General features: G+C 37.9%; 2 protein-coding genes and 1 pseudogene across 2 annotated transcripts; 1 reads left to right on the forward strand and 2 right to left on the reverse strand.

Moving 5' to 3' along the window:
* Positions 1–17,071: 17,071 nt before the first annotated feature.
* LOC110867959 (zinc finger CCCH domain-containing protein 37) lies at positions 17,072–25,170 on the reverse strand. Its single transcript, XM_022117023.2, has 11 exons — positions 24,974–25,170; positions 22,884–23,125; positions 19,876–19,935; positions 18,697–18,774; positions 18,540–18,602; positions 18,268–18,462; positions 18,136–18,173; positions 18,012–18,058; positions 17,797–17,918; positions 17,591–17,725; positions 17,072–17,416 (listed from the first exon to the last, which is right to left on the reverse strand). The coding sequence occupies exons 1-11, from the start codon at positions 25,086–25,088 to the stop codon at positions 17,264–17,266; spliced, it is 1,248 nt and encodes a 415-aa protein (XP_021972715.1). The 5' UTR covers positions 25,089–25,170; the 3' UTR covers positions 17,072–17,263.
* Positions 25,171–29,274: 4,104 nt separating this feature from the next.
* Positions 29,275–30,458, forward strand: LOC110866590 (phosphoenolpyruvate carboxylase 1). Its single transcript, XM_035974620.1, has 2 exons — positions 29,275–29,876; positions 30,023–30,458. Exons 1-2 carry the CDS (start codon positions 29,382–29,384, stop codon positions 30,281–30,283), a joined length of 756 nt encoding a protein of 251 aa, XP_035830513.1. The 5' UTR covers positions 29,275–29,381; the 3' UTR covers positions 30,284–30,458.
* Positions 30,459–32,283: 1,825 nt separating this feature from the next.
* On the reverse strand, positions 32,284–36,417 carry LOC110867960 (annotated as a pseudogene).
* Positions 36,418–55,414: the final 18,997 nt, after the last annotated feature.

The raw sequence follows: 55,414 nt of genomic DNA on the forward strand, positions 1-55,414 counted from the left end.
TTGCATTGTTCAAGTAATTGAGTGAGTTGAATGTGCAGGTGCTCCAGATGATAGCAGAATGTCAAATCGGAGAGCGGAGCAGCCAGGTACGAAAGGCGGCAAATCCCTGAGATTGAAAAACAGGGAGTGTTGGTTTGTCTTTGTATATAAATAACCATAACTCAAAAACCCTAAAAATAGAAAAACTTAAAAATAAAAAATATGTTTTTATTTGGTCAAAATTGAAAATTGAAAAAAATATTGTTTGTTTTTAAATTTGTCAAAAATTCAAAATTTAAAAAAAATGTTGATTGAATATGCCGAAACCCTCACGGCTGAACAAACATGATTATATTCACACTTGGTTGAAAATGGTTTTAACATTGTTAAAAATCAATGTGTTGTAAATCATGGGGGTGCTTTATTTCTAAATAGAGCATGTCAAGCAGAAAATGGATGGCGCGACAAAGCTATCTGCATCGGTTTGTCAAATTTTCTTTAAATGTTTTGAATTTTAGGGGGAGTAAGAATTTTGAAAATACAAAAACATTTGAAAATTTGAAAAAGCCAAAAACATGAGAAAATTTAAAAAAAAAGCTTTGTGTAAAAAGAGGAAATGATAGTACATTAGTAGACAATCATAGCATGCTAAAGAAATGGAAAGATAAAAAGTGATAAACGGTCTCACTGATGATATGCCAGTAGGTTTTTACACACTTAGTAAATTGATTTCGAGATATAAACATAAAATCAATAGCTTACTTATCTTGTGGGGAACATCTCTCGGATATATGGATAACCTCCGAAATCTCGTTTGAGAAGTTGCCTAATTCTGAGATACTAGGTCTTTATACTGTTTGATATCTGGGGTATTATACCTGGTCCTCTGATTTTGCATCAGCAATGGCCTAGACCTCGTATAATACTTTGCGTGCTTTAAAAGCTTTCTCTCTGCATAAAAATTAAAAAATATCGAAAGATATAAATCAAGTGCAGTTGTAAAGAAGATCCCTAAGTGGGACACACCTCAAAGTTGAGCCTTCAACTTTTTGACTGAACGGTAGTTCATACCTGAGCTCTCAAGGTTTCGTACTAACCCAAAGTACAAATATCAATATAGTATATTCACCTGTAAGACTGAATCTAGGAAATCTTGATACAGGAGTATATTCTGAGGTGGGACACGTGAATAATTTAAGTTCTTAAAACATTAATCTCATATCTCGAATCAGTTGAACTCAGTGAGAAAATTTAAGTAGATCGGTATACTAACAATCTAAGTGAATCGTTTAGAACTTAAAGTGTTTATAGCTCAATGGTGCTAGTGATTTGTCATAAAACTGATATGATCCTCTAACACGAACTCAAACAAAAATATTGTTTGTAAATAGTTGTTTATTGATTTTCATTAAAGAAAAATTACAAAAAGATTTTGTTTCTACTTTATTTACGCTGAATATGTTTCTGAAAATAAAACAAGTTCATTAATTTGAAACTTGAGTTTTTAAAAGAAAAAAATCAAAAACAGTTTGTGAAAATCTCCAAGGTCATTAATTTGGACTTGATGTCACACCCTGACTTTTGCGGAAGCGTGGTTATTTGGTGTGACTTCTTAATACCATAGCAATCAATCATAACAATGCTATATGATAAAAACACGAGATGTTTATCCATTAAAAGAGTTTAGAAAATACCACAACAACATTGTCTGAAAACATCAATACAAAATTAAGTTACAACCCATGACGTGTTTAACGGAGTTCACAAAGACTCAACCAAAGTACTTAAAATAAACCTGAGTTTAGAATTATGTATCCCGTCCAGGAAAGGAATACACCCTCTAAACTCAACAACCCTGGATAACATCTTTTATTCAAACACAGCTTGACACATGCATACCCCGCCAAATCAAAAAAGTTGAGCGAGTTCATGTGTATGTCTGTGTGTATAAACCTTTAAAGTATGTCTGTATGTATAAAAGTCCCTGGTATGTAGCAACTAAGGAAAAAGAGATCACCAATGGGTTGCAAAGCCAATGGTATGTGTGAAATGGTGTAGGAAGACTCAAACCTAGCAAATTTGTTACCGGGCCTCCGGCTAGAAGACATAGTCACCGCTACGGGCCACCCTGGTCCCCATGGGTGTGGGCTCGCTATACCCAAATAGATCTATCACTCATGTCCCTCGGTCCTATGACGAGGATTAATGGCCTTAAGTGCCGTACCCACCCTTCACATGATCTAGTAGTAAACCCTCCTTAAGCTAATCATACCATGTAATAAAACGTTTGTAATAATCGTAACATGTATTTCACACCCGAAGTATAAAACTGAAAACAGTTAAAAGAAAAGGGGGGCATGAACTCACAGTAGTGCGTCTTTGGTATCGCTAACTCAAATCTCTGCAGCTAATCACGACTACCTACAGTGTACTAACGTCTATTAGACGAACAGGCCGTGCCTTGGCTTAGAGTTTAATGTTTTGAGTTGCGTTTCTTATGTCTCCGAATATTATTCCAAGTTATAATTATTTGTTAAAGTAATAATTATTTTAACTCTAAATTATATTTAATGTTTGGAATAATTGTTTAATCAATATTTTTGTGTTAATACTTCTAGAGTATTTATCTCCGTATTTCCTTCCCAAGGATGGGGGTATTTATACATGTATATTGTAGTTCCGAAGATATATTTTTAAGTCCCACTTAGAAAGTATATATAACTTATTTGTCAAAAATAATGTATTCCAAAATATATATATATATATATATATATATTTCCCAAAAATAATATATTTTCACTTCTTGTATCCAAAACAATATCTACCAAAAATATATTGTAAAAGTATTTTCCGGAATATTTCATAAGTTACGTTTTTGCGTTCAGTTTCTCAATATCAAGTGTGTAACTTAAATATTTATTCCTTGAGATTTTTGGTATTATTTTGGAGTTGTAATTTCATGGTATTTGTTAAGTTATATTATTTTACCCTAAAATAATATAACTAGTTCACAAATCATTCAAACATTCACACAAGTGTCATAGTATAATATATATATTCTAAATATATATATATATATATATACCCATTTTATTTACAAAAAACCAACCTCCGTTACTTTGTATTTTTTGTAACAAAACCCATAGCGAAGTTTACTTTGAAAAACAAAGTTAAAAACATACTTGTAAACACTTGTTAGAAAATATTTTCTAAGTGTTGGAATTTTTAGAAAATTTCGCCATAATTTCCTTTGTAAATGGAGGTGTCCATGCTATTAAGCATATCATTTTCTTTTTCAAATCATCACACAATGATCGTCAATCAAACCCTAAACATTTTATACTTACCAAGTGTAAAAACAATACACTTTACATAGTAACATGAACTTGATCTTTCATAAAAACGCGTAGTAACTTGGTGAGGTGTTTAGTAGCCTTAGCTACCCTCTAAAGTGTGTTTATTTCCTTAAAATCCCATTCTTAAAGAATTTAAGTGTTTACAACTTGTAAACACATTTCACAAAAATGTTTATTTAATAGATCTTCTTGTTATACTAGTAAGTCTACACTTATTTTATCACTAAAAATAGTGTAGGTTTAATAAAAATCATGATCTTTCAAAAATCATCTTTTTAAACTTGGTTCTTTTAGAAAAATTATTCACAAGTCTTGGATTTACAAGATTGTTAACTTACTATGTTTATTATTTTACAAGAAATCACTTTTACTTTCAAGTTCATGTTTAGACTAGAAGATGATTATTTCATGTAAAAACATAATCACCTCTTATCTTCTTAGATCATGTTTTTAATCATAATCTAACAAGTTTCACATGATGATCAACATCATATTACCAAGAATTAACAAGCAATCATCATCATATACAAAACAACATCATATCATCAAGATTTCATCTTATGTAAGCTTATGTTTCATGATTCAAGTTTATGTTCTTTTAGTGTTCATATGATTTCATCAAGATATATCTTTTAACCACTAAAATGTGAAGTAAACAAGGGTGTTCAAGAATCTTACAACTAGCTTAAAGCTAGGGAAGAACAAGGTTGAAAATGTGGTGGATAAAAGCACACAAGAGAAGTCCTTCAAGATCCGAGTGTTCCACACCTTCTTAATCACCTTGTAACACCTTGAAATGGTCTTGGATTGCTTGAATGAGAATCGAAAATGGTGAGTGTGCAAAGAGGGGTGTTCAGCCGAGACTTATGGAGGAGAAGAAGAGAGAGTGTGTTGGTGATGATGGTGAGTGATTATGTTAAGTGTACTTATAATCGAATTCTTCTAATGTCCAAAGGTTCTTGTGTTCCTCAAAGTACAACCAAGATCCTATATAATCCCAAGAAGATCATGGAGGATATTTAGGAAGATTAAGGTAATCTTTGAGTGGGGGCCACATGTGAGCTGAAAATATTAAGGGGGGTGGGGTCTAAGTGCAAGTTTAGATGGTAAGTAGGTGATTTAGTGGAGGTGCTAAGTGTAAAAGTCTTGTGTTTATGTGTATCATGTATTATGTAATATGTTTAAGTGTTCGGGAGCCATAACTAGCTCAGAAAAATAAAAATAATGCTTTTTGCAATATTTTAGTGTTCCGGGTAATGTCCGGTTGTTCGGTTAGATACCGTTCCGTTAAAGTGCTAAGTTATACCGTATAGTGTCCTTTATGTAACTTTTTGTGACGCTTTCTATTCCCGGCACTTAGGAAAGCATACAGGACCATTTTGCCATATTTTTGCATGTTACTAGCATGTTAAAATACTAGCATGTTAAAATGCTGAATTTTGATGATAAATGCATAATTCTGCACCTTGAGTGGGTTTTAGGCACTTTCCGACACTTAAACTATCACCTAGTGACGCAGTTTTATGGTCCTTACTTCCCTACACTCTATACTAGTGTAGCACCTTGTCTCTGGCTCATACTGGGCCTCAAAACATTGTCTGTCTATGTACTGGCACTGTCAGTATATTTCTGAGTTATCCGCTAACTGTGCTAACTGTGCTTTGTGCATCAAGTATGTCACTAAAGTCTGTATGTAATGAATGGTGTGACAGTATGAAATGTGATGCACATGTATGTATGATACATAAATCATAAAGCAGTTTACGTCATCATTTGTAATCAAGCACAAAAATTAATATTCATTAATCGTACGGATACCTGTAATTATGAGGGTTGTCACACTTGAATGATTATCTGTGAGGATTTTTGGATGCTTATCTGTCAAATTATTAGAGTTATTTAATATGGGGAGTAGAGTCGGGTAATTCTGGGAGATTACATATTGTTAAATCTATATTTAGAACCAGGTTACCATTTCTAGATATCTTAAAAGCTTTCATTGTTAAACATTTGTGTTTAGAGCTAGGTTCACGATCTTGAACTTAAATTGTCAAATATCTTACAAGTGGTTTGAAATTGTTTATGATCCTGATAGCTGAGGCTAAGGGGGAATCTGAAGACGAGCTCAAAGCAAGGGGGAGCTTGTAATCGAAGAGCCAGGTGATGATCCTTAAAAGCACGGAAGCTTAAAAAAGGGGGAGCCTGGAGAGAGAGTCAACCGAAAGAGAGAGCTCATTTAGAATGCAGAATCAAGAGGAGCTTGAAGAGCTAAAGGGGAGTCTGTGGTTCTGAAGATGTCAAAGCTTTAAAAAGACTCAGAGAGAGAGGGAGAGGATAAAAAGCTACGAGATTGACTGCAGTAATATCTAAGGGGGAGTCTGTGAGTGCATAATGTCTTACTTCCATCAATCACGTATCGTAGCTGGAAAATGTTCAAGACATGGTTTAGAATTGTATATATTTAGATGACGAACATATTTCATTAAGGAATCTAAGCTTGATTAGGTCTACATTGTTAAATATAGGTCCATCCCCACGAAAAGTATGAACAATGGTCCATCCGAGCAGATGGACCAGGGGTATTTGGGGCGGATGGGCTTATCCTATAAATAGGGAGCTTAGCTTAAACATTTAGAACTTTTGCCCACTTGAGAGCTTGAGAGAGAACTTGTGGGAGATTGATTCAAGGTGCTTGTATTTGTCAAAGATTATCAATAGAATCAATCATTAATTACATTCTTGTGTTCGATCCAAACACATACACGAATTCCACACGTGATACGTGTTCTTCACAATCATCGGAAGTTAGAATTCAATCCGAAAACGCACGTTCACCCGATACACACAATTTTGGTCTAGTTCTGGAATCTTTTCTGACAAAGTCGTGTATCTCCTCTGTTTTGCGTGAGCAAAGACCTCGAGGTGCTAGGTAGCGTTAGCTTCTATTTTGCATGAGCAAAGACCTAATTGTATGTCTGTCGCCTTATAGATCAATTTACACCCCCCCCCCCCCTCAAGTGCCCAAAAGAAAACCAAAAACCTATATCAAACTGAGAAAACTCATTTGATCTGTACATTATATCAACATCTCTGCTTATGATCTATTATGTTCTCTTCTCAATCTAGTCCCGGTCAATGTTTCAGAAATCTAGGACAGACTTATGGAAATATGTGGGAGGGAAACTGCTTGCATGATAGAGTGTGCTGACTATAATTCCAGGATTTGATTAGTATTTGTTTGGGTGTTCATTGTTAAAATATCAACACATGATAAAAATTAGTTACAGACACTCACATGAAAAGGGTCTAGGGAGATGAGTTTAGGTGGACAAATATACTGGCAATCATTCGGATCACTCAGTAGTAGATCAGTGTTGATAAGTGAAGTCTAGCCCGAAACCTCGTGATTTGATCCCTGAGCAATAATGATATTTCCTATTTTTATTTTTGTAAATAATTGTTAGATATTATTTATATTTGTTTTTATAGGTTTTAGTCTCATAAAACGTGCTCGGGAGGGTAAGGATTATTAAAAATAATAAAATGATTTTTGAGTAAACTTGAAAAATTAATTGAAAATGTTAATCGAAATCAAGAAAATGGACTCAAAAATGGTTCCGACTCGAAATGATGGTCTCGGCCCAATTTTCTTTTGAAAAACATTGGGCCTTACTTGAATTACATTAGCCTGGCCCATGAGGTTGGTGATATAAAAAGGGAGATTTCGAGTCGGAACCTCATTCCCACTCGAAATCACTTTACTGTTTCTTGAATTCTCTCTCTATTTCCGACTTGAGATCTTCAATTCCGACTGACAAACAGCAGTGCAATCAAGGTAATCTCGATTAAGCCTTGGGTTTTACTTGAAGATTGTTTGAAGATATGAAGAAATTTATGAAGATTTGAAGATTATTAAGAACCCTAATTATCTTCATAATTTGGTCTTCAACAAGATTATAGGGTGTTTATGGATTTGAATCCATATTAACAGTTGTTGCTGATCACAAAGATGTTTGTGAGGTTCCGACTTAGGTTGCGAGTGAAGACACTTCAAGGGACTCGAGATCTTGTCCGGTTGCAAGTCGAGACCTCCCCGGTTTCGACTCAATACCTGACTCGAAATCTTGAGGTTTCGAGTGGTATTTCTAAGTCGAAATCTCCTGGTTCCGACTCGAGATCTCGACGGGTTTATTAAAATATTGTTATTTTGTCCACTCGCAACCAAGACTGATTATATGGTTTCGACTGAATTATTCATGTTGACCATTAATTTTTAACTTAATTAATTTTCATATTAACTAAGTTAAAAAGGTTAACAAAGTGTTAGAAAATTCTATACTTAACTTGATGTGTTTTGTGTAGGAACATGGATTTAAAAGTAATCTCGGGCCATAATGAAGTAGGATACTTGTCACCACTGCCAGAAAAATACAAGAAGATGTATGCATCGTTGATAAAAGGTCTTAACAGCTGCAGGATTGTTCCCGCCCTTAGAGAAAATCCAAATGTCTACGAAGATCTCGTCAAGGAATTTTGGAAAACTGCGAGGTTTGATGCGCTAGGAGGTGAAGGAAAGGGATCTATAGAAGCTGTGATACAGAAAAAGAATATTGTTGTTACTAAACAAATCATCCGGGAAGTTCTACGTTTTGGTGATCAAGAAACAGATCCGATCAATCTTCCATCTGAAGTTATTGAAGCCATTTTGCCGAGATTGAGTTACGAAGGAACCTATCCCTCTCTGTTAAAGTAGGTTGTTTATCCATACTGGCGATTATTGATGCATATGTTCATAATGAGCATGACAGAAAACAAAGGAGGGACTGATCAGCTCAACATCACCCAATCCGCAGCATTTATTTGTCTGATTACGAATCAAGATTATAATTATTCAAAGTATGTGTTTGAAGGAATGAAGAAGAATGTCACTGGGGTACGAAAGGATAAGTTTGTGATGTATCCAAGATTTTACAGATGATTCTGAACGCGCAGTATCCTGATCTGGCAAAGAGTGGCAACACATTGGATTTGAAACCAACGGGACCGAACTGTTTTGGTTCCTTGGCGCCAAAGAAGAATACTGTTGGAAAATTTAAGGGGAAAATACCCTTGGAAAAGTTTGGCCAGTTTCCCGAGACTGAAGAAGTGGTGGCCGAACCTGAGAATGCTCCTGTGAATGTTCAAATAAATGCTGAGATTGCTGATGAGCACAATGTTCAGATAGTTGATGTTGAAGAGCCTAAGACAGAGTTTTAGAATCTTGACTCTGACGATGAAGGCATTATGATTAGTTATGATGGAGATGATGATGAGCTTCCTCCTGAAGCTGAAGTTAGTATTGTCGTGTCAACTGTTCAACCGGTGATTTCTGCTGAAAGTTTGGCTCTACTTTTAAAGTCAATTAGCGAAAAGATTGGGAATACTCCTCCTGATTCTCCGTTACAAAATCAGGAGCCAGTTAATGAAGACCCAAAGGACTCTGATTCTCAGCTGTTAAAGCGAAGAAAAAGAGATCCTCGACCCGGAGTGTTTGTTGAACAGATGCAAGATCAACCAGTTATTGATGAAGATGATGATGGTTTATATGATTTTGATTTCGAAACTACTAAAGCTACAACAGAGACAACGTTTGATTTTGAAACCACTCAGGCTAGAATGGATGTGAGTCCGGAGTCTGCTGACGTTTCAATTTCTTCAGAGATTCCCGTTAGTGTCTCTGCTCCACCAGAAACCCCTGTCACCATATCAACACCACTAGAAACTACTACTATTGGAAGTTCTTCTATTGCGGTACATGACGAGCCATGCAGTTCTAGTGGGATAAGGCATGAAGAACGTTTTAAGTTGCCGTTTGTTGATGATTCAAGTGACGATGATGAGTTTATCAGTGTTCGGGAGTTGAAGAAGAGAATCGTGGTTCTTGAACAAGATTCGATTCATAAAGATGCAAAGATTATTCAATTAGAAGACACAATTGTTCAGAAGAATCAGCAGATAGATCAGCTGCAAGGAGATGTCGGTTTATTGTTCTCCATTGTATATGATATCTGTGGCAAGTTGGAAAAGAAGTTTGGTTAAGAATTTGCTGATCCAACTGATTCAGAGAAATACAAGAAAGTTGTTGAGGATCGAGCTAAAGCTTTTGCAAAGTATGGAGAAAAGAAGGTTGAGGAATGGAGAAAAATATTGTTTTCAAAGTATGAGGCCAAGCATTTAACCAAGGGCAAACCTACCCATATTTGTGGGTGGGCGGGCGTACCCCTTGAAAAATAATTAGTGTTAATTTTCGTCGAAAATCCCGACCGCACCCCTTGGAAATTTTCACCCGCACCCCTTAAAAAATTTCAACCGCCCCCCATAGAAAAAAAATGATGAATTTATAGAAAATAAAAATTTTAAACACTGATTATTATTAATATATAAGTATATAATACAGTTTATATATTTATTCTTTAACCATATAATTACTTAACCCAATCTAAGCCCAATCTACAATATTTTTTTATTAACCCAATTATCCAAGCTCAATCCCAACCCAAAGATTTTGAACTAAATAAAATAGCCCAAAAAACGCCCAAGCAACTCACAACCAGACAATTTTTTTGGCCGGAAAATTCCAAATTCCCGCCGTTCCAACCATAATTACACCAGAAATCCGACTTAGAATAGGTATCCTTTCTTTATTGATTGTTTTTTGTTGTTTTATGTGATGATTAGGGGGAATTATAGATATATAAGGGTTTGATCTTTTTATGTTTTTTGATTGGTGTTTTTGTTGTTCACTTGTTCTAGACTTGTAGTTATTGATTTTGTTGTTTTATTTAAATTACTAATCAACATTTAAAACTAAGGGTTGAATATTTAAAGATTAAAATTGAAAATTATGGACATGGTTGAACATGAGGGTGAAAATTTATAAGTGATAGGAACCATGAGGGTGAAAATTTCCAAAGGGTTTTGGATAGATATGTGATAGGAACCATGAGCAATTTATATATGATAGGAACCATGAGCGATTTATATATAGAAAGACTTGCTTAAGAAAGTATCCCTAGATGATATTTTGGATAGATTTCAAAAAATGAAAACCTGTAGGACACAATTTTAAATATATTTGTAGTGACGTTTGACATGTTTTGATGATTATATAAATTTTAGTTTGATATTTTTTTTGTTTTACATGACCCATATAAATTTTAGTTTGATGTTCTTTTATTTTACATGATCCAGCCCGATCCGACCCGCTATGAACCGGATTTTTTTATATAGCTAGGGGCTTAAAATCGTTAAAAATATTCCGCACCCCCATGAAAAGATTTATGTGTCTGCCACTGCATTTAACAAAAAAAAAAAAAAAAAAAAAAAAACTATTGAAGTATCCCATCAATCATTTGTGTTACTTTGTTTCTTCATAGTTCAGTATAATGTTTTGTTTTGTTTTGTTTTGTTTTTTGTAGTTTCCTGCAGAAAGAGTAATGCATACAAACTATAGTAAAAAAATACGTGTAAACTGAAGGAAAAACGACACATACAAGCATAAGTTTTAATCGATTATTAGTTTAGGATGACATTCGGTGTTTGATTATTAGTTTAGGATGAATTATCAGTTTTTGAGATCAGTTTAACTTATAAACTGGAAGAGCGATCGTTCAATGATCAGTCCTGTTTCCAAACATTGGTAGTTGGTACACAATATTCTCTATCGTATTAGAGAGCATAGCTACATTAGGTAATATCTCTGTTGTTTAGAGAAAAACTAGTGAAACTAAAACTCTTGGTTGAAGACAAAGAAGTAAACATTGAATGGATTTGTTTGACTGGTGACATCTCTTTAGTCTCAAGCCCGGTAGGTGGAGGAAAAGACGGAGAACATTCTTTAATCAAAGGCGCCAATACCCATATCAGGATTAGACCCATTTTGATCGAGTGGCAACCGCTGCTGCGGTACGGTCCAGAGTCGAAACTGGCTAACATAGGGCAAGGGTCCAGATGGGCAAGTATAAATACAAGAAGCAGCTCCTCTCACTGCCCCCCATATAGGGTTCTGGGCCTCGTATTAACTATTACTAAGGGAAAGCAGCCCCCGGATATTGACCTACCAGCAACTTCGAACTCTAACTCGCCTTCAGCTGATTCAGATACCGAATCGTAATCTCTTGGAGAGAGGCGCAGAAGCTCTCCCTTTGACTCAGGGGGCCTTCCACCACTTCGACTGATGCGGACACGGTTCTCTTGTCGTGAAAGAAGTAATGAAAGGTAAACCCTGGGTCAACCCGCGCTCGTTGTTGTCTGTATAGCTTTCTAGAGTAGAGATCTAGCAACGCATTCTAAGCACAGATCATTGGTATTGGATGAATCGTTAGGTTGTGTTGAGTCAAATCTGCTCTGATTTTTTTTTCGTTGTAGAAAAAAGATCCCTTCACCCCGCTTTCAAAAATGATGAAGATGAAGTCCGGGACGCTGCGGGTACTATGGATCCTCTTACTCTCAATCGGGTTGCCTTCCCAGGTCTCGTCGGTGTTGCCTGTAGGTCGTGATGTGCCTTGAGATGGTCGTCTCCTGCCCCCCCCCCCCCGGCCGGTGGGGAATCCGCTCCCGGGTCATTGCTCTGTTGCGTCTAGCCCGTCCTCTAGGCACCTTTGGAAGGCAGGAGTGTAACAACGTACAGGCTTCCCTCTATTCCCAAGTAAAGGGTGAGTGCCATGCGTCAGTTTATGGATTGCGGTCTCACACACTAATCCCTACAGGTGCCCGTAGTAGGCCAGCCGCCCTACCTAAACCAATCATCATATCGGTCCCTAGGCCCCATTGCTGGAAAGGCTCGGCTTCAAAATCGTACGTGGAGCTTCCGCCTCATACGGCTCCTCTAGGGATGGAGGTAGGCCGCCCAGCCCAGGCTTGTGCGGTTAAGGTTGTTGTAAACGAAAGGGACATCTGATCATTTTATCCAAGCTCGCGGAGCGGCATACCAAAAAAAGGAAAGAATTCATTGCACTCCTAGGCACAAGTCATCCTCGTACCGGGCTTGGACCATGTCTCCCGAACAATCTCAGTACATATGGCGCAAGACGATTACACATATCGAGGTCGGAATGGGATCGGGTGTTTTCACATCTCACTGTAGTACCCAGTTTGTCTTGATTTTCGATTGATGAACAAGAAGGAAATTGGAATTCTCGGATTTTCTGACTCGCCCCCGGCTACATGTCCTTTGGACCCTTCACCCGCCCACCACCAGTGGAAGCAAGCACCTTGAAGGGAATTTCCATCGCGAAGGATTCAATCCAGCTACAGGTTCCCCTACGGTTGCCTTGTTACGACTTCACCCCAGTCGAAAACCCCACTGTGGTATGCGCCAATAAGACCACCAAAAGCCTTTGTGGCACTAGTGGTACACAGAAGTCATGGGTGATCATTGGTCCGATGCTTCGGGCGAAACCTATTCCCATGGTGTGACGGGCGGTGTGTACAGGGCCCGAGTACATATTCACCGCGGCCTGCTAGCGATTCCAACTTCATGTTCCCAAGTTGCAAAGAACAATCCCAACTGAGGCAATCTTTCCAGATTCGCTCCGCCTTAAAGTCCACCTTTCTAGGCTTTAAACAAAAGAGCTCATTCATAGATTCCATCTTTCTAGCATTTCATGTCTTTCTTCCTTCAACTCTAATTCATGCCATGAATTCTTAAGTCTGTCTATAATAGCTATTGCCTCTCTTATCACCTCCCCTAGAGCTATTGAATAAAAATTTGAGGCTCACTTTATGCTTTAAGCCCTACAGTTCCTTCGTTTACCGCCTAAGATGAATCTGTTGCCTCCCCTCCCTCCACGAGTAGATATTTAGTACTGAATAGTGTCAAACCCAAATCCCAAGCAATAGTCAAGAAGAAAAACTCAAGACTAGGAAAGAAAGGCAGAGACAAGGAAAGCTAGGGTGATAACCCTATAGATGAGTAATAGGATAGGGAGCACTCTGCTACACTCATTAGGACAACAACCTCCTAACTACTATGAGTTAAACAACTAATGGACAAACCAGACCGCATAAGACTACTGAAATAAAAAAAAAGGGATTCACGGGCAGTGAAGGCAACCAAGGGAGAGGAATCATTCCATTCAATTCTGAAGCCTAGCGTCTCCTGTAAGACTCACATTCATTCTTTTGTTGAGGTTCTGGCACTTCTTCCTCCGGCCCTCTATTTACATAGCGAAGAAAGGCAGAGGCTTTTGCTTGAATGCGTGACTTATGTCTCTTTTTCCATTTATAAAAAGTAAGATGAATCTACGCTCCTCGACCTATAGTAAGGGAATGAAAGGGTATGGGGTTCCGGATCTTTTTCTAGTCAAAATTGACTAAGAGGCAATCCCCTTTTTTCCGTGATAATGTGAAAGGACTCAATTCCTTCTTTCTTCCCCAGCGAAATGTAGCAGGAACAGCCTTCCCACGATCGCATTAAGGAGATTTTTTTTTTTTTGAAACTCTTTACTCCTTAACCCGTAGAAAGTACTCATTTCTATTTAGTTTTTTTTTCTTACTCTATCCGGCTGTTGAACCTGGTTTCCCTCTACATATGGTAATAGAGAGTTAGACAGCTTAGAGAGCTTCTCAAAGGGCTAGTTCTCACTCTGTTTTGGGGACCCCCAAGACTGTCTTTCCCACCGTTTCCTACTCTATATAGGTCCAATCTCATCTGCTAGCGCTTCTTCGTTGCTTGGTCGGGACACATTCATCGATTTCTTTTCATTCTTACTGGGCTTGCAAGTGACTTACTTCTTTTTTTCGTTCTTGTTGTATTAAGTTGTCCTCTTTTCTTTAGAAGTTGTTAATTGATTCTGTGCCTACCCTAAGGCTAAGGGGAGAACTACATGTCCTGCTAGTCGGATAGAAGCCTACCCACCTACCAGCCGACCTTGTTCATATCGAGCTGGACAAGAGAGACCCTCTTTAAAGTGAATAGAAGCAATTCCTTTAATAAGCTTGGAAATAGCCGCTGTAAATCAATTCAAATAGATAGGGGAGTTCCGAACCAGCAGCAAGCCCTTTCTCGCCCTTTCTAATGTCCTAGGTGAAGGTAGTGCATGTGAAAGCCCAATAGATCCCATTTTTTATCGCTCCACATAGCTAACGACCTGGCACGAAGAAATCTTTTAGACGGGCGGATGCGAATCTGGATCTATCAACGGAGTAATTCCATTCCAGTCGTAGTCTCAATCCCATATTCAATGAAAGTCTCCGCCGTGTCCGACCCCCTCTTTCTATCCGGGGTGAGTCAGGCGGCTAAGCCTTTAATCCTGATAAAAGAAAGAGTTTTCCTACCCTCCAAGAATCCATAAATGGAATCGGTTTGAGTGAATTACTTACCGCAGTCAAAGCCAATAGGGAAAGTCAGGTCAAGAGAGAGTCTCTTTCCGATTAGTGCATCTCGCACTTCCAATTCATTCTGAGTTAGAAAAAGTCAGTTCCTTCCTTCCCTTTTACTTTTTCTAGGGTAAAGTCCTCTTAAATGGATTACTAGTTCCTTCCTTCCCAATCAATGCTAACTCTATCTTCCTCTCTTGTAATTTAGGAGATTTCCCCAGCCAATAAAGAACTGTAGTTACATACAGCTCTCAAAAGAAAAAGAAAAAGAAAAAAGAGAAAGGGCTATGAGTTCAAGTAAGAAAGTGAAAGTTCAGTCCTCATAGTTTCCCTATGCCAAAAAGAAGAAAGCAACAATCTAGCCCCTCGTACTACTTCTCTCAGTAAATACCATTCTCGTAGTTAGGTAGTAAGTAGATAGACGGATTAGTACTTTTACCCAGGGGTAGCTTTCCTTGTCGCCAAAGAAGAATGAGAATTGATAAAGTTTTCTTGGGGTTTTTCACTTCAATAGTAGAAGCAAAGAAGTCGAATCAATGCAGCTTCCGTGCCCAGCCTAAAAAGATCCTATCCTCTTGCAGTTGGAGCTCTTGATGGCACGTTCAAGCGAGTTTATGAATGAATGAAATCAGTTGAAGGAGTGGCCAAGGACAAAAGCTTTGATTGCGTTCTGCTATGGTTGACTTTTTCCTTGCCTAAAACAACTATCTTCTCTTCGCGAACGGTTAAGAATCCTCTTTGTATGTGCGTTATCTCTTGTTTATTCTTCTAGTTTTTGCTTCTTATGCTTATGATGTGTGAGACTCCGTTTCTTCTTAGGTTGTCTGTAAGTGTAGTTCGTGGTTCACAGGTGAGGCTACCTGGATAGGTGGGCAGTTCCTATCGGTGGAGCTAAGACACCTTCGAGAGATATAGTTGTAGCTCTTGATGGCACGGGCAAGACCGTTGACGAATGAATTACGAGTTTTCTATTTACTAGAATATCTTTCCGGAAGCTTCTTTTTAGAATTGATTGCTACCAGTGGTGAAGAAATTGAATCAACGGCATCGAATGCAAGCTCTGATAAAGTTTTATTTTGATTTATGGACTACAACGGCCTAAAGTAGCTAAATAAGTAGTGAAAGTAAGCTCCTGGCTAAAATGAGTCTTGGTTCTACCCACCGGCAATCATTTTTCGACATGATTAAAAGTTTGATTGTAGATTGGCTATTTTAGGGTTCCATGCCCATGGATTGCCTTATAATATAGCTTTTTTGATTCGACGGGTATGCCGGCTAAGAGAATCGCTTCTCGCCTTGCTTGCAAGAGTATAAGCAGTAGAGTTTGACCCTATATGAGATAGAACTCTTTCAATTCATGAGAGAAAGTGCTTTAGTAGCGATTTCCCTATTCTAGTGCAAGACGCAAGAGAAGCACGAGCGGAGCGGTCCGGCTAAACGTGCAATGCCCCCGTAGGGAGATTTAGCTTATTGGTCTAGTGCTTCCGGGTGCTTGCCAGTTCTAAATGACTTCACTTAGCTTGCCATGTTCTTATAAGAAAGAATCTCTTCTTCGAATCGAATCTACGCATATCGAATTCAATAAAGACTTGAATAGATGCCTTCCTTCAAATATAGTTCATCTTGTTGACGGTATTTACTACACTAAGGCTAGATCCGAACTAATCCTAGACTATTCTTATGAAGGTAAGCATGAAGCAACGGCTAGATCCTCACAGTAGGCAGCTTAGCTGTGATTATGAAGTCAGGAGACAAGCGTTATACAATAAAGAAGTCAGCTAGTGCACTTAGACAGATAGTTGATTTCATTAGGGAATTGAATTGCAGGAAGGTCAGCAGATCAAGTAGTCCTTAGGCTGTTGAGCGAATGGCATCCTCCTCTTATGAGGGGATAGGAGTGAAAGAATCGTTACAAAACTACGAGGTCACCCCCACTTCTTAGAGCTCTCTTGCTACGGGTTCCTTAGATTATAGGCAGAAAGGCCGAGGTAGAGCCAGCAATTCTCTAAAAGCAAGGACGATTAGCTACGTTCCAATGAAGCACATTCCAACTCAACTATACATCATTTTTGTTTGATTCGTGACTTGACTTATTTCATAGAAGATATTGGTTTTGAGAAAGATGATATTAAGAAAGATTTCTAAATTCCAAAGCCATCAGTCATTCAAAACTCCTTATAAAAAAAAGAAATATGAAAAAATGCTCAATAGGCAGCTTTGTAATGGCCTAAAGGAGAGAAACGGAATATGAGTTGAGGTTGAGCTTCAAAATTTAAGTTTGAAACAAGCAGAGCTGACTCCGTACTCCCATGTTGAACAAAACGGACTCAGCTCGACTTGCTTAACCCCCCCCCCCCCCCCCACAAAAAAAAAAACAATTTTAATTAAAAGCCAGTGATCACCATCATTTTCTTCACCCAGCACAGTATTCACAAGTGGTCATGACTAAATAGTATTCAGAAACTAATTATGATGGAGGCGGCGGATATGGACCGTAATACATCAAATCAAACTATCAGCTTTGTAGTCGAGCAAAATGACACTACACATTAATATTCCAGAAACTTGTTTTATCTCGTATCGTTTTCCTTTCGACCATCTTTGACTTCTTCACTGGTTGCTGCCATGCCCATGACCTCTCCAGGTGGCGGGTGGTCAAACTTACATGTCACGCCATACTTGCAAGCCCCCGTCTTCATGTAGTATGGGCATTTTACAGCACCCTGTCCAGATAACCAAATTTCAAAGAATAGTCGGTCATATTAACCATAACCCAAAGACCCCACCAATGCCTTGAAAAAAGCGGGACCCGTGGAATGTAGTCGTATTATACTATCTTGCAATAAAGCGGTTTTCTTTTTATAAAAAAAAAAAAAAAAAGAGAAGGTATATAGTACCTCTCTCCTTGGAAGACCAGCAAGAGTAAGCTTAACATCTTGTTGTTGGGCTTCATTTGCATGTGATGCCCTGTCAACAGGATGATGAAATTTGCATGTATCCCCATACATGCACTTCCCAGCTTTCATATAATACTTTAACAGAAGAAAAAAAGTTAGATGTAAACAACATTTATGAAAATAAAACAGATAGGAGATATACTCACAGTACATTCCATCTGACCAGGTCGCTGAGGGTAGATAGTAGGTCCCAAACCAAGCTGCAGGACTGAGGAAGCTGGGTTGACCATACCAATTGTGGATACGAAGGAGACAGGTGGATCCACGGCTGCATGGAACATTACGAACCAATCGTGATCTTGATGAAAGTTCCATAATAAGAATCAGTTAAAAAAGAAAACATGATAACAAATTGACCCACCGTATATCTCCGGATGATTATAACGACATGTGGCACCAAACTTGCAACTGAATCATATATAGACAGTCAGTCTTTCATTTTTGGTTCTATTTTCTGAGGGAGTAAAATAAGTTAATGTACTAACCTGCCGGTTTTCATGTAAAATGAACAATCCTCCTCTCCCTGATTTAGCAAACAAATTAGGTATTTAGAATTGAAAACTTAACCCCCCCCCCCCCCCCCAACACACACACATATGCAAGTGCAAGTGCATTACCGGTCTAATGGAGAGGCCTTTTGAGTTATGCAACGTAGCAGGGGTAAAGGTCGGAATTGAAGGTGCCAACTTTCCATTTGCCGCCATCTGCCCGCCATTACCATCTTCCCCCTCAGCAATTGTTATTGAGATGTTTTTTGGATGATCGAATCTGCATGATGAACCAAATTTGCATACCCCGGTCTTCATATAAAACTGCTTAGATATTGTCTATGTTAGTTACATTAAATGCAAAAGAAAATGCGTGGGTAGTAGTAGTTCAGCAATCATACCCCACATTGGGGCTCAGAGGGTCTCTCTGGTAATTCAGAACCATCGGTGTTTTCTAAAGCAGACTGCAGTGCAGATGTATTAACAAACCAATTATTAATTTGAACATGCATGCATGCATGCAAATCAAAGCCAAACATCACAAGCAGTTAAACCTACTGAAGAGACGATTTTATCTTTTGGGTGATTGAATTTGCACTTGGGACCAAACTTGCATGCTTGAGTCTTCAGGAAATACTGCATCACATACAATAAAAGTGATCAACTATTTTTAACACACTAAACCTCACAACCTCCAACCTCCTAAATCACTGAGCGTTGCTGGAACAGGCAAACAAAATATAGTTTTGGATAAAGACGTTAACTTTTATGTAATTTATAACAGCTCCAATCAAATTTGCTCAACATACCGACAAGACGGAAGATTATAAAGCATCAAGAGTAATCATTTAACAAAAAACGTAGAGGATCTAATTTCCACTAATATAAACATAGTATTATAAAAGAAAGGTAAGCTGCATGGAAATGTAAAATAGAAATGACTTTTAACATTTTTTTCATGGTTACTTTAAAATAAGTGCAAACCAGGAACCAACTACAGAACTTTAGCAACCAAGTTGCATTTAGTTACCGATTGTAGCAACTAATGACCTGTTCAGCTGATAGCATGTCTATTTTTGATGAGTTTTAAAAAAAAAAAAAAAAAAACATTGACGCAAACTCTTATTTGTCATCTTAGTACATATGCCACATGTCCTCTGATGTCACATTTAATAATTATTTTTACATATACAAATTGAAAAGGTTACATTTCTTCAAACTTGTAAATACATCCAACTACCGTTTTTTTCTACATAAGAAATTTTATGTATACATGGCTGGATGTGGCAGCTAATATGAATTAACCAATTCCACATCAGCAATTTACAGGTAACGCAAGTAAAAATCTTGGTGGTTGCTAAAATCGGTAATGAACTGTAAGTTGGTTTGTTCCTAAAACTGAGAAGTGTAAATTTTGTTTCTATTTCGTGCAGTTTTCCCATAAAAGAAAAGGGGACTGATGCATATATTAAAAGTAATATCCTTTACCTGTGTTATCTATATATATATATATATATATATATATATATATATATATATATATATATATATATATATATATATATATTCATATGCTATGTCATTATACCATTCAGTATTTAACCCCAATACTTTTGACTTTGATTTACCACATTGACCATTCCAGTTTACCAGTAGCATTTGTACCCCATGCAGTAAATAATGTGCGGGGAACAATCTGAATGCTTCTAATTTTTAAATTTAAAAATTTCAGCATACCGAGCAATCTGGGGCTTCAGGTCTCTCCGGAAGATCTTCACTTGTAACGGCAACTGCAATCTGCAACTTTAAGATAATTATCATACTGATGCGCAAATAGGAAAAACATAATTATGTAACATTCAGATATTACTGTGAACATGTAAAAAACAGTATCGGATAATAGTGCCAAATACACATAAAAGAGTAGGCTTTCACAAACAATGAAAACTACACTCACAAAAACAGAACTATCACAGCGAGACGGAGATTTATAAAAAAAAAAAAAAGTGCATTGTAAAAATTAATATTAAGCTACCATCATGCATAACAGTGCACTAAAATAGAGATTCCTCTAGAGCTGTTTTTATTTTACACTTGTATTCATTTTTAAGCTTTTCTGATGAATGATACTAAATTGCACGAATGGAAATTGATAGATTGATAACTTAATAGGCCCGATTCGAGTAGAACAATTCTCCAAATTACAAAGAAGTTCAATAACAAAATTAACAAGAAAAACCAAAACTGAAATAGAAAAACCCAGCCACGTTGTAGCAGTTACGTAACTCCTCCCCACTATTGCGCATCTGGCCTTGACTGGAGAATGGGTCAAATAGGTGTCAAAATATTAATAATACATGCAGTAGCTCCTGAGACCCGATTGGATAAGATTGAACGACCCGTTTGCGTTTCCGGATATACACTTGCATCAGGTTCATATCATTTTCTTTTTCTTAAATACTTTTGTCCCCCTTCCTACACACTTTCATCAACTATTTCCCAAATTAAGCACTATCTTCAGACAATATGGTTGAATCTTCAGGAAAATGTTATCACCCACTTCAAACGACAACTCTCGTCGCTTCAAATCTGCTTGTGCTTTCATTCTATCCTTTGCTTTTAGTATATTAACATAGAGAAACTTTAACATATCGTCAAAAGTGAAAAGTTGACTCTCCAACTCCGCATTAGTTGTATCACCTATGACATACGGAGTGACCGCCGGGGGATCCTGTCCATAAACAGAAACAAATGGAGTGGTTTGCATAGAAGAATGATAACTTGTGTTATTTGAATACTCAGCCCATGGACGGAGCTCCACTAAGCAAGTTGCGTTGCTCGTGTGCAAAACAACGAAGATAGACTTCGAGGCAACGATTAACAACTTCGGTTTGTCCGTCTGTATGTACTCTGTAGGTGGTAGCTAGTGCTAATCTTCAGCTTGGTTTGCCAAAAATTGCTCAAAAAATATAACGTCCTTGTCCGATACAATAGAACGAGGGACCCATGCAACCAAAGTATTTCTTTGCAAAAGACAGCTGCTACCCCTTTGGCGGCGGGATATGTGAGCATATTTAGACAACCGGTCAACAACCACCAGAATGGTATCCAAACCATTTGAAGGCGGTAATCCTAAAATAGAATCCAGTGATATCTCTTCGCAAATCTGTTTAGGAATCGGCAACACAATGATTGAAGCAATCCGGACGGTGACAAAGTTTCATACTTTTGTTGTTGACAACTTAAACAATGTTGGACATACAAACGAACATCCTGTTTCATTCGAAGCTAAAAGAAGAGAGTTGTAACCCGTTTCATAGTTTTCAGGACTCCGCCATGACCCACCATTGGTGTGGCATGCGCCTTGTGGAGAATTACCAACCACCCTTTAAACACAAGAACCTATTCGACTAAAGAATATCCCGAGCAACTAGAAGGATCACTGGTGAGTTGTGGATAATATTAGAAGTGTAGGGAACGGTTTGGAGTTCTGCACCAAATACTGTTATATCCAAACAGTGACGAAGGACAAAAGTGAATAACTGTGGCCGACGGGAGAGGGCATCCTCACCCCTAAAAACTCCCGTCATAAGCAGATTTGAGGCGGTTCGAAGGGAAGAAACCCTAGCTGAAATACGCGACGGGATGCCATTCTTGTGTAAGAATTGCTCCAACACCTTCCGACAGTTGATTTCAAATATTCATTGCAAACCACTCATGAAATCACAAAGGAATCGAACAGTGATTCTACTAACCATTCTATGTAAACCAAACGCACGGGGTGACTGTCCATCTCATTCTAATTTTCTTTGACCAATTTATTCCTTTATAATGTTTTTTTTAACCAAACGCCTCTGTAGCTGTAGCTTCGTTGTATTACTGACACTGTCATATATACTCACACAAACTACAATACATATTTGTTCATGCTGGGATACTGTTTTTCAACGGTTATATGCCAACTAATTGTGTGTTGCTTACTTTGTTTTGTCTATGCCTGCAGCATATAGAATATCTACTAATAATTCTCTAGGATTTTCTTTGTCTTATTGTTTCAATTGTCAATTTGTCACAAACTTATCATTCCACACTACTCAAACTTGCAATCTTGCAATATTAAGACTTTATTTTTTAATTTATAAGCAGGAAAAATTATGATATTTCACTGTATTTTGTTCCTTTTAACCTATTTTTTTGTGCTTTCCTCACTCGCACACTTGGTTAGGGCTGGTCTGGCAGGGTTGTAGTTCTGCATGTGGTGTAGCGGAATGATTAGCTATATAAATAACCACATACTTTTGACTTTCTTTTAAAATTGACATTTTGAAGTGACAATTTAACTCGAAGATCAAGTTGAATTTATCATTTGCAAAAGCAAGGAGGATTTAAAAATAAGGAAATAGAAGAGGCAAGTTGATAATTTAAAGTTCACAGAAGTCTACCCACTTATGCTGAAGACAGTGCTTAATGTGGGGAGTAGTTGATGAAAGTGTGAAGGAAGGGGGACCAATGTATTTAAAAAAGAGAAAATGATATGAACCCGATGCAAGTATATACACGGAAATGCAAACGGGTCATTTAATTTGGGTGTACGATTAAGATAGTAAACAGCTTTAAATATACGAGTAGCGTACAACGTATGATTATTATTAAGGTATATAAGTTGCATACACAAAATAATGTTTGTATGCATTATGGGATAGAGTATCAGTACGTATATATTTAAAATAAGAATAAAAGGTCACCTCTTTCCAACCAGGGCATCCACCCTCAGGGACCCACAAAGGATGATCAAACCTGCAGCTATCTCCAAACTTGCAAGTTCTTGTAAGCATATAATGGGCACAGTCCTTTTCTCCAGGCCTTTGCGGGTAAACAGGCAAACTGCTCTGGAATCTAGGACGCTTCACTAAAGGGTTGGTAGAATACAAAGCTTCACTTTGCCCAATCGTATTATGGGTGCCAAGAAGAGACTGATGATATATTGCTACGATAGATAGTATATAAAAACGATATTTAGTAAATATGAATTATTTAAATAATCATATACATACTTACGTAAAAACTAACATACGTTTATATTATTAAAGAATCAACATGTCATGACACTGCAAGATATTCCATAAGCTATATTGATATAATAATGCGCCAAGTAGTGCAAAAAGGTTTCAACTTAACTAACCAGTTTGAAATAATAAGGGTAACATTGTAATACAGATCACTTTTTCCATTTCATTCCAACAGGGAACATGAAAGAAACTAAAACACTACAAAACTACAATGTGTTTTCATTTCTTGCCAATTGAAGACCAGACAGAAAAAAGTTAGCAACCCTTTCTTTTCTCTCTGAACTCAAGAACGCAGTGAAATATCTGCATACATTATGTTTTGGATTTACAGCTTAACATGACAAATACAAGACACATCAAACAATTTCCAAATTTACTTCAATGATCACCATGACAATTGGCAAGTATTTGTATAGTAAAAAACATACATATAAACTCACACACTCTATCAAAATTTGAACTTAGCCAACAGATCAAGATATACAGACACACAAACACACACACATATATATGTGTGTGTGACCACAGACGGATAGACGATTGATGTTTTATAAGTTTGATTAAAAAACTAGAAACAGATGACTGAGGATCCAGTGTTGTATTTGTATAAGTATGTGTGTGTGAGTTCAAAAAATTAAAACAAAATTGACAAATAAGTTATCTCATAATTCATATCATAATAGTCAAAAGCGCATAACACAAAGGGGTCTCCTGTCACCCGGCAAAAAAAAAGCGCAATAATATAAAAGATAAGCATAGAAAATTAATACTACTCCCCAATTGTAATAAAAATACCTAACATATATAGCAGATAAAATCATCCAACTAATATATAGCAATCAAAATCACTCAACTAATACATAGCATTATAGCAATTAAAATCATCGTACTAAAAAATATCTCATGTAACAAGTTGTATGTTACACTAATTCTACCCAAATAAACACTTAAGTGTGAATAAAACCCAAAAAAGAAAAGATAAACAAAAACCTAAGTTTTATCATGCTTTTATGTTTACTTATTGTGTCCATCTTAGTACAATTAACCTTGAAACATATGTTGCTAATATATATTCACCGACTGTGCAAACCCCTGGGCGTTGATGCACCAAGTTGCCGTTCGAAAATTCACCAACAAAATTGGATACTGAACAAAAATACCAACATCCACATGCAATTGTGTCAATCCTAGACCCATGTCACATCTGAACTTTAATCCACCCATAAAGTAATATGATAAGCTCTAAGCTCTATAGTTAGATAGATTGACACATTAAATGACACCAACTATGCATCGATGTATTTGTTGGCCAGTAAGATACATGGAAGATCATGCACACCAAACATAGAGCTTGTGGTGCTCACCATCTCAAAGAGATGACAAACGAACTATATACATACATGTTAGCCATTAAAATGGTGACATTATGCAACAAAGTTTAACGAGCAGAGCTATCAAAGGACCAAGCTTCAAGCATAAACTCACACATAATATAGTTATGTCAGGTAAATCAAGCAAATTTATGGTTTAAAACTATGTAAAAGTGAAGTATGCATCCTAAATATTGACATTGCAAATAATGGCAACTTAAGTTTCAGGTTAGGTGTGTGAAGCATTTGATTGTATCCAAATTTGAACAGAATGTGTCTTCTCAAATTTCAATACACCGTTAAAACCTCATCTATTTGAGACAAAATTGGTAGCAATGCAAACAAAAATAAATCATTCGTAGGAAGTTAAGCTTTGCAATTACATATAAATTATACCTTGAGAAGAGGAACGCTTATATATAGAGTCGAGTGAAGAAGCGTCAACGTCTAAAGGCGTGGCTCTACCGCCCTTGTGCTTCGACGATTTGGATCCGTACACTTGATTCGCCATTCCAGAGCTTCACTGAACCAACAAGCCAGCCAAGCGAACCCTAGAACCACAACAGACACCAGAGGGCATGTTTGGCTAAGCTTTTTGAATTAAGTTATTCGCTTTTTGAAAAGCCAATAAGTTAAAATAAGTTAAAATATTCATTTTCAAAACAACTTTTCAGTAGGGAGAAAAAGTCATTTTTGAAAAGTTAGAAATTTGTGACTTTCTAAAGTTTTTCAACACAATTACAAATTTACCCCATATCAAACAACTTTTTTACCCCCTACCAAACAACTTTTCAATATGAAGAATGTCCTTTTTAGTAATTTTAACTTTTCTCACCCAATAAGTTAATCCAAACATTTTTTTAAAAACTTCATTTCAAAAGGCTCATTCTATCCCCACCCCCCTAATTCCTGATTACACCCCCCCCCCTATTAAAAACATCATATCCATCAATCATTTGGTTTTTGTTTTTAGCCTGTTTTGTCTTTTTGTTGTCTTTTTTTATTCATTTATTTAATTATTAGTTATTTAGTATTTGTTTGTATTTGTTTATTAATTAGTTATTATTATTATTATTATTATTATTATTATTATTATTATTATTATTATTATTATTATTATTGTTTTTATGATATAGTATTTATTATTAGTTTTTATTGTTATAATTTATCAAATTATATTTATAGCTGTAACAAAAGCTATATAAAAATAAGTACTTTTTTACAAAATTATTATCATTTAATAATTTACATACCGAGGTTTAATCTATACTCCCCCCAAATGTAGCAGGTTGTGCTATCCAAGACTTATACATATTTTGACGTGATTCAAATATATTCTCCCAGCCAGCTGCATCATTTTCTCTCATTAATTTCCATAGGTTGTTTGTGCTGGCAATTGGATACTCTCCTTGCAATTCTACCATTATAAAATGGTTACCATTCACGTGTGCAATTGTAATTATTTTTTTTTTCTGGGAACTCGTGAGGGCCTCTCCAAAGCGAAAAACAAGTAGAACTGTTTCTTTTTTCTTGAGATAAAAAATGAACGATCACATTAAACTTGTTCGCAATCAAGAATCCTGCCTCTGGCATAATCATCCAGTGTTTTTCAGGTGCAAACCCCGATCCTGACCAAGCCAAGGACGTGAACACATCTTTGAATGAGCCTAAGAAAGCCTTAGTGTACTTATTTCTAAACTCGAGTAGCTCTTCCATCAGTGATCTCCGGATAAATAACCATTCATCTTCACCGTACCCGAGAGCAGAAGCTGTCGCCCGAAACCCACAATTTCCATCACCTAACACGTTATGTATGCGTGTAACATACGCATGGAAGATTTTTGGAATTAGATGAATATAGTTGTGTATCACCTGTGATGCTTGATCTTGGTTCAACCCCATGAAGTCATAGCCTGGCGCACTTGTAGAGTTGGCGAAAGAACTTTGTCCGACAATATCTTGGTTCAACCCCATAAAATCATATCCCGGTGTGTTTAAAAGGTTGGTAAAAAAACCTTGTCCGTCTGTATCTTGTGTCATGAACGGACTTGGTTCACCAGGATAGTCCTTGAATGGTTTTTTTCCGTAAATATCTTGATTTATGAACGGACTTGTTTCACCAGGCACTTGATAGTTCATGTCTGGACTGATTTATGAACGGACTTGTTTCACCTTGCAGGCTCTTGAGTGTAATCCTGCTGTTGATAGTTCGTAAATGAACTATGCCTTGCAGGCTCTTGAGTGTAATCCTGCTCTTGATAGTTCGTAAATGAACTGTGCCTTGGAGGCTTCTGAGAGTAGCTTCGTTGAAGGGGCGGTTTAGGAATTGCAGGGTTTGGTATTGTTTGTTGTTTGGATTTTGTAGTTGGTCGTCCACGAGTATTTTTTTAACATCAGGCTCTTCAAGAAAAGGTATACTTGGATTGGTTAATGCTTTTAACTTTTGTAGTAAACTTTTCTTTCCAGGCATGGATCGATTATCGAAGGCTTGTTTAAAACTTTCCAACTCGACGTCACAAGTAATATCCTCACAATATACTGGTAACTCGAGTTTCCTCCAAAATTCATCGACCGAATCTAAAGGAATAGATTGACCTGCATTAAAACATAAGTTGTCAGCTTTTAAATATTACCAAGCACATCGACCGAATCTTAGTTTAATACACTGACTTGCTTTCTTATACTTTGAGATTTCACAAGCACATGGTAATCCATAACACTTACGAACTTGACAACGACAATGTGAACGCTTTAAATGACGCTCTGCTATTATTATATCAAGTGCTTCATGAGAAACAGAGCCATGTAATAGCTTCAACATTGGTAGGTTGTGTTTATGCATTAGAACAGTTCTACTTTTTTCGAAGCTATCTTTAACAATTGTATATTGCGAGTTCACTACTTCATCAATGTGACGAACAATCTTATCTAAGGTACAATTTACTGAATTCAAAAATTTTTTTAGCTTGGCATGTTGGCTTTCAGCTCTGTTAGTTGTCTGATTTCCGAAATGTAAGCATTCGTTAGTCCATTGTCTGAATAACACAATAAGAACACTTATATATAGCACCATATTCTTATTGCATCATACTCGTCCTGTTACCTAATCACTCTAGATTTTATGTCACCATACTTAACAAGGCTTACTATGATTTCCATGTATCGAACCTCATAATTATGTGTGCACCCATGATTATTCGTTTTGTCGCATGGTCCACATAGCTCATCTTGTTAAGTGGGGAACAAATAATAAGGTCGAAGTAACATCTAAATCAAATAACAAAACATCTATTGAATCAAAACATGTTTCATACTAGTAATAATAGCACTACTTGTTTCGTTATCAGCAAAGTTAGTAGCAAGTATTCCACACTAATACAAATGATAATATATGTTTCACACTAACCAAATTGGTAGTATGCATTATATATTTGGCATGGATTGTCATACGTGTTTTACATAGAAATAAACTCATAGTATTTGCAGAGAGTGTATAACAACCCTAACGTAAACGGACACCCTCATAATTTTTCCGACACCCTAATATATTTTAAAATATCCCAATATGTCCCTAAAAACACCTCATACGTGAAAACGGGCCCCGAATACCCTAAATAGTATTAAAAATAATTAAAAATTGAGTTTTAAAGTTGTCGCGGGCCGCGTAGACTTCTTAAGAGTCTTACGCGGGCCGCTAGAGATTAAGATCGTGGCGCAGCCCGGTGATGACACGTGTCATCATCGTGGCGAGTCAAGTTGGTGATCCGGACGAGCTATACGTTGACCAGGGTTTGACGCGGGCCGCGTAGACCCTTGTCTACCCTTATGCGGGCCGCGTAGAAGCCAAAATCAGCTCCTATATAATGGGAGCTCGGGCTTTCAGTTTCCATCGCTCAAACTTTTCATTTCTCTCTCAAAATTCTGATAGTAGGCATTATACACGGGTATAATAACCCCCCCCCCCTCCCCTAAATAGCAAGGTTCTGCTCCGATGTAAGTATCATAACCCCTGGAGACGTATTAGATACTCTGCCCGATTGATCTAGGGTTCCGTAACGGCTGTCGTGGTTCTGCCCGACGTAGTCGTTGGAATGCCGTCTCGGGGAGGGTATTACTAATGTTAAAATGGGTTATTATACTAACACGTGTGCATTTGTGTAAATTATAGATTATCACCAGGAAACCCTAAAGGATAATCTAAGACAGCAAAGTGAGTACTCCTCGTTTTGTTAACTGTTTTTACAAAACCTCACATGATTAATTATATATTAAACAGTTATTGAGTATTTGTAAGAATACAATTATCGTAGGTATGTTGGGGTTTTGTATATAAAATTTGTTACCACCTGGTCAAGGAGTAACATTTCCACAAGTCGGGTCTGACAGTACCACGGGTGATAATTGGTATAACTTGGAAACAAATGTAATTGCGAGATCGCCCTCAATACTGTACAATGGTTTTTATTCAAACTTGATTAAACTGGGCTTCACTCATCAAAATTTGCACCTTTTGGGCGCATCTTGTATTTACTCTAGGCAGTGAGCGAAAAATCCCCAATACCTGCGCCTTAGGCGTGCTTTTCAAATCCAATTTTCATTCTTTATTGCAATTCTTTTATTCTACTCATTGAACCATTAGGATAGTGAAAGCGTTCCTTTCATAAGCAATTGGGTCAAACCTATCTCATTTTGAGGAAAGAAAAGCATTTTGGCTTTCAATAGTTGGTAGATTAACTTTAAGTTTCAACTGTATCAAATTTAAAAGACTTGTTAAAAAAACGCAGGCCTATTTACACACAGGTTTATGAGAGTCCAACTTAAGGGCAAGCGCCCGTTATTCGGGGCCGATCTTCCCAAAACAGAGGAAATGTCCGATGTTTTAGACACGTTTCAGGTCATATCCGAACTCCCATCAGACAACTTTGGAGCTTATATAATCTCAATGGCAACCAGCCCGTCTGATGTGCTCGCGGTTGAACTTTTACAACACGAGTGTCAAGTCAAAAGCCCGTTAAGAGTCGTACCCTTGTTTGAAAAACTAGCTGATCTTAAGGCTGCACCTGCTGTCATGGCTTGCCTTTTTTCCATAAACTGGTATAAAAACCGAATCAACGGTAAACATGAGGTCATGATCGGGTACTTGGATTCTGGAAAAGACGCGGGTCGGTTTTCCGCAGCTTGGCAGTTGTATAAAGCACAGGAGGAATTAATGCTCACGGCTAAACAGTTCGGAGTAAAGCTCACGATGTTTCATGGGTGTGGTGGGACCGTTGGCCGATTCGTCGAATACTTCCGCCTGGTAATTGTTTTCGAATTATTGCTATACATATTTTTTTTTGTCTATTTTCTTAATTGGATAACTATTACTCAACTTTATTTCATAAAGCGTTTTTCGAGGTTTTATGCATTTGAGTGTGGCCCATTTGACCCGTTTTCTTAATGCAGGCAACACCTGAGTTGGAATACAGTCGCATGAACATCGGGAGTCGTCCTTCAAAACAAAAGCCGAGTGGTGGGATTGAATCACTTAGAGCGATCCCGTGGATATTTTCATGGACTCAAACAAGGTTTCATCTTCCCACTTGGCTCGGTTTTGGAGCTGCATTCAAGCATGCTATTGAAAAGGACTCGAAGAACCTTGAGATGATGAAAGAGAAGTTGTGGGTCGATTCAAGCATCATGTTCATCTTATCAGACCTTCTGTAGCAAGCTGGTCTCTCGATTCTCGAATAATCGTTTCGATTACTGTTTTATGATTTTTAAATCTAATTTTGTTTGGCGATTGACATTCTAGGATTCTAGCACTAATTTGTTGTTGTTCTAATACTCGAATACATATACAGACATACAGTATTGTAATTGTATAGGAAGAATATGTTCATCTCGATTTGAAGCCATATTTATGTTTTCAGTGAAGTTGGTATCTGTTTTGTTGGTTAAAATCAATGTAGTTATCATTTTCTCTTCTAAATGTAGTTATTATCATTTTCTCCTGTTTAATTAAACGGTTTAAATGGGTTAACCTGTTTCATTGAAGGGTTTAAATGGGTCAGCCTGTTTCATCAAATGGTATAAATGGGTCCAGCCTGGTTGATCAAATAGTTTAAAGGGGTCTGCCTTGTTGACTGGACTGTTTAAATGGGTCAAAAGAAAAATCATGTAAAAATATGAACTCTACAGCAATTTCTTTAATTGCATGGTTTATTACAATTGTTTTGGATGTTATAACTTAAAAAAAAAAAAAAAAAACTATTTCAAAAGATTTTTATATGAACAACAGGATGGATATGCACAGTTTGACTTAACATGGTCAAAAGAAATGCTTTATTATTGTGAGATTAGTATCAGTTCGCCCAAGATTTTATAAAAAGTATGTAAAAATCGCAACTTTACAACAGTTTCTTTGATAGATGGTTTACTATAATGGTTTTGGATGTTGTAACTTAAAAAAGAAATACCTTTTTACTGTGCAATTAGTGTCATCCAAGATTTTACAAAAATTATGAAAAAAATCTAAATTTACAATAGGTTATCAATAGGATGGTTTGTTACAATGGTTTTTGATGTTATTAACTGAATGAATAAAAAAATCATAAGTTGTTGATATGAACCTCAATGTGAATAATTACAAAGGTTAGCGACACCTTTCTCGACATCTTCTGTAAAATCATACAAACATGTTATAAAGAAAAGCAATTAAGTTGACTCTAATTATCATGTTAAAGACACCCTTTCATGCACTATTGTTATATCCATTTTTGGTTTCTGCAGCTCATTTGACCATCAAGAAGTCAAAATATAAAGTCAAATGCAGCCATTACAACATATAAACTGAGTCACACATAAAATAACATTACTTTATAAACTGATCCCAGTAAAGGGTTTTCAAGTGGACATGTTTCTAATTAGAGGTGTACATGGTTCGGTTCGGTTAAGTTTTTACAACTTAAACTTACATATATGAATATATGGATCTGGCCTATTATTATAAATCGCCACCCCCGCCGCATCGCGCGGGTAAATGACTAGTATATGTATGTATATATGTGAGTTAAATGTCATTTTAGTCTTGGTTTAAAAAAGCGCGCCCTAGGCGCGCCTAGGTGCAAGGCGCAACAAGGCGCAGGGCCTGGGGCTTTTTCGCTCAGCGCCTTGTGTAATTACAGGAAGCGACCAAAAGGCGCATTTTTTGATGTTCTTTGTGGGCTTTTTGGCCTGAGGCGCGCGCCTCATGTATCTTAGGCGTTTTACTGCATAAAAATGTTGTACCTTGGGTTTTTTGACTTGTACATGTAAGTAAAATGATAAAAAAGCCTTACTTATAGCTATATTTTGGTTAAAGTAAGCTAAAAACCTATGGGATATGTATTGGATATAAAGAAATTATATAAACATCTTGCGCCTCGGGTACGAAAAGCCCACCGCTTTTGCGCTTTGCGCCTCAATTTTAGACCTCGTCGCTTTTGTGCGCCTCTCGCTTTTTAAAACCAAGATTTTAGTCCCTGTGGTTTGGGTCGTTTAGTCCAAAAAATGGATGAAGTTAACTCAATAGACTAAAATGGCAACGGTGAAACCTTTTTGGATCCAAGGTGAAAAATGAAACCTTTGGACTAAACTGGCAAAATGGCCCAAACCATAGGGACTAAAGGCATTTAACTCTATATATATATTGATGAACCTTCAATATGATTGTCACGCTAAATTAATTGGTTTATGAAAGCTTCAAATTTAAATTATGCTTTATGGCCAACAGCAGCTGTTCAAAAACCAAATCAATCTAGCTTATTTATTGAGCAAATAAGTTTTGGGTTACACCATTTATTTATTCTTATAAAAGCATGCACAAAATACAAATCCTACAATCTTACCATCCCGCAACATTTCTCCTACGTCTGGAACATCAACCATACCAATCTATGATCAAATCATCCCATGTTCCCCATACAAACGTACTTGATCTGCAAATAAACACAGGTGTTTTCAGAACATGTTCTATTCTAACGGGTCAAATAACATGTCCGTTTGGTACTTACTTCAAGATACTCATCCAAACCATATTTGGAACCTTCCCGTCCTAAACCAGACTGCTTATAACCTCCAAATGGAGCCACCTGTATGTCATCCGTTGATATAGTAATTTCAGCCCATTTTCTTGCGAACGAGTGGTGTTGTAAGTTGTAACAAAACAGGTCAAATAAACAACCTAGCTGCTTGAACGTCTCTGAAAGTGTATTTTTTATGCATGCAGCCTCTTACTCAAAGTTTGATTGATTATTTAACATAATTGTTTTAAAATGAATAAAGAAGTCCGATACCGACATGGGCTGTTTAAACCCGTACAAAAACGACCTGTTTTAGCTAGAGCTCATTACTATCTTGCCATAAGATAACCACATACCTCTGTAGAAACCAATCCCTCATTGACTCCCACTATACCATATTCAAGAGCCTCAGCCACACGCCACGATCGTTTCATACTGTTTGTGAATATGTAAGCAGCTAACCCTGCACATGTATGTCGGCTTTATGTTTCAATACTAACCAACTCAAAATCCTACATGGAGAAAGTATAGCATATAAGAACCTGCATTGGTGTCGTTAGCAATCTGTATAGCTTCTTCTTCAGTTTTAAACCGTATAACAGGTGCAACGGGTCCAAACACTTCCTGCCTGTAGCAACAAATATTCAAGTCCGTAATCAAAACTAGAGATTTCAATAACTAGTATTAACTAACATGATACCAATCCTTAAACCAATAAAACCCTTAAAAAAGCTTAAGATTACCTTGCTATGAGCATCTCATTCTTGACATCACCTATAATTGTAGGCTCGTAAAAAGTAAACCCGAGGCTATGCCTCTTACCACCCACAAGAACTTTTGCTCCCTGTATTACACAATATTTCACACTTCGGAAAAATAACAAAAAAATGGATGGGCCAAGATTACCTAATGGAGGGTAGTTTTGGTATTTGCATGTTTTGGTAAGTGCGTTCAAGGCAGATGTATTAGAATACCCCTTGGACTATACAAGTTACCAATAAAGCAAATCAAAAGGCATAACTTTGTACAAATGAATCAAACCTTTGAGATAGCATCTTGCACAAATGAATCAACCTGCAACATAACGTACAAAAAAGTTCAACCGATTTGAATGTATTAAAGAATGAAATTAAGCATAATCCAAAAAAAAATGAACCTTCTGTACAGCAGCCTCGTTGATAAGTGGTCCCTGCACAAGATATTGAACCCCAATTAAGTACCTATATTCTAGCTGAAACTAAAGTCGACTTATTTTAAGTAGTAATTGCTTAAATCATTTATACAAATCAAGTAATATGTTTTTATACTAACATTTGCAAACTAATTACCTGGACCACACCTTCACTAAAACCATTGCCAACTTTAAGGTCCTGAACGGCATTTGAAAAGGCGCTTGTAAACTTCTCATATATGCCTACAAGGAAGATAAACAGATGAACATACGAATATTCAACTTAGCAAATCCAAATAAAAGACTATTCAATGGTTTATGAAAACAGTTAAAAAGCTACAAAACAAGCGTCACATTTAAGCTTTAATCACACTATAAAATAAAAAATAATTTCTTTATATACCTTCTTGCACAAGTATTCTATTTGCGCATACGCATGTCTGTCCACTGTTGCGGAATTTGGTTGCCAACTGAAATCACAAGTGAATTTAGGTGAAAAGAAACTACGGTAAGGTCGATTTGTCCAAGGAAAAAACGAACATAACAAACACTTTTAATACAACGTTCTGACATCATATATGCGATATAATAATTGAAATGTGAACCACTTACACTCCCTTTCAGTGCCACTTCCAGATCAGCATCATCGAAGACTATGCAAGGTGCATTACCACCAAGTTCTAGAGATACCTAAAAGAAATCGACGTTTAAAAAAGATTAAGAATTGCAACAACGTTTGTAAGAAGTGCTAATACAATTACCTTTTTAACAGTCTCGGCTGCACCAGCCATCAATTTCTTTCCAACAGCTGTCGAACCGGTAAATGTTATCTTTCTTACTTGTGGACTCTCAAGCAAAGAATTTCCTATCTTAGGAGCATCTCCCGTTACCACATTCAAGACACCCTGTAATTTTATACAACCCAAATAAAATTAAAGGTTATGTGGTTAATGATAAAAGCAGAAAAAGAAAACCAACTACTACAATGCATCAAAGTAAGTGTACAAGACATACTGGTGGGATTCCAGATTGAAGGGCCAGCTCAGCTGCCGCTAAGGCAGTCAAAGGTGTAAACTCTGAAGGCTTTATGACCACCGTACAACCGCAGGCAAGGGCAGGGCCAACCTGATACAACAGTAATATGCAAAATTTCACTCTGAGTTACAGCAAACATATGAGGTGGCTAAAATTGTGGGTTGAGTATTGGGTCGGATGGCCTGAACAACTTTTGTTTTGACAAATGATAATCTAGTTTTTGAAGGAAATGGTTTAAAAGGTTTCTTTTTGACCCGTTTCCTTTTAATTTCTTTTTGTTTACCCGTCAATCTATTCATAAGTAAAGGATTGGAAACTGCCACCTCAAATAATGATGCAACGTTTACCTTGCGGGTGATCATTGCTAAGGGGAAATTCCAAGGAGTTACTACACCAACCACACCAACAGGCTGCAGATTACAATAATCATTAGCCAATTCTCATAGAGCATATAAGATGATTGGACAAGTTTGCGGTTTCAATTGACGACTTGAAAGAGAACAGGTGGTCATATAATATAATCAATTGAGATGTCTATGATAAAAGTTAAGAGCACCTGCTTTAGAACAAAAAGACGGCGATCAGACAGCGTTGCTGGAATTATATCACCATAAACACGCTTTGCCTCCTCTGCAAAGAACTCGATGAAACTAGCCCCGTATCCAACCTGCAACGCTTTAGAAAAAACATAAAGGAGTGCAAACGTGCTCTCTCTACTCTAGTACCTTATTTAATATGTTTGTACCTCCCCAATGGCTTCTTTGATAGGTTTTCCTTACTCCAGAGTTATAAGCTGTCCAAGCTCTTCTTTATGTTGAATCAACAAGTTATACCTATTGTTGAGCAAAATGATTATTAAGAGCAATGGACCATTATATACCAAGAAAGAGATTATTAGCAATTAATACCAATTACGTAGGCGATTACTCCTGTCAGCAGCAGTAAGCTTGCTCCAAGCTACACAGAAGACATTGCAAACAACAGACCTATTTTATCAACAACTGCAATGCAATTAAATTAAAACAAAGGGAAGTGTACGTACGGGCAAATGCATCATAGGCTGCAGAGATTGCATCTTTTGCTTCCTTGTCTCCCATGCAAGCAACAGAGGCTATAACTTGACCGTTAGCAGGGTTGTGAACCTGCCACAGCAATAGTAAACGTATTCTGACTGACTGACTGACTGACCAGGTACAAAGCAAAGCGGGGAAAGAAAGCGGAGCATGACATGGTTACCTCGATGGTCTTTCCATCGTATGCATCGACCCACTTCCCACCAATAAGACCTTTGGTTTGTAATAATCCACAACTCTTAAGCCGGCTAACAAGACTTTCACTTCCCATGCTCATCTGAAACCTCACTTCATTAATCAATCAAAAATCCCTAACCTAACCTAACCTAACCTAACAAACAAATTCAGATAAACGAACCTGGCGACGGCTTTGCGAGTGACAACGTAGAGAGTGCGAGTGCACAATGGTGGAGCGATTGACGACAGTACGTGTAAGCATCATCATCCTCTTCATCATCTGCCTCTTTCCTCCACGTATTTTAACACCCTCCGCCGCCTTCTCCTAACGATACAAATGCCCACAGATCATTCAACCAAAAATGAAAGAGTAAAACCACAATTTCAGTCCCTAATGTTTACATCTAATCACACTTTCAGCTCTTATTTAAAAAAAATTAACACTCCGATCCTTATGGTTGTTGATTGATCGCAATCAGGTCCCTCCCACTAATGTTCATGATTTATGTTAAAAGACCTTTAACGCCCCTTAGGGACTGAAAGTGCAAGTCGAAATGTGGGGTCTTCTTTATATACTTTGTTTTTAGTTTGTATAAAAAAGGGCATGATGGACGATCTTTTAGTCAGATAACTGTTATGACTCCGAGAACCAGAGAAAACATAATCATACCTCTTTCTCTCCTCAGATAGTCAATGCGCTTCAAAATGCATGTCTGTTCGTTTGTTCATCATATTATGATTAACTCCAATTCTTCTTTATCATGTTCATGGGTTTCATCGACAACAAGACAAATGAATTTATTTTCGACTTTCAGTGTAATTTAAGTCCAAAACTTTTCCTTAAGCAAATTAATTCATTGTTTATCATTCAACTAAGTTAAGAAAAACATATGTACATTGTAACAACCCTCAAAAAGATCCCACAACAATCCATAATCAAAACCCCGAACACGTGTTGATGAAAATCGAAAACAAAAAGAGTTTAAAAAAATCTGTCTCGTGTCGCGATGGTGCCAGATTCTCCGGATGGCCACGTGGTGTCACACCCTGATTTCCCGGTTGGCCCGGACTTGGGGTATATGTGTGACCATTGATACCGGTAATCACAATGCACAGCGGAAGATGAGATTTTAAATTATATATTACAAAAGTACAAACATAAAAGTTCAGAATTCAAAGATAATATGCAGACTGTTCGTACTAAAAGATCCACAGGCGGACCGAATGTAATAAAATAAGACTTGAGACTAATAGGGTCTTTTCGTGGAGTCGCAAATTCCAATATATAAAAGACCGAGCAACTATAGCCTATTCTGTACTTGCTATATAACATGCGCTTAGTCTTTTGAAAATACGTCAGTTTTCACTGGTAAATACAATTAACCAACTCTTTTGAAAATCTTTTAAAAAGTATTTGATACCTTTTGGTATATCATTTTAAAATAACTAAGGATAAAATAATGTCTTGTTACCAGTTTTACATGTTTGTCAATATATATGGGGACCGGAAACTAAACGCCGGTACATGATTAATCGATACACCACATTTTTCAATATCATATAAATATAGCACTAGCGTATGTCATGTGTGTGCCTACACCCCGCGCTTAGGTCGTGGCCATTTATAATTAAATGAGTCGGGATATTCAGGACACGACCGTATTAACCCCCAATGTTTAAGTTATAAAGCAAAACAGATTAAAACAGGTTACTTAAATTTTAAGCATCTTTCGCCCATGATTCAATACCCGACCAAACGGCTAGTGTCGTATCCCAAGCCTTTATAAAGGAAAATACGCTAAGAGTATTTACTTGTGCTAATCTTTATAAATCAAATGTGTTAAGCACAGTCGTTAATCAAAACAACTAAAACAAGCGCAATCTACTGGAGCCTCCTAGTCTGGAATGAATGGGACTATGATTCGTTAGAATGTTAACGGGTCGTATACAAGTGATTTGACTTTAAGCGATTATGTCACACCCTCAATTTCCACTTATGGAGTACTACCGCGAGGTGTGTGACTGACCAGGATCAAGCCACCAATCATATTAAACAATATAATTAATAAACAGTTTTCATCACAACCAATACGATTAGTGAGTAAAGTCCAAAGGTCATAGTTTTAAAAGCAATAATTAAAGTCATCAGCTGAAGCATACGTTTAACAGTTTAAAATAGCAGTTTCAAAGTCCATATTTATTATTAAGGAAACCCAATAAGCGTTGAAACGACCACTACACTCCCCAACTGCAAGCTCCTGAGCTATCACTAAGTACCTGCAAAGCATGTAGTAGGGTGTCAACATAAAGTTGGCGAGTTCACGAGTTCACCGTTTTCCAGTTTTATTTTCAAAAACGTAAGTTGTTCGATTGCTCACTTATAATCATGTTATGGGGAGCTACCCTATCTGTAAGCTACTAAACTGCGTCATATCGAATACTAGTGACTGTCAAGTTATGGTGCCCCAAGTCAATGTCTATCATCATTGACCAAGTTGCAAGGCATAGTAGTTTACGCCCGTTCCCCCGGTCACGGTGTGAGGTTTGTCAAACCTAATAGTGCTATCGACTAATACCCAGTTCGTCCCCGGCGATTAATCCGTATAGTAAGTGGGGACTTAATGATAGAGTTTCGTTTATTTCGCTAAGACATGAACTATAATTAGTATTCGACTGTATTCCCCCGGGAATAGTAGTTTAAAAACATCCCTCCCATGGATAGTAATTCATCCATTTGTCCCCCCGGGATGCATGCTTTTAGTGTGTGAACTCACCTTTGTTTTGCTTGGCAGGTAATTTACCTGTTTATAAACTTTGGTCAACCACGTCCTATTATGGTTACCAATATTAATTAGATCCGTATGCAAACATTCCACGTATTTGCACCTATATCACACAAGTATCACGTAACTCAAGCATACGAATTTATTATAAGTCTAAAAATGAACAATAACAGTAACATCCAAAGTGTATTATAAGTGCGCGTGTAACAACCCGCGTTTTTGAAGTCAAAGTACAAGTCAAAGTCAAAGGAAGAAAAGATTGCTAATTGCGATCTGTCACTCATTGCTTAACTATTGATTGTACACCTTGACTTGTAATCTAATCCTTTAATTTATGTACTTTAGTTGTATTATGTGGAGTATCTGCACTAATCGGATGTTAATCGCTGATCTATCTCACCGCTATCGCACCGCAACTCGAATTATGTGTTCTGAATATTGTTTTACGTGTGTGTGCTATTTATGTGTTACTTGTGCATGTTTATATTACGTTTGTGGTGATTAATCAAAAATGCAATCGCAACTATATCGCAACGCAATCTCAGCGCAAACTCGAGATTTAAAGTTATTGATGTTGTTGTATGTTAGTTAGGTTATTTGAGTAATTATTGTTTAATACTATCGCATCGCTTACTCGCATGCATCGCAATGCTCAACGCAACATCGAAACCCAATGCACTCGCGCCGTTCGATCAAATGACCATTTGATCGAATGGTCATCTGTCCGGATGGCCATCCGATCGGACTGCCCTCTGATCCGCCACTGCACCGCCTTTCCTCTTTTTGACACCTATAAATAACACGTGTCACATCACAAACAGTGATGTGACAGCTCTGGTGCGACCCTTCAACTTCTTAGCCTATTTTCTCTCGATTCCTTGCGATTCTTGTAAGTTTTCAACTCAAATCTTGTACATCTATCATCTACACACACATCTTCATCTTTCTCACCAACAAATCTTCACTTTTAACCATGAAATCGGCTGGTTTGAGGTGTTCTAGGATGATGTCATCATGGGGTTCTTATGAACTTCAGGATTTGACCTAATTCCACCAAGAACAACTCAGATCTAAGAGATTTCAACATGTTTAAACGCTGATTTCGCATAAATCTAAACATTTTCAAGGATTAAAAGAGTTGAAAGATCATTTTCATAACTTTTCTCATTCTTTTACACTCTTGCACTAAAAAAACTGATAGAATCGGAGCTCATTCAGGCCTTCCACTCTTCCTCTAGTGATGTATCGGTCTGAGATCTGATTCATATCAACGAGATAACCGACTTAGCGGGTTGAACATGAAAAATTGTCACGAACAGTTAACTGATTGGGCTGGGGTGATTCCCACTTCGATCGGATGACTCGGACTTGATGGGTTTCCGTTGTTTAACACGTTGTCATACCATCTCGGTCAAACCGCACTTTTCAGACTTAACAAATTTTCTAAATTTCAAAAAACGACCAAGTCACCAAACGGACTGCCGTCTGATCGGATTGCCATCCGATCGAATGACAATCCGATCGGATGACATTTGGTCTTCAACACTTAAACACTTTACACATTTTCAATACATAACCAAGTCCAGCGAATGGTCATCCGATCGGAAGACCATCCGATCGAATGACCATCCTACTGTGAACTTGTTCTCCAAGAAATGTCTCGTTGGACGGATCGCCATCCGACCGTTCGACCGGACGACCTGAAAGGTAGAGATACTTTTCTGTTTTTAAAATGCTACAACGAAAAAGCCATCATACACAAACACATCCATCCTAAATGAATGTCAATCCAACCGAATGGCCATCCGACCGGATGATCATCCATCTGGATTGTCATCCGATCGAATGACCATCCTTCCGGATCGTCATCCGATCGGATGACCTGTAACGCCCCGTATTTTCGTAATTCCACGTTTTTAGAAAATACGAGATCGTTCATTTATTTTTTAGAATCGCAATCGAGAAACAGATTAAAAACGACAAACAACGCGTTTTCCGCATTTTAACGAAATGATGAACGTGCACAACAATTATCAAATAACGACATTTTTTTACATGCTTTTAAACCTAAAACTATATTTTAATAACATTTTATGACGCTCGGGCTCGAAAACAGCTCTTAAAAACATTACCGGGCCGCTCTAAAACGCAAGAACCGAATTAACGGGCCTTGGGCCCAAACCTACCAAAACCCTAGCCATCTAAATAAGCTAAACACACACACTCACACCCTCATACGTAGAGATGGCAATCAAACCCGAACCCGATGGGTAAACCCGAAACCCGACACATTTGGGACGGGTTTGGGGCCGGTTAATCGGGTTTGGGACGGGTTTGGGAATAGTTTTTATTTTTTTCACGGGTTTGGGTCGGGTTTGGGATTTAGTGATATACCCGTTTACCCGACCCAATTACCCGATAAAGTGTACCCGTTTACCCGATTGTATACCCGATATAATTTCATTTATATTATTAGGGGAAGGTTCATTTGAGAAGAAAATTTTATTGAGAAGAAAAAGAATAAAAGGGTACAATTGTAAAACATTAAATATTTTTTTTCTCATCTCATTTATTATTATGTTTGACTAATTAATTAGTCATTAAGACTATAATCCTTCACACTAAACATTTTTGCCTACACACATCAAAAGTTATCCTACACATTTCGAAATTTATCCTACACATATTGAAATTTATCCTACACAACTCGTAATTTATCCTACACGCCTCGTATTTATCCTACACTATAAATGAATTTTTATTTTTATTTTTTTGTGAAAAATATATATCTTAAAAATAAGTTACAAATTTAATATAATTAGTTATTAAAGATAAAACTATCAATTAATGATGTATGCAAGTTTACTAATATACCCTTATAGTTACATTAAGTACAAATATTAAATGAAGTCTAATGAAACATTTCTATTGGTTGAAATTTCTTCTTTTTTCTTCTTATAAAGAATTTCTTCTCATTTGAACCCTCCACTATATTATTAATATGTATATATATGATACATCCATTTTTTACACATATAGGTATTCTATTCCGTATACATTGTAGTTATTTGATATATATTTTTATAATAACAATACAAAATGTACCGGTTAGTAGTTACCCGATAGATACCCAATGGGTTTTGAGATGAGTACACCCAACGAGTAATCTTTTTAAATTAACGGGTTTACCCGAAACCCGCGGGTATACCCGATACCTGATGGGTATTTACCCGCTAGAAACCCGACGGTTTTGGGACGGGTTTGGGACAAGCTTATCTAATCGGGTTTGGGTTTGGGATTACCTAAACCCGTCCCAAACCCGACCCATTGCCATCCCTACTCATACGCGCACACACACCAGGCCTCCTGTTCTCCTTCATCTTAAAAAAAAACCCTAATCCTCTCATCTCTTATCTGCAACACACAACACCCCTACTCTCCATCTCTCAAATACACACACACACACACATCTCAACAGGGCCGACATTCTCCTGCCACCACTCACCTGCACCCCGCGTCTCACTCCCTGCTCCTTCTCTCGAAATTCTGGCAACCACAACAGCTTGGGTTTGTTTCGGGTTGGGTAACGAGGGTTTCGGGCTGGATCGACGACGACTCAGTGTAGCGGTCAGCGGTTCAGTTTTTCGCGACGGCGGCAGCATCTTGGGCGACGGGGGTGGTGTATGTTTCTTTTTCCTTGCTCCGACGAGTCCCAGTGGTGGTCGACGACTGACCGGCGGCGGTCGGAGCCACGCCGATGCCGGAGACACCAGGTGGTGGAACAGTTATGGCTGCTTAAGTTGTGGTTCAGATTTGGTACAAGTTTGGGTTAGCTTCGGGTCAAACTTCGGGATTGGTTCGGCTCAGGTTATGTTTGGGTTCGATTAGCTTAGTGCTGGCTCGATTCACTCGCGTATCAGGTTCGGTTCGAGTTTCCGGTTTGAGTTCGGGTCTGTTCTTGTTTCGGGTCACGTTTCTCCGCTGCCGGAGATCGGAGAACAACCAGAGTTATGACGGAACTCGATTCCTTTTGTTTCGGTATACACTTTTTTATCCCTTTTGTTTCACAATTAATCTTTGATTGGAAGTTTATTTTTTTTTTATGATTTAAGAGATGGTCATAAACTTAAATGAATGTTAGCAACAATCCTGCTGTTCGTATGTTCTTTTTGTTGAAGAAAAGAATTCTAATAACTCTAATGATATATATGAAATAGGTATATTTTATACTTCTATTGCTAGTGTTGTAAAAGTCGGATTCCAAGGCCGAGTACTCGGTCCTCGGAACCCCTCCGAGGCGACTTCCTCCTAGGCGGACTCAATTAGTCGGCCGCGGTCAAACTCGGCGCCTAGTCGGCGCCTAGTTGGATGTAGTCGGAAAGAGTCGGTCTAGGCGGTCAACGTGGTTTGTTGACTTTTAATTAGTCAAAATCGGTCAAAATCGGTCAACATCGGCCTACTCGGCCTTGTACTCGGACTACTCGACCTTGTACTCGGACTACTCGACCTTGTACCCAGACTAGTCGGACTTGTATTCAGAATATTTGAACTTTAAACATGTTTCATTTTAAATTATACTCAGTTGACATGAATTATGCTTATTTTAACATATATATAATATATGACAATTAATTTTCTTTATAGTTACCATGTCCGCGTACTCCCCGAGTACTCTCCGAGTACTCCGATTACTCCCAACTCCCCAGTCGGCCGACTAGGGACCGCCTTGCGACTTTTACAACACTGTCTATTACAATTATTAAACAACGGCTTTTTTTTTAGTTTGTACTCCATTTTTTTTCAAATAGGTGAAATGATTCATATGCGGTTATGCATGTATACCATTTAAGTTACTACTCTTTGTTTTACACAAATAATATGTGTCACGGCCCCCGACCCGGTTTGACCCGTTTCAGGAGCCGCGGGACAGGAATCCCGTGGTATTTAATTTAGGCGACAGCGGAAGTCTTTTTAAAACAGGATCTTTTAATAATTTAAACTGCTCGTTTCATAACTTAGGGATAAATTCCCAAAATTTACAATACTGTGATTTCTCAGGGAAATCTTTATTTTCAAAACATGTTCATTTATTTATTTACATTGAGCCACTTTTCTAAGCTGGGAGTGCTCCACGGCACTTTTCTTTGCTCATACCAGATCACCTGAAACATGTTTGAAAAAGGTTTTGTCAGCGGGGAAATACTGAGTGAATCATTCAGTTTACTGAAAACGACACATTTGTTATAATCTATAGTATTAAGGGGAATTACAATGTTTCTGATATCAAACCAACTACCCACAATATTTGTCACTCGACCATCCATTGGCTAGCCCATTTGTCCAATGGTGTCTGTGACTGTGGTCAGATCACCCCTTGGCCACCCGTTTGTCCAAGTGTGACGGGAAATAAGTAATGTATACAAAACCCCACATACCGGCTGTAATTTGGTGATTACATAGACTTAATCCCTGTAATTATAACTTTGAAAATAGTTTGGAGTTTTGTAAAACAGTTGATAAAAAGAGAATGACTCACATTGCAAATTTACGAGCAGAGGATAAGCTTTACTGATTAGTCTTTTAACCTACTTTAAATAACAATGCACACACAAACGGGATTAGTAACTAATTCAGCAGTTACGTCAATTCACGAGATTAAACCCTCACAACTATTATCAAGCGTGATACTTAACAATTCAATGGATTCACAACGAATGACAGAGCATAGTCCGAATTCGAACACCACTCAAACATTCAAGTTGAAATCACAATGAATAACAAAGTACAAGCTCAATTTGAGCAGCACTCGGACAATCGTTGGATAGTTATAGTCGATCGGACGTTGAATCGTAATAGCGATCGAGTTATTACCCTGATTGCGGCAGCACCTCGTGATCGTGTGTGTGTTTATTGTGATATAACAGTGATATCTCGACGTACACAGAAGCTATTTACGTCGTTCTAAGTCCCCTGTGCAAGTCCCAAGGTCGGCTATTTATAGCCAAAATTTGGCCTTGCTTACGGACCGTAAGCCTGATCCCTTACGGTCCGTAAGGGATACCTATAGGTCCTAGACTTGCCATGCACGGGAGTAGCTTGCATGAATCAACAAAATTAGCCAATCAGCTTTAAGCAACGTAATTTTTTAGATAATTATCAACTAGGGTTTGCCCCCCTCGAGTTTTAGGGGCCCTGATCCCGATTCCGATTATTCTGAAAATTTTAGGGTTAGTGCAGAATTACTTGGGTGTCTCAATTAGGGTTTTCTTATTGACTAATTATTGTCCTAATTATTGATTTTAGTGGCAGTGTCAAAATCGGTCAACATCGGCCTACTCGGCCTTGTACTCGGACTACTCGACCTTGTACTCGGACTACTCGACCTTGTACCCAGACTAGTCGGACTTGTATTCAGAATATTTGAACTTTAAACATGTTTCATTTTAAATTATACTCAGTTGACATGAATTATGCTTATTTTAACATATATATAATATATGACAATTAATTTTCTTTATAGTTACCATGTCCGCGTACTCCCCGAGTACTCTCCGAGTACTCCGATTACTCCCAACTCCCCAGTCGGCCGACTAGGGACCGCCTAGCGACTTTTACAACACTGTCTATTACAATTATTAAACAACGGCTTTTTTTTTTAGTTTGTACTCCATTTTTTTTCAATTAGGTGAAATGATTCATATGCGGTTATGCATGTATACCATTTAAGTTACTACTCTTTGTTTTACACAAATAATATGTGTCACGGCCCCCGACCCGGTTTGACCCGTTTCAGGAGCCGCGGGATAGGAATCCTGTGGTATTTAATTTAGGCGACAGCGGAAGTCTTTTTAAAACAGGATCTTTTAATAATTTAAACTGCTCGTTTCATAACTTAGGGATAAATTCCCAAAATTTACAATACTGTGATTTCTCAGGGAAATCTTTATTTTCAAAACATGTTCATTTATTTATTTACATTGAGCCACTTTTCTAAGCTGGGAGTGCTCCACGGCACTTTTCTTTGCTCATACCAGATCACCTGAAACATGTTTGAAAAAGGTTTTGTCAGCGGGAAAATACTGAGTGAATCATTCAGTTTACTGAAAACGACACATTTGTTATAATCTACAGTATTAAGGGAATTACAATGTTTCTGATATCAAACCAACTACCCACAATATTTGTCACTCGACCATCCATTGGCTAGTCCATTTGTCCAATGGTGTCTGTGACTGTGGTCAGATCACCCCTTGGCCACCCGTTTGTCCAAGTGTGACGGGAAATAAGTAATGTATACAAAACCCCACATACCGGCTGTAATTTGGTGATTACATAGACTTAATCCCTGTAATTATAACTTTGAAAATAGTTTGGAGTTTTGTAAAACAGTTGATAAAAAGAGAATGACTCACATTGCAAATTTACGAGCAGAGGATAAGCTTTACTGATTAGTCTTTTAACCTACTTTAAATAACAATGCACACACAAACGGGATTAGTAACTAATTCAGCAGTTACGTCAATTCACGAGATTAAACCCTCACAACTATTATCAAGCGCGATACTTAACAATTCAATGGATTCACAACGAATGACAGAGCATAGTCCGAATTCGAACAACACTCAAACATTCAAGTTGAAATCACAATGAATAACAAAGTACAAGCTCAATTTGAGCAGCACTCGAACAAGCGTTGGATAGTTATAATCGATCGAACGTTGAATCGTAATAGCGATCGAGTTATTACCCTGATTGCGGCAGCACCTCGTGATCGTGTGTGTGTTTATTGTGATATAACAGTGATATCTCGACGTACACAGAAGCTATTTACGTCGTTCTAAGTCCCCTGTGCAAGTCCCAAGGTCGGCTATTTATAGCCAAAATTTGGCCTTGCTTACGGACCGTAAGCCTGATCCCTTACGGTCCGTAAGGGATACCTATAGGTCCTAGACTTGCCATGCACGGGAGTAGCTTGCATGAATCAACAAAATTAGCCAATCAGCTTTAAGCAACGTAATTTTTTAGATAATTATCAACTAGGGTTTGCCCCCCTCGAGTTTTAGGGGCCCTGATCCCGATTCCGATCATTCTGAAAATTTTAGGGTTAGTGCAGAATTACTTGGGTGTCTCAATTAGGGTTTTCTTATTGACTAATTATTGTCCTAATTATTGATTTTAGTGGCAGTTGTTACATCCTCCCCACCTTAAGAAAAATCTCGTCCTCGAGATTTACTGAAATAGATGAGGGTACTTTCGCTTCATCTCTGATTCCAGTTCCCAAGTGTATTCTGGTCCTCTCTTGGATTCCCATTTGACTTTTACTAGCACTAGACGTTTGTGTTTGAGAAACTTAATCTTCTGATCTTCTATTTGTAGGGGTTTCTCTACGAATTTCAGCTTTTCATTTACCTCTATATCTTGAAGAGGTACTACCAGGGATTCGTCTGATAGACATTTCTTGAGATTGGATACATGAAACACATCATGTACTCCAGCTAACTCTTCTGGTAGTTGTAACCTATAAGCTACTGGTCCTATTCGTTGGATCACTGGGAATGGTCCAACATATCTGGGACTCAGTTTTCCTTTCTTACCGAATCGTACTACTCCTTTCCAAGGAGATACTTTTAATAGTACTTTGTCTCCGACTTGGAATTCTAATGGCTTACGGCGATTGTCTGCATAGCTCTTCTGACGATCTCTAGCAGTCTTCAGTCTTTCCTTGATTTGCGATATCTTGTCAGTAGTTTCTTGCACAATCTCTGGACCTGATAATTGACTTTCTCCTATTTCTGCCCAACATACGGGAGTTCTGCACTTGCGTCCATACAGTGCTTCGAATGGAGCAGCTTCGATGCTCGAATGATAACTATTGTTATAGGAGAATTCAATTAATGGTAAATGGCTATCCCAATTACCACCAAAGTCAATTACACATGCTCGGAGCATGTCTTCCAGGGTTTGTATCGTCCTTTCACTTTGTCCGTCCGTTTGAGGATGATATGCGGTACTTAAATTAAGTCGAGTTCCCATTGCTTCTTGGAAACTTGTCCAGAAACGGGAAGTAAAACGACTATCTCTATCCGATACAATGGAGAGTGGGACTCCATGTAAAGATACTACTTCATCTACATACAACTTGGCTAACCTTTCCATGCTAAAGGTTTCCTTCATTGGTAGAAAATGAGCTGATTTGGTTAATCGATCCACAATTACCCAAATAGCATCATTACCTTTTCTGGTTTTGGGTAACTTAGTAACAAAATCCATTGTTATGAGTTCCCATTTCCATACAGGCATTTCTAACTGTTGTAGTAGTCCTGAAGGTTTCTGATGTTCGGCTTTAACTTGTGAACAGGTTAGACACTTAGATACGTATTCGGCTATATCCTTTTTCATTCCTATCCACCAAAAATTATTTCTTAAGTCCTGGTACATCTTATTATTTCCTGGATGTACAGTATACCTAGATTTATGAGATTCTTCTAAAATCTTATTTCTTGATTCTCCTTGCTTCAAATTCGTTTCTTGTGGAATCTCCAAATTCCATCTTTTCCTTGTTCTAATTCCTTTAGGTAACCTTTCATTCCTTCGGCATCGTCCTTGATTGCCGTTCCCTGAACTTCCTTTATTTGTTCCATTAAATCTAATTGTAGATTTAACCTTAGAGCACGGACTCGCTTTTGCTTTTCATGATATTTACGACTTAAGGCGTCTGCGACTACGTTTGCCTTTCCTTCGTGATATTGAATATCACATTCGTAATCACTTAAGATTTCCATCCACCTTCTTTGCCTCATGTTTAACTCTTTTTGCCCAAATATATACCTTAAACTCTTATGGTCCGTATAGATAGTAAACTTACTTCCATACAGATAATGTCTCCAAATCTTAAGAGCAAAAATTATAGCTCCTAATTCTAGGTCATGAGTCGTATAATTTTCTTCGCGCTTTTTCAATTGCCTAGAGGCATACGCAATTACCTTTTTGCGTTGCATCAACACACATCCATATCCTAATTTTGAAGCATCATAGTATACTTCAAAATCCTCGGTTCCTTCGGGTAAAGCTAAAATTGGAGCATTCGTTAATTTGTGCTTTAGAATCCTAAAAGCTTCCTCTTGTCTAGATCCCCATTCAAACTTAACGGCTTTACAGGTTAGCTTAGTTAAAGGTACAACTATCCTAGAGAAATCTTTAATAAATCGTCTATAATATCCGGCTAATCCTAGAAAACTTCTAACTTCCATAGCCGTTCGTGGAGCTTTCCAATTTGTGATTGCTTCTATTTTAGCAGGATCTACGTGAATTCCTTCGTGATTCACCATATGACCTAAAAATTGCACTTCTTGTAGCCAGAATTCACACTTCGAGAATTTGGCATAAAGCTTTTCCTTTCTTAACAATGTTAAGAGTGCATGCAAGTGCTCACAATGTTCCTCCTGACTTTTGGAATAAATGAGTATATCGTCAATGAACACGATTACAAATTTATCCAAGTATGGTTTACAGATCCTATTCATCATGTCCATAAATGCAGCTGGAGCATTTGTTAATCCAAAGGGCATGACTGTAAACTCATAATGACCATACCTAGTTCTGAAAGCAGTTTTAGGTATGTCCTCCTCTTGTACTTTCAATTGGTGATATCCAGATCTTAAATCTATCTTAGAGAAATACTTAGCTCCTTGCAACTGATCAAAAAGATCATCAATCCTAGGTAATGGGTATCGGTTCTTAGTTGTAACTTTATTCAATTCCCTATAATCGATACACATTCTCATTGATCCATCTTTCTTTTTCACAAACAACACTGGTGCACCCCAAGGGGATGAACTAGGTTGTATGAATCCTTTGCTTAGTAATTCATCTAATTGCTTTTTCAATTCTAGCATTTCAGTAGGTGCTAATCGATAAGGTGTCTTAGCTATTGGTATAGTACCTGGAATTAAATGAATTCTAAACTCTACTTCCCTATCAGGTGGTAACCCAGGTAATTCTTCTGGAAAAACATCTGGGTATTCTGAAACTATAGGGATGTCCTGGAGTTCCTTACTTTTAGTGTTAATGATTACAGAAATCATATACACCATTTCTTGTTTCCTTGAATAACTAGCCAATTTCATTACTGAAATGAATTTCAGTGGCTTCCGAGGTCTATCTCCTGTAATTAGAATAACTTCTCTTGTAGGGGTACGGATTTCTACGGAATTCTTATCACACAGGATTCGAGCATGGTTGGCTATTAACCAATCCATTCCTAACACTACATCGAATCCGGCTAAATTCATAGGTAACAAGTTTGCAGAAAACTTATGACCTAACAATTCTATCTTTACTTCTTGCAAAACCTTGTCTATGTTGACAGAATTTCCATCTGCCGTTTCAACAGTAAAGATCTGCCTAAGGGTATTTAAAGGTAAGTTAAGAGCTTGACAGAATGCAGTATTAATGAAACTTTGGTTTGCACCAGAATCAAATAATACTTTTGCATAGACGTTATGCACTAAGAACGTACCCGCTATCACGTCTGGAATGAGTTCGGCTTCTTGAGTGGTCAGCTGGAATGCTCGTGCATTTTTCTTAGTAGTTCCTTCAGTCGTTTTAGCTCTACTATCTGCTGGTTTATCTAACTTAGGACATTCAGATTGGAAGTGTCCCGTTTCTCTGCAGTTATAACAAACTTTTGTTTTCCTTCTGCAGTCTTCTTCCCGATGTCCTTTCGCCTTGCAGAAGTTGCAAAATATATTGCACTGTCCATAGTGTTTCTTTTTGCAATTTCTACAGAAAGGAGGAGATGAGGATTGCCCTGTTCTCCTCTTTTTGAACTTATTGTTACTATTACCCATGCGAAATCCTTGGGTAATCTTCTGAGCTAATTCCTTCTTGCGATCTTCTTCTCTGGTGCGGACTAGTTCATCGGTTAAGGTATTAGTTAATTCCACAGCATCGTCAATCGTGCGTGGTCTCGCAGCTTTAACGATGTTACGGATTTCTCCAATTAATCCCCAAATATAACGGGAAATAAGTACCGGTTCTGGCGAAGCCAGGGAAGGTACCACTCTCGCATATTCGAAGAATGTCGAAGTATATCCTCGACAGTCTACACCTAACATACGATGATTTAGGAACTTATTTGCCATTTGTTCCTTCTCGTATTCGGGACAGAATTTTCTTTCGACAAGACTCTTAAATTCTTCCCAATTCATCGCATAGGCCACCCTTCTTCCTTTTGCTTGTAGCACCGTGTTCCACCATTCTAACGCCCCTTCTTTGAACAAGTTTGATGCATACATCACTTGATCTTCTTCAGCACATTTACTTATTGCAATTACTGCCTCGGTTTTCTCTAACCAACGCAGTGTTGCAGTTGCCCCCTCATTACCTGCAAATTCTGCGGGTTTACAGGCAAGAAATTCTTTGTAAGTGCAACCAGGTGTTGCAGCTTTCATTCTCTTAGGGAGTGGGGCCTGTTGCGGATCATGATCGTCATGATTGCCGCCTCCATTTATGCTGTTACTGCCGTTATCTTCTGGAATACGTTTACTAGGAATTAATTGTGGTTCGGCAGGTTTCTGAACAGCAGCCATGATTTCTGGAATAGCATTGGCTATCCCTTGAGCAATAAAGTGTTCAATATCTTGTCTAGTTATATATTGATCTTCCTGATTTTGCTCGGATTGATTTACTTCATTAACTGGTTCATTATTAGCGTTTTCCATCTGCTAATTAGTATTAATAGAAATTATTAGTGCCTAATTATTGATAACAAAATCACAGATAAATACATAGATCATTATAACATGCAAATACAGTCAAAATTGTCGATGCCTTGACTTCTGTTTTTGTTTTATATGTTATACCTGCTTCAATACACACTTTTTATCTTACAGTGTTTTATTGCCCATTTTACAGAATCAGTTTTACTATATTAGTTATAATACAAACAAACTTCTCCAAACCCCTCCTATCTTTTGGTTCACTGGCAGTTTCAGTAACGACGCTCCCTCTCGTCGTACTTCCAAGAAATCTGCTCCCCCATTTCTCGGATCCTATTCCCGGTGCCTATCAGTTCTTCACCAAACTGACGTAGCTCAGCTAAATTTTCATAGCTCATTGGCGGATTAGGGATAGGTTCTGGATCAAACTGTGGGAAAAAACTATAGGGACTATTAACTATATTTTGGAATTGCCAGTCATTGGTCCACCATTCCTCCATTTGGCCTAATGGTCGGGTGTGAACTAGTGGGTCTGGAATAGCTGGTCCTAGGTTTATTGGGAATTGGGCTGTAGCAGGATAAGAGAAGAGATTATCGTTAATAGGCTCTAGAATATCACAATTATCCAGTAGGCGGTCTATTTCGTCCTGGAATGTGATTTCCTCAGACTGTTTAGAGCTTTCTCTGATCTCTATTCCCTTTTGCTTTAAGTCTATCCCTATTTCTGCTGGCTTGGAACTTTCTCCGGTTTCTATTTCTTTTCCCTTGCTCACACTCATAGGATTTTCTATTTTAGGGATTCTCCTAGGTTTCCTTCGGCGCACCTTTCGCCACCCTACATATCTTCTCTTCTTTTTAGGTTTTGCTTTTTCCAGCGGTGGAGCTTGGAATTCTAGCGGTTCCTCTATGTCAGCAATGTAACCAGTGAAGTTGTGGGAGACTTCAATTGGCACAGGATAGAGGTTAAGTGTGACAACTCGAGTTTCTGATTTTCACTTTCGCACTTGATGCGTGCTGACTTTGACTGTTTAGTTGTTTGTATTGTGAATTGGAAGTTGTACGTGTTGTGTTTTAATGAAACGATTGTCATTTGGCCTATATGTGATTACTTGCTGTGGTAGAAAATAATGTTAGGATTATTATTAAAACACTTAGTCTAGATCGGAACATGTCATACAGTTCGAAGGATTCGAAGGACCACGAAGGATGACCTTCGATTCGAAGACCTCGAAACATATCCTTCGAGCACGAAACATATCCTTCGAGCACGAAACATATCCTTCGATATGTTTCGGCCCAGTCTTTCCAATGGGCTTGGCCCATTACTGTGATACGTATATATGGGAGTGCATGTAAACTGATGGTTATTTTTCTAAGAAAAACCCTAGTTCCTTTGTGTGTGTGCGACGGCAAAGCAGACTTAGTCCCTGTTCGAAGGATTTTATTTCCGCAACCCCGATTTCCGGTTAGTGTGTGATGTTGTTTATGATGTATGATTTCATGATTGATCAATGGTCTTGCAATATGTTGTTTATATGTTGTCATGAATCGGATAAGCTAGGTTTAGCAAATATAATTGGATTGAATAGTCATGATTACTAGGATGTTGTTGTTGATCGGTTAGCAAATCGGTCAAACTTGTTTGATTAATCGGCCGGATTGTTTGTATACGAATTGGATATGTATGTTAATCAGGTTGATAATCGGCTAAATATGGTAATCGGACATGTTCATGTAATCGACACCTATGTGTAAGTTGGATAGTTTAAATAATCTTGTTATTCAGATTAGGGTTCTTGATAAACATGGGAATTATGCTTGTTTGATCTGGTTGATGTTAACTGATTTGTGATATTGGTGTTAATTGATAATCACAGCAAAACTTGGAAACTTGTAACGTAACTGATATCCATCGAAAGATATCAGTTACTCGAAACATGGTAGTAACCGAAAGATACCGAAAGATACTAGATGTTCGAAACATAGTGTTGACCGAAGGATAGCAATGACCGAATGATAACATTAAGTTCGAAACATAACATTCTGTTCGAAAGATAGCTATGATACCTGTTAGTCGAAAGATCTCTAATGTGTCGAAAGATGACCATGAATTGAATGATAGCTGATGTTCTACTGTGAAATAATACGTGTTGTGTCGATATGCAAACTGACTGTTATGTGAACATTAAATTGCATGCGTATCGTTGTGAACATGAACTGATTTGTTATACGTGCATACGATAGGACGTGAATAAATTACTTGTGAGTGCATAACCTAGCATACCGAGCAAACCAAGGTGAGTTCACACAGCCAAGGCATGGGTTCCCAGGGTGGGAATGGGTTGTATGATTACTTGTGCATACTTTGATACTGTAACGAACGATTAAACTGTTGATGCTTACGAACTACTCAACTGCCTTCGCACCCACCCTGGTCGGTAAAGACTATGGTCGCGAACGAACTGATAAATTGCCTTCGCACACACCCTGGTCGGTAAGGACTATGGTCGCGAACTAACGAACATAATCTTCGCACACATGCCTGTGAGGCCGCGATGGAATTGATACGATACGAAACTTAATTGAACAAACGCACTATTACCCAAACTAAACTATAAACTGTGAACTCGCTCAACTAGTTTGTTGATTATCTGCTGCATGCCTTGCAGGACCTTAGGTACTTATGGAGCTTGCACTGGAGGAGCGGGACGTTGTGGGCAGTGGATTATGAACGCTATGATTAAACATTTCGAATAATTGAACTTATGGTTTACTTGGGTTATTTACTTATGCTTCCGCTACTGATACTATGTTTGTTTTGAAACATCAATTGTATTGAATGAGGTTTTACGAACTACTTTATTTATGTTATGCTATGTTCAATATGATTGGTGGCTTGATCCTGGTCAGTCACGCTCCCAAGCGGTGATACTCCGCAGGTGGATTTTGGGGGTGTGACAGATTGGTATCAGAGCCATTGGTTATAGAGAACTTGGTTTTAATATGGAAAAACGTTTTTATTAAAACCAGACTATAACCAGAACAGTGCTCTCAACGATCCACAACGACGCTTCGCTCCACGTGCAAGACTCGACATCCTAGGTAATAAGGTTTATGTTTATTGCCTACATGCTAGAATTTGCATAGAACTTTGCTCGTAGTATGCTTACATTACTTTGCTCACTACTTGTCATTGCATGAGAATACATACGTGCTTACACTCTTCTGTCATCGCACTATTCGCGAACCTTTCTCACTTATGTTGCCTTTGATGTGAAGATCAATGGCCGCACGAATTACCATGACTCAAGCCCAGCTAGAGGCTCTCGTTGCTGCGGCAGTTGCAGCCGCCCAAGCAGGTAGTATATCCTGCGGTATAGATTCATACAAGGATCTTTAGATCCTACAATAATTCTCGTATTTAACCTTGTCCTATTCGTACACAATAGGTCAACCCGCTCAGCAACAACCTGCGTGTACCTTCAAAACTTTCATGGACTGTCGTCCTAGCTCGTTCAGTGGCACGGAGGGGGCAGTCGGACTCCTCCACTGGTTTGAAAAGATCGAGTCGGTTTTCGAAATGTGTGAATGCCCTGAGGCTCGCAGGGTGAAGTTCGCTACTGGCACACTTGAAGGGATTGCGCTCACTTGGTGGAACGCACAAGTGCAGATCTTAGGGTTGGCAGCTGCTAACGCCACACCCTGGAATGAATTCAAAGAACTGATCAAGCGGGAATACTGCACTAGAGAAGACATTCACAAGTTGGAGGATGAGTTGTATAATTTGAAAATGGTTGGTTCGGAGATCGAAGCTTACACCAAGAGATCGAATGAGTT

This window comes from Helianthus annuus, chromosome 6 (genome assembly GCF_002127325.2).
Source record: "Helianthus annuus cultivar XRQ/B chromosome 6, HanXRQr2.0-SUNRISE, whole genome shotgun sequence".
NCBI classification, from domain to species: Eukaryota; Viridiplantae; Streptophyta; class Magnoliopsida; order Asterales; family Asteraceae; genus Helianthus; species Helianthus annuus.

Coding starts and splice junctions, on each gene's coding strand:
- LOC110867959 (XM_022117023.2), bottom strand. CDS start 25,088: ATGGCGAATCAAGTGTACGGATCCAAATCGTCGAAGCACAAGGGCGGT. Junction 18,463..18,539: donor CCTCTGAGCCCCAATGTGGG/GTATGATTGCTG, acceptor ATATCTAAGCAG/TTTTATATGAAGACCGGGGT. Junction 18,174..18,267: donor AAGGCCTCTCCATTAGACCG/GTAATGCACTTG, acceptor TTGCTAAATCAG/GGAGAGGAGGATTGTTCATT.
- LOC110866590 (XM_035974620.1), top strand. CDS start 29,382: ATGAGAGTCCAACTTAAGGGCAAGCGCCCGTTATTCGGGGCCGATCTT. Junction 29,877..30,022: donor TCGTCGAATACTTCCGCCTG/GTAATTGTTTTC, acceptor TTCTTAATGCAG/GCAACACCTGAGTTGGAATA.